General features: G+C 32.2%; 2 protein-coding genes across 2 annotated transcripts; one reads left to right on the top strand and one right to left on the bottom strand.

Moving 5' to 3' along the window:
- Window positions 1–43,797: 43,797 nt before the first annotated feature.
- LOC139482957 (uncharacterized) lies at window positions 43,798–48,787 on the top strand. Its single transcript, XM_071266985.1, has 4 exons — window positions 43,798–43,810; window positions 45,936–46,200; window positions 46,495–46,917; window positions 48,310–48,787. Exons 1-4 carry the CDS (start codon window positions 43,798–43,800, stop codon window positions 48,464–48,466), a joined length of 858 nt encoding a protein of 285 aa, XP_071123086.1. The 3' UTR covers window positions 48,467–48,787.
- A 1,553-nt stretch (window positions 48,788–50,340) lies between these two features.
- On the bottom strand, window positions 50,341–60,917 carry LOC139529933 (L-fucose dehydrogenase-like). The gene is made up of 10 exons (XM_071325913.1): window positions 60,744–60,917; window positions 60,229–60,267; window positions 59,777–59,874; window positions 58,687–58,753; window positions 58,028–58,119; window positions 57,125–57,229; window positions 56,396–56,463; window positions 55,763–55,859; window positions 54,053–54,762; window positions 50,341–50,662 (listed from the first exon to the last, which is right to left on the bottom strand). The coding sequence occupies exons 1-9, from the start codon at window positions 60,829–60,831 to the stop codon at window positions 54,583–54,585; spliced, it is 834 nt and encodes a 277-aa protein (XP_071182014.1). The 5' UTR covers window positions 60,832–60,917; the 3' UTR covers window positions 50,341–50,662; window positions 54,053–54,582.
- Between the last annotated feature and the right edge of the window lie 11,172 nt (window positions 60,918–72,089).

Raw genomic sequence — 72,089 nt, 5'->3', positions numbered from 1 at the left:
GGAAAACAGACAATCATATGACATTGAGACATTAGTACTTACTATGAAATCGAATGACAAGCATTAAATACTCCTGCTAACATTGCAAAAGGGGACTCGTTTAATGTCTGCCATTTTATCGCTGTAAACTTACTGAATATTAATAACTGCGAGAAAACGCAAAATCGGCTATGTTTAAAAGAGGGACAAAAGATACCAAAGGGACAGTCAAACTCATAAATCGTAAAAATATACTGACAACGCCAAGGGTAAAAATGAAAAAGACAAACAAACAATAGTACACACAACATAGAAAACTAAAGAATAAGCAACACGAACCCCATTACAAAACAAGGGGTGATCTCATGTGCTCCGGAAGGGTAAGCAGATCCTGCTCCATATGTGGCATCCATCGTGTTGCTTATGTTATAACAAATCCGGTAAATAGTCTAATTCGTTAGGTCACATTCATGAAAGGGAAGGGGATTGTAGTTACGACGTATGGAACATATCCGATATCATTTGTGAAACGTTTTGCCATAACGGTCAACCAACTCGTGATGGCGTCCGTAAAATTTATGAAGGGATGATTTCAACTTCACCAATTAGAACTTTTGGTTTAAAAGCTTCCTTGTGAGCAGCAACCTTCTATCAAGAAAATCATGATAGGAAATGCAAGCAGGGGAATATCGTATCAATTGGAATACATGTTGCTACTAGGAAAGATCACAATTGGAAAGCTGAAATCATCCTTTTTGTCGTAACGTTTTGTATTCAACCGACCGTCATTGTCAATTTCTAGATGTAAGGCAAGATATGAGGCCGACTTAACTGTATCTGTTGTATCCTTTATCTCTAGTTCAATGGGATAGATGCGTTCAACATAGTCACCAAATTTTGAATTATTCAATGAAAGAACATCATCTATATAGCGGAAAGTAGAGTTAAAGGATAATGCTAACTTCTTATCTTTCTTTCTCAGAAGTTCCTGTATGAAGGCCGTACGGTGACCTATAGTTGTAAATGTCTGTGTCATTTTGGTCTTTTGTGGATAGTTGTCTCATTGGCAATCATACCACATCTTCTTTTTTTATATTATACATATCTTGAATATCACGGTTTAAAGCGTTAACAAGAGATACGACGATACGCAATTGACGACGACGGATTTTCGAACGATTATTGTGGAAATTAAACCCATACCATATAAGAATATGAATCTATGTACAAAGGTGTAAAGTAACCAACGTCTGGCAAAGAGTTTCTTTCGGGAAGGTAAATAATGCTGACAGTTAATTACTCTATGATTTAAACTTACATAACTTAAAAATACATAGGAATGCTTCGTGTTGTTATATATAACATACTTGGCACTCTTACAATACCTGGACAAACATTAAAAGAACAACCAGAGTGCTCCCGAGAGCCACCATTACAGTCTAATCCGTCACCAATAGGGAAGGGATCATTGCAAAGTCTGGACCTATATTTCCTGCCGCCGCCACACGTTTTTGAACACTTAGACCATCCATTCCATCTGCCCCAATTTCCATTCACTGAAATTTATAGCAGACTCTTTCAAACTGAATGAGGTCTCAACATATTATAATTCTAAATTTGTTGTAAAATAGATTTTGCAAGCACACAATGTTACCATAGTACGTATTAAATACAAAAAGACACTGTTCATGCTGAAAACAACTTATCTAAAACTTAATTCCATCAGTTGAAACTTTTACAGTGGAATCTTTTTTCAAATGCTTTTAACAAATACGACAACTGTTAACTGATTGCGGCAGATTTTGCACGGTTATTGTGCAATCAATACCATGAAAAATATGAATGTGAAGTAACCAACATCTTACAAATTGTTTCGTACAGAAAGATTATGGATGCTGCCAGGAAATTGCTTTAAAGTGTAAATGTGTAACTATCAGATGAAGATAATCAATGCAAAAAGATTTGTAAGTGATATTGGAGTTTTGTGTTATTGTAGTATATACCTTATCACTTTTGCTGTAATATGTAAAACATACTTGTGAATATGTATGGTGTATGTCCACGTCAGGAGCCAGTTATTGTGGTTTTTTGTTGATGTGTAAAAAATTTGTTTTTCGTTAATTCTTTGTATATAAATTTGATCGTTAATTTGATTGTTTGAATTGTTTTACATTTGTCATTTCGGGCCTTTCAAAGCTAACTATGCGGTAGGGACTTTGCACATTGTTGAAGGCCGTAATGTGACCTATAGTTGTTAATTTCTTTGACATTTGGTCTCTTGTGGATAGTTGTCTCATGAGCAATCACACCATATCTTCTTTTTGATATTGGCATACTCAGTTTACCTGGACAAACATTAGAAGAACAATCAACGGACTCCAGAGTGACACCAGTACAGTTCAATCTGTTACCAATGGGGGGAAAATTTTAAAACCGTATGAGGTCTCAAAATATTCTTATTATATATATAATCCGCTTGCTCCTGATTTATGAATCATTGTAATTGGTATATCATAAAAATCATCACTAATGAAAAATATCATGACAATGGAATATGGTAACAGAGGAAAAGTTAGTGGCAATCAAAAACTAAGCGTGCAAAAATTGATAGGGTGCATTGTCACGATAATAAGAAGACAAAATGGCAGTACACGCGTTCCTTATTTGCATTCAGATTTAAAATCCCCTTTGTTGTCATTGTTTGATACATTTTATCCAACTTGGCATACTAAACTTACCTGGACAAGCTTCAATAGAACAAAGAGTATTCTCTCCAGCATCACCAATACAGCCTGTTCCACCAAATAGGCTTAAATTATTGCACTCCCTATTTCTAGACCGTGTGCCACCACCACACGTTTTAGTACAGATTTGCCATGTATTCCATCCTCCCCAATTCCCATTCACTGAAATAAATGGGACTATGTCATCGGACCATGGATAGATCATTATCGAATTTGATGCATTACCGTATTGTCGTTTTTCCAACAGGTGTTTTATTACAGATTTTTTTATTAGAAATTATCAACTATTATCATCTACAATACAACTGGTTCTTCTGAATTGTGGTCTTATATTAACGTCAACAGAAGGCTACCGATGATTTTATCTCATAAATGCATACAAACATTTTTTTAAACAAAGCGATTAGGAGGGAAAAGATAGAGGGATAGCTTTAACTACAATGAAAACAAACCACATTAACCCAGCCTTGTATGTGTCATTGTTGCTTTCGACATAATTTTTCCTTACAAAAATAATACAGTTACACATGTCTCCACTGAAACATATTAAGGCTATGTATTACTCATTGCTTGGGTTGTGGTCTCTTTGACCCACATTCCTTTCCAATTCTATATTCTGGACTTGATATTTAAATCCAAGAATACTGTTGATTTTCTGTAATTCTATACATTGCATCTCGCATGTTCAATTTAAGGGAATCAAATGAACGAGGAATTGATAAGGATTTACTTGAAAGTGTTTCTGTCGAAAATATATAGTTTCTTTTGGATATTCTAGCAACCTTTATCAGTAAAATTCTGAAAGTGGGGTTCAGCACCCACTTCAATCAATCAATTATTCATTGATTGTTATGGTTGTTCACAGCTACTCCCCCCTTCCATTAATATAAAGATAACGAGATTAGAACATTTCACAGTCTAACATAAGAATAAACATTACAAATCACGTGACAAACTTATTTAAAAAATATTTTTTACTAATCCTATAAACATTTTTAAAGTTGGCAGGTGTCTAACACCTAAGTCTTCTCGGAAACGTAATATTGAGCAACACTAACTTAACAATCAATTATCAACTGTTCTTGTAGTTATCAGTGTAGTTCTTTACATTGACATATTTGAAATGGTTCAAATCCCACATTCACTGATTTTTTTTATGATAGTACTTTATGTTGTTCTATTTCACAAATGTACCTGGTGACGAAAAGGATTTTAGCACTTGTAAAGATTTGAAACCCCGTTAATTTCAGTATTTGCGTGTCCAAAGTCAGAAAATTGTTATTTGCATGAGTTAGTAATATTTGTTTTTCAACTTTTATTTTTACACAATTTTTTCATATATCACTTTATGAATGAGTTGTTTCTGAAGTGTTTTCTTGATTAACCTTGATCATAAACACTCATACACATTACAACGAAAGCCAATGCAAAGTTCTCGAAAATAACAGGGGCTTATTGGATATTTGGGCTGACACTCAAATGTTCAAGATGTGTATCAATCAAAAAAGTAGGACTGCCATTTGTAAAAAATTCTGCTGTTACTTATAGTGGGAGATATTATGGACATAATTGTGCAAATCGTGATACAAGCATGAAATTTGGTATAAAGGTTGACTAAATGATACTTATAAAAAATCCACTGCTGGCCAGAAAAATAAATCAATTTTTCAAGATGGCCACCACCCATTTTGGAAATGGCGTCATTACAAATTGGCAATAATTCGTTAATCCTTTGAAAGGTGTGTTATATGTAAAATCCAATGTTAGAATGGATAAAAAGTAAATGACAGTTCCTAAATTACGACTAGACAATACATTAATGAAACTAAAGGTGACTTCCGGTTTCAAAATGCCGGCAAAAAAGTCAAAAATTTCAAATTTTATACTTTCAAGCAACTTCACAAGGAATGTAAATCCTTGAAAGATGTGTTATAGGTGTGATCCAATGTAAGTTATGATAAAACGTTAAAAACAGTTCGTAAGTACGACAAAACAACACATAAATGAAGACAATTAGTGATTTCCGGTTCCAAAATTGAGGCAAATACGTAAAAAATATTTTTATAAATTCCATCAAGTTAACAAGTGATAACACTCTTTGTAAAGTTTAAATGCCAAGTTTGGTTTGACAGAGAGGTCGCTTATCTTATAATTATCTGACAGTTGCCTAAACAACCCGTACAAGGAAGGCCAGAACGGTAGCATTTACAGTTACCAACACAGCTGGATTTTTGCCTCCGCATTTCAAAAGTTCCTGACACGAGGATGCAACGGCAGTCACAGAAGTCCATTTCGGTTTCCAACTGTCATTGGTTCTTTCTTTCATCAAACCCCAGTGTTCATGACTTGGTACATGTACCTGTCGAATACATGAATCAGACTGAGCCCACACAACTCCTTGATTTACTTCTCTTTTGATGTGCTCTGGAAAAGAACCTCTTGTAGACGGAATTGCATCACAATGCCGCTGCTTCCTGGCAAACAATTCACATCGTGCCTCGCTTCATACTTAAGCCAACAAAAACGTCCTTTACATCTGAAAAACCTTCCATTGTTAGCCAAGCTGACCTCTTCCCTTCCCTACGACAATTCGACAAAGTGTCACATCCACTGAATGCATGGACGAAAGGAAGAGCAGCTACACAAGGACCAAACGCATTTCATATGCCACGTACAGGAAGCCATCAAAAGTCTTTATTCCTTCCATAACCTATCCACAATGTGTTCTACCTAGTTTTGCGATTGCTGTTATTCTTGATACTATTACATCTGTGTCAGTTCTACCTTAAATTACATTTTACAACACTTTTCATAATCATGCCAAACATGGACAAACATTCGTGTATCTGCTTCTTCATGATTACAAGGGGTAGATAGGAAATATCCTTATTGAAATTGCAAAGAATATTTTCACCATGGGTAACATACACATATTTTTTTAGTCTCTTAAGAAGCAATTTTGTCAGCAAGAAACTTGAACAATTTCGTTTCGTTGTCATCTTCACAGAGAAAACTACTCCAAACCCTTGGTGTTCTACCAGAACCAACACGTTTCCATCTGACACAAAAACCTTGCCTTTGTCTTGTCACAGCCTTTAAATTATTCATTGAGTAAACACCAAATACAATGTTTACTCTTGAATACTTATCAATGCAAGATTTTATGTAAGGCAGTATGACATCATTTGCATAATCATCAAATATTTTTGCCCAACTTTGTGACCTAGAATTAACCATTGCTGCCCAACCAACGATAAATGCGTCCGAATTTGGATCAGAATATCGCAGAATGTTTCAAGTAAACCCATTTGCAGCAATTTGATACCACTATTTCAAGAAACATCCTGAGATAAAGACGGAGGAGAAGTTTGGTTTTTATGGATAAAGAAATATTCCAAGTAAAACGGTCTACTGTGACAAGAAATGAAAAGTCTAGAAAAGATATCGCAATCACTTTTAAGGTTCTCTATCTTTGTCTTTGACAAAGACGTTTCCAGTTTCTTTTTGCGGCAAAAATAAGAAGTTGTTATTTTTATTTTGGTTATAAAAAGCAGGTTCTCCTTCATTTGCATTTGCTTTAAAAGATCTTCGTATTGTTTGGACCAAAATGTTTTGTATTTATTTACATATCTTGCATGTTCAACAATTTCCTAAATGGAGTATTTTTTTTACAAATCTGACGACTCTTCTAGAAATGAATTTGCAAAGTAGTTCATCACTTTACAAAGTCTATAAAGCTGTTTAAAGAGATCGTTTTGTGTTTTCGCAGAGTCTTCATTAGGTCTTTCATCTGTTATCGAATGACCCAAACCACAAAATTTTTCAAATTCATCTTCTAGTATACTGACCCCTGGTCCAGCTACCATCCATTTGTCTAAATTGGATCTTCGGTTAATCCTATGGCACCAACATTGCCCTTCACAATTGCATTATTCTGTTTTTGTGCCTGATCAATTGTTTTATTAGAAAGAAATTTGCTGGTCTTACGTACAGTGAAATTATCATTTTCAAATTCCATTGCCACCTGTGGGTGATGTTCGGGAAGTGAAGTCATATCTTGGTGATGGTCGGTAACGATCGAGCATAATTTACACGATCAAGACCTAAAACAATACTCTATCATGCTTTATATGGACTGTTTGTAAAGTACGAACTCTCACTCATGAAATGAGCATAATACCAAAATCAGAAGAAGTTCTTAATTTATAATTGAACGCCAGGAATGAAACTGTGGTCGAGATGACTCTATACATCAGTCTTTTAAATCATTGAACGTCACAGAGTCATGACATAATTATACATTTTTAGTTTAGCTTTCATAATCCGAAATTAGCAGTTCAAGCAAAATACATGCAGTTGCCTGATGTGCATGTCTAGTCCTAGGTACATTTGAACATACATACAAAGAATCTGCCGTTCTTGTGTTGCAATATTGGCTTCAGTAAGTCAACATTTCCATCCCCTATCACGCAATATATCACCTAGAGTTTTATAACAAGTCATTTCAATGTGCAATCCACCAAACATGACGATAAACTTATCTTTTCCGTAAAAATCAGGCCATTCCCATTGAATTTGCTTAGGCATTTCAAAAAGTGACTGATGTGCAGTTACAATTGATGTTTCTTCGGAATTCACCACATTTTCGCCTTATCAATCGAATACCTGAGAATTGCCTGGTTGTGCTTACAAATCGCTCTTAATGTCTATGAATAGTTTGCACATGCGCAAAAGTGTTAAACACATGTGTATCATAACCTTGAAAAATGTTATTAAACCAATTCATAATATTATTAGAAATCCAAAAACACTAAATATATGGTAATTAGTTCAAATGTTTTTGAAAGAATTTTGTAACATTTTCGCGCATGCGCAAATACTGACTATGTAAAATATTCATTTTTGATAACTATGTGATGTAAGGAAAGTAGCCGCCAAACTTGATAAATGGTTTTTACTAAAAGAAGTTCCAAAAAAGTTTTCCAGAAAAATCAGTTTTTTCCAAACTGAAGAAAACAGCCATTTTAGAAAATGGCCGGGGCCATCTTGAAATTATTTTTTTTTAATGGCCAGCAGTTATTTCTTAAAGAGTATAAAATAATGATGCTTTGTGGTAATTTTCATGCTTGTATCATCATTTGCACAATTCCCTCGATTTTGCTAGCTAATATCTTCCACTATTATAATTATCGCATGTAATATTTTATATTTGGCGCAATTACACAATTATCTAGATATAATAGCATTGCTTTAAAGGAATTTCTTTCCAACTTGAATTAAGAAATATATACAGTGATCGGTTAAAAAGGTAAAAGCAAAAGCAGCCACCTTGGCAAATATTTTCTTATATCTTCATTGCTTTGGCATTAAAAGTTATACCACGGCATGAGTTAAAGACACACTAATATGAACCTGACTATTCAAGTACAACACATAATGTGCACTCAAATTTAAGGACTTAGAAAGATTCTTTTTGTAACTGTGTAACAGTTTTGTTTAGGATTTTGTAAAATTGTGACAATAAACGGTAGATTAACAAAGGCAACTACCGCGTAATCTAAATTTCAAATGTCATATAGACAATCACTGTTACACGTATAAACTCCGTGAATGTTCTTTTTGCCACAAAATTCCAAATGTTCATTGATTTCAATTTTACAATGAATACATGTATTACTGATGTAAACGTCGCTTCACGTTTGTAGACATTCAAAAGATCATGTCTTTTTTAATCCATATCTTTGTTTGTATGATATTATTGCACTTTGAAATTTTGTAATATACAAGTCTACATAAGGAGTAATAAATCTCCATCATTATTTGTATCAAGTAAGAATTATGCACCTACCTGCAGAAGAAATACAGATGATTAGACTTAGTACAAAAACTATATCCAACATTTTCAATCCTTCCTTTATGTGAATTGAACGAGGAAGTAGTATAAAGTTTATTTATTGAGCAAACACATGGTAATGATAGACTTTTTCTATTGTTTTTTCACACTTTATTTTAAATGTAGGTTTATGAGTATCAGTGATCTATGCATACTGGATATACATTTATGTGTAAGGTAACTCAGGTTAAAAAGAATATCACAAAAAATACAAAAATTCTAAACAAATGAAAAATAGCTTCATCCTTGAAATGAGAACATGGAAATTCAATTTCGATTTACATATTCATGTTTTGACTACTAATGATAATTCAACATCAAATTTTTTAAATCGTTTGAGTCGTATGTTTCCTGATACTAATGATGCAGGTGCAGCTCATTGACTCTCTGAACTTTAAGGCTAAAACACACTTCAGTGAAGATAAAAAGAATAGAATAACAACATGCTAATCTTTGATGATAGTGCATTTAACCACGCCTGTGCCAGTTTGTGTTTGGATACAATACACACGTTATCATCCTTAAACAGAACTAGTAACAATATATGAAAGTCTTCAATAAACGGTCCGTTGTTTTTTTTTCTCTTATAGTTGATGTGTTTCTCTCGATTTTAGTTTATATAACTCGAATTTATTATCTCTCAATAGATTTGTGACTTTTCAACAACGTGATACTACTGTTGTCTTTATTTATTCAGCAAACATACATTAATTGTTTACTTTTTTAAATCTCCTTTACCAAGTCAGGAAAATTGCCATTGTTATAGTATAGTTCGTTTCTGTATGTGTTGCATTTAAGTGTTTCTGATGTGTGGTTGTTCTCCTATATTTGATGTGTTTCCCTCAGTTTTAGATTGTAACCCGAATTTCAAACAGCGGTTTACTGCTGTTACTAAGTGCGTTACAATATGACAATGTCCATAGGCGTTCGGAAAGATTTTGTTCTTAACTACATACACATATAATCAAACTATTAAAGGTTTAACTCTAATGTCTAGCATACAAGAAGATGATTATAAACTGACAGCGTCTATATAGTGGCTACTAAACAGTGCCCTGCCCAAAACAATAAACTGATAGATAAGGAAATACATGGTATTCTTTCCGCTTTACTTATACAGTCAACAAGTATTCAGTTTAAAAATATCAATGTAATTGCAACAGAAACTATCTAATTGTCGTTTGCCTTCAGGGTCATATTTAATGTACAATAACATGTGAAAGCCTACCTCGCAATAAGAGGTGGAAATAAACGAACATTGCGTAGCAATTAAAACGAGCTTGAAAGCAAATTAACCAAAAATTAAAACAAGTTCATAAAATGAAATGAAATGCTTACAATCAAAGAAACAATTAAAAAACAACTGCCATGTTCTTGCTTTGGTACAGGGATTTTTCTGGGGAAATGGTGGATGAACCTTTTTATTTCATTAGATAAGTCTGCACCTTGTGGTTTGTATTTCCATTCTTGTTACAAAATTGGATGAGCAACCCGACCAGACATAATAGGTTAATATGACAGTAACCGGGATAAAGCACCCAAAAAAAAAAACAAAAAAAACAAAAAAAAACACGGGAAAATATATCCTCCATCAGCATTTCTAATCTTTAATTCTAAACTATCTTGAATTATCGATAAAGTAAACACTGAATACACATCTTTTAGCTAATAATATTTTCCGAATAACTTTTTGAGAGTAAGGACAAGTTTTCTTTGGCAAATCACTGACTTCTTTATCATCGCTCAGACACCAGTTTGCAATGTCGCATTGAGAAGTGTATAATTCAAACGCAAGTGAATTTCGTATATAGTATACCAATTTATTTTCGAAACTTATGCGAAATCAAATCACTGAGAAGTGGACTAGAAAGGGATAGATGCGAAATAAGATCCTGCGAAAATAAATTGGTTAACAGTATGCTGATCGGGTATAGAAAATGTATAATTTTGTGATTGAAATCGTGTCGTTTATCAAATAGTTTGATACTAAGATGACCGCTGTTGAGAAAATTCAGGTAATTTTCTAGGCGGAAGTCGTGTCAATGGTTCCTGAAATCACATCTTGTTTAGAAAAATATATATTGATGGGACAAAATCAGAAAAGATTGCATTGTAAAAAAAGGAACATCACAAATATACAACTCTAGCTCCCTTGATATTCTTGTTTGTTAAAAGGTGTTTAGCGTTACTCCGACTCATATCAATATATATGAGTTTAGGTTAAAATCAATGAAAACTGGTTTTTTATGATAATCTTTTTTGAGATAATGCAAATATATAATCACGTCATCATTCAATTTTAAACACAATCATAGTGATTGTATAATGAAAGTGATACATTTTCAAACTATTTTTTTGATAAAATTCCCGAAAATAGTAAACCGGAACATTTGTTATACTCCCTTTTTAACACACGACGACAAACATGATTGTTTACGGAAACTGACACAATGCGATAGCCATTGTTCATTGTTATAAATTAAAAATGGAAGATTTTTATCGCGAAATCTTCGAAAACAGGAAACCAGTAAATACTTCAAAGATAAAATAAAATTTGTCCTTATATTAACAACACAAACAGTATGAAACTTATCAAACATTTAGTTAAAAGCTTCCTTAAAAACACTTTATAACCTGAAAATAAAAACGTGTATTATTATGATTTTGTCAAAACGCTGTTGCCAAGCCTTTTTCAACATATGGATAAAACCTTGGACAGTTGTGTAATAGCACAACAAAACAATGAATTATAAAAAATTGTCGGGAATGACTTTATGCCGAACATTTTAGGATTAAACACATTTTTTCTAGAGGTTATTGATGTGTAAACCGGGGCGATTAACTCACAAACTGAATAAAAGTCCAAAGGACTTTTATGTTGAGTTTGTGAGTAAGAGCCTTTTTTTTATATATGCACTAGAATTGTCACAACTGTTATGCAATTGTTTTTTAATTTTAATTTGCTGAAAATCCCGGGATCACTGCAAGCTTGTGTATCGCGCATGAATAGATTACAAAAGTAGTTTCGGAAACATGGTTTATCGAAGTGTAAACTTAGAGAAAAATTCTAATTGACCAATCCAATTCAAGTATTTATAGATATGCAAATCATATAAGAATTATTATAGGATTAAACACATTTTTTCTAGAGGTTATTGGTGTGTAAACCGGGGCGATTAACTCACAAACTGAGTAAAAGTCCGAAGGACTTTTATGTTGAGTTTGTGAGTAAGAGCCCCGGTTTACACATCAATAACCTCTAGAAAAAATGTGTTTAATCCTTATAATTCTGCAGCCAAACATTTGTGATATTTAATAAACATTTTTTTTTTATGATGGCTACTATATATATTACCATCAAAAGCACAATGGCTAGTCGTAACTAAGGAGGACGCCGCCATCTTGACTTTCTAAAGACCATAAATGTCAGATAAATACAACGGAATCTTAAATAAAATAGCACTTACCTCAAAAACTTCATTTTAATTAAATGTTATTCGAATTTGAAGCGTACACGTAACGAAATAATCTTTCCCTTGAAAATTTCTATTCGTATGACGTCGTGTTTTGCCATGACGTAAATTCGCCAAATCTTTCATGAAATTTCGCGGAATTTTATTAAATTTTATTTTTATACATTTTCGAAGCTTATTGAATTAAATTTATTTCTTTTTTTTTGTGTTTTATATGCACTAGAATACTGGTAGTCACAACTGTTGTGCAATTGTTTTTAAATCTCAAATTTCTGAAAATCCTGGGATCACTGCAAGCTTGTGTTTCGCGCATGAATAGATTACAAAAGTAGTTTCGGAAACATGGTTTATCGAAGTGTAAACTTAGATAAAAAATTATAATTGACCAATCCAATTCTAGTATTTATAGATATGCAAATCATATAAGAATTATCACAAATTAAAGTAACATCACGACAAAAGACACAAAATTAAAACGGTCTATAAGCATTATAAACTAGTTCAAAGGCAATTACAGATATGATAAATACAGAGCTGATATTTATAATGTTTATGGTTAGCTACTAATATTTCTTTTTTAGTGCCAATTAACAGTGCAAGCAAGTCCTTTTTTTATTCAAATAATTAAACCATCATCAAAAATCAGTAGTTTTCAGATTTTAGACTTGGTCTTATTTTAACCTAATTATTTGATATCAACCAAAGCTGACCATCTTTGAAAATTACTTGTGTAAATGTATTTACAAGTAGCCATATAGTATATCACTTATATTTTTATGACGAATAATACACATGAAAAAAAAAATACCGCATAAATTTAAGATGCCAGCATGTCCTCTTTTTGTTGAATATATTGATACATAACAAATTTTCAGTAGTTTTTATACCACAGGCTGAATCGTACAACCAAATTATATGAACGCATCAATCAAAACTCTCCGATTGCACATTGTTATGTTAATTTATATAGGCAATTAAAAAAATCAGAACTTTTTTATGTCTAGCTAGATTGTTATATGCATTTGACAGCAACATTGCAACACACAATGTTGTCCCCCCTCCTCCCCGAAATCAATTCAGGATGCTAGCATGTCCTTTTTTTATTCATATATTGATATTTTTAAAAAAATGTCAGTAATTTTGATACTTCAAGTTGACTTGTATAACAAAAAGATTTTAACGCAACAAACAAAACTGACCATTTTTGAACTTTATCAGTTGTGTTGTCTAAATGCACATTATGTGCAGTAACATTGTATTCGTTTAATGTCACGACAAAAACTGTTGGTAGACTGCTTATTCAAAAACTCAGGGATTTGGTACTGGCATCAAAATAAGCATATCGGTAAATCGACATGTGCTGTTGCTTTTGTAATACCTTTGGTCCTTAATGTATATGCTGCAATTTGCATTTTGACGTTTTAATCAACGTTAAATTTCAAAATATTTATGGGAAAGAAAATAATTGAAATCACATCAATTGTAGAATTTGTACTGTTGAAAAAAGTATAATCACAAAAATACTGAACTGGACAATTCAAAACGGAACGTTCCTAATCAAATGGCAAAACCATATGGTCAAACACATCAAACGAATAAGGTATAAATTTTTCGGTAAATTCGAATTTTGACTACAGCCAATCCAGTATTAAGTATGTGCGTTCTATACTGTTGAATATAGCCAATCCAGTATTAAGTATGTGCGTTCTATACTGTTGAATATAGCCAATCCAGTATTAAGTATGTGCGTTCTATACTGTTGAATATAGCCAATCCAGTATTAAGTATGTGCGTTCTATACTGTTGAATATAACTTTATATAGTTTTATTCAAAACGGGAAAACAAGGAGTCAACAGTCGTGAATATTTCTGATTAATAAAAAGCTGCAAAGGAAAACGTATTGATTTTTCAGAGTTTGTATGGGCATTTTTCATATATTCAACACAGTATGTCAGCCTTAACAGCCTGTCCTAATATTCCTGTTGTCCTATTTCTGTATATTTATCTGGTTATGTTCCAAAAGTACATTCTTTGTAGTTGAGACACCCCGTCGTATATGTGAAATTCATTTTCAAAATGCCAATTTATCAGTTTGAGCGTTATTCAATCTTGTATAAGATTTTCCCCATTTACAATATTGTTTGATACACAACCTACTTTTGAAACAATAAATTTATATGGTTTTAAAGAAAGAACACGTTTTTTCCTTAGTAGTTTATTGCTGTTCAACAGTCATGAATCGATTCAGCGAAAAATGAATCAGGGAAAGTGGGTATTTTCTCTTTGTCGTTCTAGATTATCCACCATCCCATATGTTTTAATCTCAATTCCTTACGTGTTCGCTATTTTAAAAAATCAATATATCTGTTTTTGGTGTTTCGTGACTGATTTTAAGCACTACATTCGTTTTACTGTGTCACTCTCTTGCAAGTTAAAGTGATAGAATTTTCCTGAAAATATATAACAATATGTATATTTGTCTACAAAAGTAAGAAAACGAAAAATTCAAGACAGACAAAGAGGTTTATACAATTTTATTTATGAAGTTTAAGCACAACAAATCTACAATAAGTTCAAAAAAACAACAAACAAACAAACAAACAAACAAAGCAAAAGAATAGCACAGGTGATGTGTATTTATAAGTAAAATGTCATTATGTTGCCGAACAAAAATCACTTTTGGAAACAATAATTGGAATTCTATATTATTCCTAATTACCCGCTTCTTCGCTTTGATGCGACACTTGTACACCTAATTTGTACAAAGAGTATATATAACTTTAGGCAAGAAAGAGTTAAGCACAATAAATAGAACAAGTAAACAAAAACAAAATCAAAATGAAATAACGAATGATACTGCGATATGAAAATCCATCAAAAGCATTTCCTTTCTCAATTTTATTTCTGCCAGAATAATAAAATAAATGTACGCAGGTGTAGCAGTTAGTGGTTCAAGAATGATTTGCAGTAGAATATTGTTTTATTTTTCTATAAAAGCGGATATCCGCAGTATGTTGTTAGTTATCTTTATCTAATGTAATGGTCATTGTAGACCATAACCTATTTTATAAAACCTGAAAGGGAAAGAAAATTAAAACTCGGCAAATTAATATCAGTATAAGCTTCCCAACACACCAAATCAAGTGTGTAACAGTGAATCAATTCCATGACAAAGACGTATTTGTATTATTTCATGAACAATTCGAAAAAGGTATTCCTTCAACAAAGCCCGAAAAAGTATAAGTCACCATTTTGTTTTAAAAGTAATGAGTAAATGAACGTTAACTTATCATATATATCAGGATTGAAATTTTGTATTTGTGCAAGACATGCGTTCCGTCTACACAAGAGTCATCAGTGACGCTCGAATAAAAAAAGTTAAAACAGTCAAATGGGACAACATCCCTAATGCGCCTCAAAATGAGGAACTCAAAAGTCACGTGTAAAAAAAAAATCTCTGTGTAGTGATATTGGACATGTTTCTATTTTTAACAAATGACTGAACTTAATTATTTGTGGTGATTAAAGTAGAGGAACATAAAATAAATGTGTAAAAACTATGGAGCTATTGAATGTGTTCAAAGTATTAAACTTATTGTGTTAAAAAGGGGATATTTTACCACAATGAGCCGCATCACAAAAGGATGTTCGGGGTTTGCTAATTTACGGAAAAAGTAATCTCACTTCGTACCCCGAAAATTTAACCACATATGTGAAAATGTCACAGCTTCGAAACGAGCTATCATACATATCCAAGTTTACGATATCGACTGAGCTACAGGAAAAAACGTTACCATTACCGCCTATGTAAAAACAACTAAAGATATTGAGCCAAATAAAGTACGAACTTAAAGAACACGGAGGTCAAACAAAAGTTTTTCAAATAACAGCTAAGGTAAATGGTGATATGAAATATAATGTACGGATTGTAGCGAACCGACAGTTGGAAGATTGCTATGACAGTCGGAACAGGATGGTATTTCATTTGTTGATTTTGGGAAAATACTCAACGGCCTAGGTTTTAGAATGTTTGCTCCTCTATTTTTTTGAATTTGTGTCCGATTTTCGGAATCCTCTGGTTTTATCCATGTCTTGCCATTTAAAAAAAATCCCACTAACCCCTGCTTTTCTTTTCATAATTTTATTACATAAAGTTAAAAACCGCCATATATCAAAATCTTATAAAATCCTTGTTATTTTTTCATAGTTTTTGAAACAGGAAAGGTGCCAATGTTAAATGTATGGAAAATATAGAGAGATTAATTTCCCGCCAACTTTTAAATGGCATATATCTTAAAAACAAGCACACGGACTCTCCACCTTTTTCTGCTTTTTTAGTTTCTTTATTTATATACTATCAATTCATAACAGTCTTTTTAAAAGCTTGTTATTTTTAAACTGAGTAGCGAATATCCTTAAAAAACTTATCACAACGTATATATAAAATATAATGGACATGCATACATTTCTATTATTATATTGAAATTTATCCCTTTTTGAACCCATTTAATATTTTTTTTTAATCCAAGTGTGGTTACCGGTGATCTCAAAAGATGATTCGATGAGTTTAAATATGATAACCCTTTTTAAAGGTAACTGTGTGAATCGAAATATGCAAACATATGTTAATGAAACTGACAACGTCTTGGAATGTAAAAGGCAGGCAAAATGGATTTTCGTTTTACAACATTTTTTTTAAATCATTATAAAAACAGGTTCTTCTAGAGTTACTAGTGGATTGTCGGATTAATCCAATCTCGATGGTTTGGACTTTAAAATTGATAATTTATCTGTCTCGATTGGATAAATCCAATAATCCACGGATATCAATGTAAGACACTATATATACAAAGTATAATTGAAAAACATATGTATACAACATATAATTGAAAAACATATAATTGGGGAATAAGAATGTTGTGTATGAACACAAATGACTAAAACAACGGATAGTCTCTTTTATTGTGATGCTTTCACCATTAGGCAAGAACTTTAAGCTCGTTGCAAATTAAAGATGGACTCTATCAAACTTTTTTTCAAAATTCTTAGCTAGACATTAGAATATACTATATGACTGTGTGTTTACATGTTTATCGTAGTAATATCGATAAATCTCCATCATGAGTTCCAATGAGACAACACTCCACCCAAGTCACAATATCTAAAAGTAAACAATTATAACTTAAAGTACTGTCTTTAACACGGAGTCTTGGTGCACACAGAACGGCAAGCTAGCTATAGAAACATATCTTCAAAAACAAGATAGGATCGGCAATTTTATCGTTAAACGAATATGTATGAACTATCTCCAAATACTGTGCCATAACTTTGTAACAAAACTCATAATCATCCTGGAAAAGATACAAACAAAACAAAAACGATCGGGATATCACCATGTAATATAATAAAAACAAATATACCAGTAATAGTGGTACAGTACGTCAACTTAAATTTAAAACTACATGTTACTGCAAACATGCACATATAAATCAGCGGAGATACTATGGCTACGTAAAGGAAAAATCACCATCACCATCAAACCAACTCCAGCATAGTGGATTTAATATTATCGAACTTGTACGTTTTTTTGTTTACTTTTGAAAGCTAAGACTTTATGATATCCAATCATTTTTTAAACACTTTTTGGATCTTGAAAATGTTTTGGAATATAAGATGCAGTACAATGTCAAAAACAAGTTATTCTGCGGAACAAACGCTGATAGAACCTCATATTGCTGAGTGTATAGAGCAACATATTTAAAACAACACTTTTTCTGTGTAGTTGTTGTTTACATATCTAGCTGCTGTTTTCTGTACCTGTTCGATTGCTTTTATTTTAGTCTGTTTCGTAGGGTCCCATACTGTATAAGCATAATCAACCGAAAGTCTTACTATTGTATTTGTATTTGTCGAAATAGTCCATTACGCTGCTGTGTACAATGTGTTCTAGGACTTTGCATGTAATGGAGGAAAGTGATACAGGTCTGTAGTTTGATGTTAAGTGTCTTTCATCCTTTTTGAAAAGAGGGACTACATTTGCATCTTTCCAATCTTGAGGGACTTCTCCGGTGTTGAGGGATGCTTGGTACAGTTCTGTAAAAATTGGAGCAAGTTGGTCTGCTGCTGTCTTTTTTTATACAGGATGGTATAGCATCTGGTCCAGTTGCCTTATGTAATTTTAGGTTCTTTAATAATTTGTGAACTCCTTTCACATTGATTTGTATGTCAGCCATGGTGGTATATGGACTTTTTCATTTATTTGGGAAGTTGTTCAGTTTCTCTTTTGTAAATACGGACTGGAATTGGTCGTTAAGGATGTTAGCTTTGCTTTTGTTGTCGCTTTGGAGGAATCCCAATTTGTTCTTCAATGGTGCTACTCCTGACCATTCCTGATCTTTGCTTTTAATATAGGACCAGAGTTTCTTGGAGTTGTCCATGTAGTTGGAGCTGACTTCTTCCATGTATATCTTATTGATTGTCGTACTTCCCATTGTACTTCTTGTCTTAGTCTCTTGTATCTGTCTTGGTCTCTCTTTCTTTTTGGTTTTCCTAGCTTTCTTGTGTGCTTTTTGTTTTTGGTTGATCTTGCGTCTTATTGCTGTGTTCATCCATGGGTGTGTGTGTCTACCTTGAGTTTTTTGTTGGTCTTTGCTTCTCAATGGTTTTTTGAATTTCTGATTTGTAGCTTTGCCACATGGATTCTACAGTTTTGTTGCAGGTGTTTTTAAAAGATGTCTTGAATGTTTTGAGGTCTTCCCTTATCTTATATATATATCTGTTATCTTATAACTTTATATCTTATATCTTTCTTATAACATTACTGGTTTTGGTGTTAAAGGTTGACATGCTATATCAAGTAAGACGATGTCATGGTCGCTGTTTTCGCTTGATTTGTTATTTTTATTTTTTTGGAAGCCTTACGATGTTCAAAAAACTATTAGATGCTTATGGTGTTGAAATGCAAATATTGTGTAAATTCATGATTAAAAGAAATAAAAAAAAAGAAATATCAGTTCTTTGTTTGCCAAAAGTGTTTTTTGTGATTTTTGTAGACCGAAATCCGTTGACCAATATACGAAGACCTGTCCCTTTTTTGGCAATACGTACAATGTATATCCTCTTACATGTATTGGACAAAATGCCTATTGAAAATACATATATAAACGTATCCGTTACATTTGTATGATGATGTTATTTGTGTACCGTTGTGCGATTGGTCATTGTTTTCGGTTGATTTGTAAGTGTGTTGGTATTGCTGAAGGCAGTTGATTCACTTAACGCGTGTATGATAAGTCCTTATCTTACAATTCAAATGACACAATGGTTCAATAGAGACCTCGGATTTGAAAAATCCTTCCGTGAGTGGCAAAAGTTATCGTTACTTTAACGCTAGGTTATTCGAAGTAAAAAATTATGAATTTAGTACATTAAAAACTTACAAATACTTCAATTCTTTTGAGTAATGCTGTGTATTCCAACAATGAAAAAGTCGTCTCCAATTCGATTGCTCGGACGGATGTTAGACAAAAACTGACAGCACCACAAACAGAAAAGCTTTTCCCTTTTCTATAAATTATATATTAAAAAAGAAATATAATAATTCAGTAGATATTTCCAAATATCACCAAGCATACAAATTTGAAAACGACAATATGATTTTTAGATTTCATTGTGTCAATGTGTCTATGATGAGTTTATTTACCCCTAAGATGTGCTCTAGATATCTTATTTTTAATCCGCTGCACTACTGTTGTATTTGTGTTATTTATATTTTCTTTCATTCAAACAATAACCCGCAGGAGGTTTCTACATGATATTGAACCACTCCTTATAATGTATCACATGATTCAGGTATTCTGACTATGTGCAAACCTCCCTCCATGTTTTGTGTATTAAATCCGTACGGACACGCGGTACGTGTCGTAAGATGTCAAATAATAAAAAAAAATTCACACAAAGGTAATTGAAAAGAACAAAAACTGTTTTATATTATAGATATTCAAAGAACTTGAACACAAACAAAATAGAATTGCAATATATTTTAAACATGTTGAAATTTCATAAATGTGTATAGCGTTTTTGTTTATATTTGTCAGGGTCGTGTATCGGTTTACCAAACAACAGGTTGTGAAAATACACCTATTCTGTTATAATACATAAACCAGGGGCAACTGGGACTGTTTTTAACAAATACGAGTCATAATTTGCAGTATTTGTCAATTTAATGTTGAAAACATATTTGCACCCTTTGAAATAGCATTATCTGATATTAATACTATATTTGAAAGGCGTTACGGTTACTCGTTTGGTGGATATATTTCTTTTATCTGACGCATAAGTAATTTTGTATTTGATATAATATATGTAGCTTTTACCTTCCAGTCATCAGAGTTGGTCGACCCTATTCTAGTTTCACTTTGTCCAGTAATGAACAGATACTTTCTACAGATGGGTATTTATCAGAATCATCACAATTTGTTTTACATATTTTCACCTGATGTCTTGTTTTTGTATTCTGTAACATGAAGAATTTTGTTTTATTCGATTCACTTTTATGTTATATCACGGTTACTACTAACAAGTGATCACATCTGACAATGCACCATTTGTCCTTTATCTCATAACTAAATTGTATCGATATCGATCTGAATTAAATTGTGTAATGTATTTCTCAATGACGTCCTATTCCCAGGCATGAACATCACGAGTTTAATTTGTATGACGGTTGATGTTGGTGATATCATCTCAAGACACACTCACTTGTGCGACATACTAGATCTCCATTTTGTTCAGATGTCATGCAATTTCCTCTGTCTATATTTTACAAATATATTTACATGTTTTGAAAAACTTTAAAAAAAAATGTTTCATTATATCATCGAGATTTTGATATTTAAGCTACAGGTTAACTCTATAACGTACAAAAAAATCACAGTACGAAAAGGTGATTATATGGGTCAAGTGAAATACCTATCTAATGAATCACAAAAACAGAGTAGGTGTGTTCGAATAGCTATTTTATACTAAAAGTACTTGACGACAGTCTTTGAAGTTGGATGATGAAAATGCATATCTTCGAAAAATATATTTTTTTGTGTGTGAAAACTAGGGTATATAATCTTCAACCACTGACTTTTTAGTCTATCTACCCTTTCATAAAATATTTAATTAGATTTTTTTTTTTGATTTTTTTAATATTTTTCGAAAATGCCACCTGGCAACCGATCAGACAATAGTTTTACGTTGAATCAATGCAACCAAGATAATTAACTGATGCTCATTAGCTAGTAGATACATTTGTCTTTTAAAATACAACTGACATTTAAAGGATCGTAATGATGCTATGTGGATAAATTTATCGGTTTTCAAGAGGAAAATTGGCAGCGCGTTATCCCTATAATGGCTTCCATTTTTACAATTGTGAAAATGAACTGGCGTCATGAGGAGATAACTTTGACGAAGTAGAATCCTGACTGATCGGGCAAAGAGTAAAACCGATATCTTTCGATTGAATAATATTTTCTCGCAAAATTTGAAGCGAAAAATAGTGATCTATTGATATAATATTTACAAAACAATTATATTTAAGGTTGTTGTTGAAACAAATTGTGTGAATATATGAACAGTACTTGTTAAAAAAAATATATAGATCTTAATTTAATTTTCCAAAGACAATTAGTGTATACACAATTTTTTGGGGGGCCTCGGTGGCCGAGTGTTCTAAGTAGTTACTACTGTAATCACTAGTCAGTCAACACTGAGGTTATGAGTTCGCTTGTGAGGGTGCACTCAACTTCAATCTTTATTGACTAGGATTGTCAGTTTTCCTATCGAATGTCGGTGGTTTTCTCCAGGCACTCCGGCTTCCTCCATCAATAACAACTGGCTGCAACGAATAGTCTAAATGCGATGCTACAAAGTGGTGTTAGAACGCCAAAAATGAAAAATAACAAGAAGGTGTCCCAAGTACACGTATGCCCCATCCGCACTATCATTTTCTATGTTCAGTGGATCGTGACAATGGGATAAAATCTCTAATTTGGCATTAAAATTTGAAAGATCATATCACAGGGAACATATTTGCTAAGTGTCAAGTTGATTGGACTTCAACTTCATCAAAAATTACCTTGACCAAAAACACTTTAACCTTAAGCGGGACAGACGGATGAACGGACGAACAAACGATAAGACGAACGAACGAACAGACGGACGGACGCACAGACCAGATATCATAATGCCCATAAATGGGGTATAAAAAAAAATCCCAATATTTTGGTGATACATTATTTACAATATATTATCAAGCATATGATCAGTAAAATAAAGCAATGATATCAGACGTATAATGTACGCCAGCCATGGGGATCGTCTATAAGACTTATCAGTGACACTCGCATCAAAAAGGTAATCGGGTTGAGAGTACTTTCACGAACTTACTAAATTTTCATAGGTTTTTTTAACTGTGATATAATTGCTTTCTTCACCTTTAATATTAAGATACAAAACTTAGATATACGGATGATGTCTCACAATATGTAACATTAGAAAGTCTCCTGATGTACTTGACTAAATAATGCAGGTTATATGGTTTTCCATCACTTTTATCATCTTATAATAAATAAAACATACAAAAGGTGTGACAGATGAATTTACAGAAGGCCACATTGAGCTAGTTGCTACAACCACTAATACAGAAGGGTAAATCCTCTTATGCACATTGATTTGGAAATAATCACAAACTATATATTGTAAAATTCCATTGAATGTGACGTTAAATTACCGTGCTCACAAAACATGCTGAGTACCATTTCTCCAGACGTATCGCATGTGTTTACATTTGCACCATGTCGTATCAACTTTGAAACGATTTTCTTCGGGTCTTCCCCTCTTTTACCACTCATCATGTAAAATGTTGTCCTTTCTTTGAAGTTCTGAACTGCCAGAAACAATGTACTCTTTTTATTCATATCAACTGCATTTAAGTTGATCCCTTTTTCCAATAGTAAATTAAAAAAGGATAACACTTTTTCTGAAATATTAATGAACGTTTAATGTCAATAACACAACACCTCCATGGAGAAAATAACAAGAAAACATAGCTAATATAAATAAACAAATGAACTATGTCCAGTGCACGATGTTTTGTCGATATTGTCAACATCGCAATGTCAACTTTATAGTGTCGTTATTGTGTTTACATTGTACCCTATCAATATGTTATATACCTTTCTGTTTACATCGTTCACATCGCAAACATCGCAATGTTAACAATTAAGAGATAACTGTATTGTATTTGAAGCTTTAAGGACGTCCATCGGTAGTTTTACTGTCGCAAATTTAGTTTACCTGGCGACGCGGAGCGGAGACAGGTAAACGGGTATTTGCGACAGTAAAACTACCGATGGACGTCCGCAAAGCTTCAAATACAATACAGTTATCTCTATTCTAATGAAAAACAAGTTCATAATTTAATTTCAATCATTATTTCAGTGTAAAACCTTCATTACAGAAAATTCCGCGAAAAGATGTTATCTTCTTTGGTCCCTACAATAGGTGACGTCATAGGTATGCTTCCGGCGTTAAACATAAACACCGTGCATTTTCTGGCTTCTGTGCCGTTTCAGAATGTAATAAAATTTGATAAAAGGAATATTTTTAGGCGCAACAAGTGAGTTTTGTGTTTATTATTGTAGAAATAACATGTCAATACATTGCGAAATTCAAAATGTCGGCCTCCTTAGTTACAGACAAGGAGATATAGAATTTTACGCTTGCTGTCATCCAATCAGAACAATTGTTACAACATAATTGCATTAGAATATCGTGTCAACATCGTGTTTATATTGTGTATGTATAGTCTATACCTTCCTGTTTACATCGTTCCCATCGTATACATCGCGATGTTGACAATATTGTGTCATCATCGTGATTATATTGTATATATAGAGTCTATACCTTTATGTTTACATCGTATACATCGCGATGTTGACAATATCGTGTCAACATCGTGTTTATATTGTATACATATATATATATATATATATAAAGTATATACCTTTCTGTTTACATCGTTCACATCGTATACATCGCGATGTTGACAATATTGTGTCAACATCGTGTTTATATTGTATATATAGAGTCTTTACCTTTATGTTTACATCGTTCACATCGTATACATCGCGATGTTGACAATTTCGTGTCAACATCGTGTTTATATTGTATACATATATATATTAAGTCTATACCGTTCTGTTTACATCGTTCACATCGTATACATCGCGATGTTGACAATATTGTGTCAACATCGTGTTTATATTGTATATATATATTCTATACCTTTATGTTTACATCGTTTACATCGTATACATCGCGATGTTGACAATATCGTGTCAACATCGTGTTTATATTGCTTTTTTGGTCTTTCGGAAAATGTTGTTTGTACTGTATTTAGACCCTTCTACAACAAAATTTGTTTTACATGCACACGTATAAAAAATGCGGTTTTTATCCAATGCAATCATAGGTTTGAACGTAGTTTTCAATTTAGACTTGTTTATATATATAAAGTCTATACCTTTATGTTTACATCGTTCACACCGTATATATCGCGATGTTGACAATATAGTGTCAACATTTTGTTGTTGTATATATTTTTTTTTTTTTTTTTTTTTTAAATAAGTTACGCAGTTAGTTATATAGTTTAAATTGTTTTCCTTTTGTCATGTCGGCGTCTTTTATTGTTAACTATGCAATATAAACTTGCTCATTGTTAAAGGCCATACGATAAACATGTTTAAATTTTAACCCCGCTGCAATTTTGTGCCTGTCCCAGGTCAGAAGCCTCTGGATTTTGTTAGTCTTGTATGATTTTTAATTCGGTTATCTATAGATGTGCCATTTAGTATGTATGTACTGGAAATTTGACTTATTTGATCATACCACCTCTCCTTTTATATAGATACCTTTCTGTTTAAATTGTTCACGTAGCAATGCTAACAATATTGTGTCAAACTCGTGTTTATATTTTATAATGAGTCTATGGTACGTATATATAAACGTTAAACTAACTGCATTTGTTTGCACCTGTCCTTAGTCAGGAATCTGTTGTTCAGTAGTTGTCGTCTGTTGAATTGTTCATACGTGTTTCTGGTTTCTCGTTTTTTACATGTATTAGACCGTTATTTTTCTTGTTTAAATAGGTTTACACTAGTGTTTATTTGTGCCTTTTATAGCTTGCTACCCGATAAAAACCAAAAGTCCGTGTTAATGACAATACTTTGACCTATAGTGGTTTACTTATAAAACGAGTAACTTAAATGCAAAGTTGTCTCATTTGAAATTATACCACATCTTTATACTGCTAATAATAATTCATTGAAATTTTGCATGCAGACAGATCATACTTATTACAACATTTTAGGCGGGAAAACAATTGGGGTCACCAATGTTGTTTTCGAGATATAACGTCATCAAAAAGTAAAGAATCGCGTTATACCGAAATATAGAAATAGCGCTATTAGTTGCTTATTGCAGACGAAATTATAGAAAAACGATCTTTAACTTGTATAACTAAAACATTCAATTGTAACTTTTACCTTATACACATTTATTTTCTCAGTTTCCTTATTTTTCAAAGCCTATGAACATTTCCCGCCATTTTTAATTTCTATTTATTATAGATTTTTCTTGAAATAAAAAAAAAATCTACTAATGTTTTTTCCTTCAAACTTCTGCATTAGTTGCAGCTTCAGGAGAGATTTTAAAAGCATAAATAAAAAAGGGGGGTCACCGATGTTTTAAATCCGCTAAAACGGAAATAATGTTATTATCGATTTTTGGCGGGAACTATGACTAACGTTTAGAGAACGACGTTGCTCACATAGGAGCATTTCTTGCAATGCTTGGAACTATTGTGTTGACTTAAACCTTTCCACTTCAAAATATAATAACATTTTTTCAAGGTATTTCGATTATTAATTGATATTTTTATCAATCTATAGAAACATTTTAACATTACATACAGTAACAGTTTATTTTATAGTTTTTCGATTTTATGTTTCCGAGATATGGGGTTTTATTTATTAAGTGGGGATTTTCCAGTTTTTGTACGATAACTCTAAAATGCTTTCACCAATTATCATACAACTTTGATGAATTATTTATATCTGTTGATGTAAATTCAGTTTAGATTTTCATAAATTTCTAATATGACATTGAGAAGTAATGAATCTCTCTGAAATTGTACCACAAGGTTTCATATCACAAATGAAAGGCTGAAATTGAGTTTGGGGTACATGTAATTGCTTCAAACCTTCAGAAATTTGGGGCCAAAAACAAGCATTTTGCTAGTTTTACTATTTGACAATAACTTGTGTTTAAGTGTATGGATCTATCTAAAAATGGACTACAAGGTTCCATACCACAAAGGAAAGGCTGGGATTGAGTTTTGGGGTAATTACTCTAAGAGGGGTGGACATTGGGGAGGGTGTCATATTTTGCACAATAGTTTTTTAAGACCTTCGACCACATATATTTTGTGTCAGAAACCTATATTATGTCAAAAATTTGATGATCACAATCCAAACTCAGACAGTATCAGAATATTGAGTCCAAACGTGCCCCAACTGATCATGGTTCAACATCTGCGGGCGTATCAGGCTGCTCTCAGCAAAGCATTTTATTGTTGTAGTTAATCAATAGTACCAAAACATAAAACTAGACATATTGTTTGATATTCCCAGATTAATTGACATCTATAGCGGCCTTATTTTTAACTTGCTGGTCCTACAGTGCGTTAACGACAGTTTGAAGAAGTACAACAACATATGATTTATTTTTGTGCCAAAATTATGTTAGCCTGAACAAACTTTAAACATTTAAGAAAGATTGAGCAACATGTACAATATAATACGGTGCTGTATTTTATTAACGTTTAATATATCAATATACATGATTACTAGATACGAATCATTCATTTCCATTCTCCCCCCCCCCCCCCCCAAAAAAAAAAAGAAAAAAAAAGTAAAAGGCGTAAGATGTCATAGGAACATTTGGAAAAGATGGACAACATTTTGATAATTTGCCACATGTGAAATAAATAACGATTTCAAATAGCACTTCAAACATAATTTACGTCCAGTGTCAAGTTAAATGCAATATTCAGAATTAAAACAAATTAATTTTGACCCTGCTTTGTATTAACCCGACAGTTTTAAAGAATAAAATTGTCTTGTCTTGTCTTGTCTTGTCTTGTCTTGTCTTGACAGGCTGAGCAGGAATTATTTATACATTTATTAAAGAAGACTATAGTTATGACGTTTCCTGCATATGAAAAAATGAAAGTCGAAACTCATTGTTCTTATTAACAACACTCTGATGAATCAAGAAGGTCATCATATAACCTCCTCGGATGAACAGAAAACTAAAGATTCCGGAAGCTGTACGCTAACATGCTGTTACTCTTGACCTATTAATATCTCTCTCTCTATCTTCATTATCATTTTCCTGCTTTAGTTGAACGTTCCTTTTGGTGTCTCGCTATCTTATAAATTAGCAACTTTTACGACGGACTCGAAAACGGCGACGTCATAATACAGTCACGACACTATAGCGGCACTGAGAACGATGCGTAAATCGTAATGCCCGCGTCACACTGTCCCGATTTTTATATACGATGGACACCCGAATGCGAAAATTGTAAGTTCGTACGAAGTTGGTCCCGATCTCGTTAAAATACACAAAAGTGACCGAAGCAAGTACGATGAATAACGAAGTCTATACGAGGGTGCCGAAAGTATATACGATAGCAAAAGATGAACATACGAAGGTTAACCGAAGACGGTATTTAATCATATCTCAGCCGATGCCTACAAGATGGATCACGAAGGCTACACGATGGTTTACGATGATGGCGCGATGGTCATACGATGTCTAAAAGACGTCGTGTACAGCTTACGATGCATTTAAATTATATGCCGAAGGCATCACGCGTTTTAAATTGTTTGATCAATATTGAATATACATTATATTGTACATTTAATTTTTGGTTTAATCATAAGACGGAAGACGGTGGGTATTTCCAGTTACTGACTTTGGTTGATTTCTAAAAAAATAGTTTATGTATCAAATATGCGTATTCACCATTTTCTGCATGTGTCATATACAAATATAGTGTCCATATTTGTCCCCAATATGTTACATACGAGGGGATGCCACGCTCGGCATTGCCTTGTTTGAACTGTTAAATGTTTGCACTAGTCTGAATAATCACCCATCATTATGCCCATGTTTACTGATCTATCTTAAAGGTACGGTAATGGGTTCGTTGATCCCTTTTATTCAAAAAGAGCTCTTTCCAGGAGAATATCATAATAATATAGACTAAAGGAAGGATGTGGGGAAAGCAACAAATGCGGCAAAATATGACATATAGAAAACAAAATGTTTATGGAGTAAACATTCGTGTGACAACAACTCAGACGATACATAAAAAATCAGAATAATGAAGAAAAAGTTGGTTTCCCTATATACGTGTACCTGCAGTGTTGATGATTTTCATTATGTTATTTGATATGAAAAATTGACAAAAAAAATTTTTTTTATTTGTAAAAGTAAATCCTGAGCCTGTAATACCTGCTCTTCTTGTTCCATTTGAATTAATAGAAACAACGCTGTCGCCTTTCTTGTTCTCATAGAATCATATGATATGAGCTCCATGTTTTGTGAACGTCTTTCTTAACTGTCGTATTAGACTGACCAGTGCATATCGCGCATAGCACTTTAAATGTATTTAAGCGCGAAAATTAACCTACATTTAGCTGGATTAGTTGCCGTCGTAGTTCCATCTTGTCACCTTCGTACTTTTATTCGATGGCATCACGACGGGATTACGAGGTCTTCACGAAGTCGTGTTGCCATCGTAAGACCTTTGGGTAGCTTCGTGATTCATTCGTGTAGACATCGTAATGTCAAAACTGCCCGATGGAAACGATGGAAACACGAATGCAATACGATGTTCAAAGATGCATTCCCGGTGACATTACGATGGTGAGGATGGTGATACGAACTCAATACGAACCCTCAACATCGGACGCACCTTCGGGGATTTTTTAACATGTTAAAAAATTTAGAACCCTTCCCGAAGTTGTCCCCGAAGGCTAGAAAAAGTGGCCGATGGTTCTACGATGGTTAAAGATGGCACTACGAATAGTCCGATCTGAATACGATCAGTCCCGATTTTGAAAATTTCCATAATCGTGTTGCCATCGGCGTAAAAATCGGGACAGTGTGACGCGGGTATTAACGATGTCAACGATGTAAACAATATATAAGAGTTCAAACAATGTCAACGATGTTGACAAAACATCGTGTTAACATTGTAAACATCGCGATGTTAACGATGTCAACGATGTAAACAATATATAAGGGTTCAAACAATGTAAACGATGTTGACATGACATCGTGTTTACATTGTAAATATCGCGATGTTAACGATGTCAACGATGTAAACAATATATAAGAGTTCAAGCAATGTCAAATGTTGACACGACATCGTGTTTACATTGTATACATCGCAATGTTAACGATATCAACGATGTAAACAATATATAAGGGTTCAAACAATGTAAACGATGTTGACACAACATCGTTTTAACATTGTATACATCGCGATGTCAACGATGTAAACATTATATAAGTGTTCAAACAATGTAAACAATGTTGACACGATATCGTGTTAACATTGTAGATATCGCGATGTCGACAATATTGATTAAACATCCTGCACTGGACATGAATGAAACAAATGTTTATGATTGGAAAACCATCCACTAGAGACCAAAAAGCCGTAGACGTATATAGATCCCCATGCGGATTTAAACAATACGTTTACATACAGCCTTTAACAATAGACCTAGATATTTATAAAAATTACTGTAAATAACGTCCAAATAACAATCTCACGTGGTTCTTTACTAGACAAGAACATACAAACGTGTCGGGTATAATTTTGTTCTTTTTATATATCAATTTTAAAGTTCTGGTTTAACTTTTCTAAAGGCTATTGCTAACTATTAACATAAAAGATGGGCGAAAGATCCCAGAGGGACATTCAAATAGATCGAGAATTGAAAGTTCACAATTTGAAGCTGAAATAATTTTGTCGTTAAGTTTTGTTTTTCAACCGAATCTCATGGTCAAGTTCTGATATCTTAGTCAAAATATGAGGATAATGTTTAACGAGGCCGGGATAAGGTACCGGTACTTTCTGTATCAAACTAACAAATGTAAAAGTTTTCAATAAAGTATGTATAATTTAAAAAAAAACCAAAAAAAACAAAAACAAAAAATGAGGCCGACTTAACTGTATCAATTGTATCCTTTACATGTATCTCTATTTCGATGTGATAGATGCATTCAACATAGTCACCAAATTTTGAATTATTCAATGAGAGAACATCATCTACATAGCAGAAATAAAGTTCTTCCTAGGAAACGATGTTCCCCAGTGATGTCAGCCTCAAAATAATAAAGATTATGATTTAGATTTAAGTCGACAAGAAGAGGGGCACAATTAGTTCCAATGGGAATGCCGACGGCCTGTTGAAAATCCCGTCATCCAAACGTTACAAATATGCTGTTAATTAAGAATTCAAGCATCTTCATAATGTCAGTTTCATAGAATTATTTTAGTTTGAATCAGACTGATTCTTAACAAATTCAAAGTAGGATTTATCTCTCCTTAAGAATTTGATATCTACATTTACAACCCTTTTTTTAATTCAAACCCTTTCAATTTGTCTTTTATTTTGGAATGGGGAATACTTGTGTAGAAAGTGTAGAAAAGTCAAATGTTTTACTACTATTGGAAAATAAAGAAGTCTTAGATTGTATGTACCCTAAAAAACTTAAGATTGTTTTAGCAACCACACCTCTTAAATAGACAGGTTCACAGTTTGAAGCCCGGCTTTGATTGCTGATAAAATAGATGTTAATAATATAGAAAAAGGTTTCGTTGAACATTTGGAAGCAATATGCCGTTGTTTGTAATGACAATTATGTTGATTAGGTATCCAATACAATGATGAAAGATCCAGTTTTTCATCCTTGAATGCAATTCAAAAGCAACAAAAAACAGACCTATGATTAACCAGGATTTCCTCTTTTGTAAGTGTCGTGAGGGTGGATATATGTTGAATTTCAAAGTGAATTATCTATTTCTAATTCATTTATCACGAAGTTTGTATAATGAGATTTACACACAAAAACGATGTTGTTTTGGGCTTTATCTGCGGGGACAACAACATATTTGTCATGGAGGTTAGACAAGTGTTTTGTAATATTTGGGTCTTTAAAGATTGAGGTAGTATGGATATTGAAGGCCCATTCCGTTTCTTAATTCTGATTTGTATCAACGACCTTACAGCTTTAATTTATTCGGAAAGAGTATCTACGTCCTCTCTCTCACGTTTAGCCCATTGCCTTGCATAATCCTCGACTGAATCCGTCAGTATTTGGACGTTTGATTTCCAATTGATGGCCATGGATCAAGGCTCACGATATTTCGGACCTTTGGATAACACATTTCGCAGGGAAGTGTTATTTGCAATGTTGAGGTCACTGGTAATAACGTGGCCAGCCGGATTATATGTGAAATGGAAACTAGCACACTCAGGCGCAATCAGAACACGTCATCGAGACCTTTGTTGACATAGAAAAGTTTAAGAAGAGAATTTATCGTGGTTCGTCGTACGAAGTTGTCATTCTTTCTATTACTTTTACAAACCTCTTTGTCACTGAAACTACTGGGTTAAATTGGAGCAAAATTGATCCCATTCAACGTAGGTGTATCAGTTAAAAAATGTGTCTACTGGTCCTCCATACAGATCAGACCTACATGACAATGAATGCTTCAAAACTTGCATTTATTGTTTTACTGATTTGTGGGGTTTGGTCTAGTTTTTGGTAAAATGATAATTGGATGACTTTTTATGGATATGTTGTATTATTTCTTATTTCATCAACAACATGTCAGGGGCAAATTGATTAAAGGGGAATGTAGAACTTATCATTTTCAATAAGTTATCAAAAAATGTTTTCTTTATTAACTGAACTATAATGAAATCGAGTTTTTAACATCTGTATTCAGTTTTGAAATACACTGTCATCTACTACCTTTTTATGTCAAACTTGAAAAATATTGATCTAACAATAAGAGCGTAATTGTTTGTTATGGTACACTGAAGAACAGTAAGTCAAAAACATTAAAAATATATCTGACATGTATCAAAATTTCTTGTGAATAAGATATGAAGGCATGTCTTTTCATCTTTATTTACGACATTGACATTGGCCCCAGCATTTAAAAGAAGATTGGTTGTTGACACGTCCCCTTCCTCTATAGCCAATACCAATGGTGTATATTCTTGATGTTGAATTGGATTTTCGCCATATTTAAGCAATAGCTGCACTACCTGTGAATTACTTTTTTTCTAGTCCCTTTCCCTAATGGTAACGTTTTCTGCCCATTTCTGTTGCTAAATATAGTGATGACTTGCAAGAACCATTCAAACCAAATAACAAACTATTGTCTTTCACTAATCTTGTAACTACCTCTACTATATTCGGTTTTGCTGAAAAAGTAACAACCATTTTAAAGTACTACCATCAAAAAATACTATTTGGTATTATACCGTTAAATTCATAAAAGAAGAAAAAAAAACACACAATTTGAAATAAAATTTAGAATGGAAACAAGAAATATGTCAAATCGACAACAACCCGACTAAAGTGCAGAAAACATCCTAACACCACCAATGAAAGCATATTTGTTTGTCTCAATCATCGTCTTTTAAATACTATTTATCAAAGCAACGACATGAGCTCAATTGTGGACATCAATGCTTTATTTTGGATTAGATTATTAGATTAGCGGTTATTTGTTTTCCAAATAAGCTGACCAATGTGATTTGTAATGAGATGAAAGATTTAGAATATATAATACGACAAAAAGGCCATACACAAGTTCTTGTGTTCTTTTTTAAATAAAGAAATCAAATAATTGTATTTCCCTTGAGTCACTTGAACAAGTTTTATTTAAGTATTTCTTTGTTATAGAGTTTTATTTCGTAACTTGTCATTGATGTGTGTGTTTGATGTATTGTCTAATTGATTTGATTTGTAATCGTAGACTCAAATGCTTTCTTGCTTTCATATGACTACTAGTATACAGTATACCAACGTGATGTAAGAGCTTCATAGAGAGGTGTATTGCCAACATCATTCCGACTAAATCGGTTACAGCCATGTGTTAACAGAGTTTCCGTTGTTTTGATGTAGCCATCTTTAGCAGCACAATGCAAAGCAGAATTTCCCTCATTATCTGGGATAATACAAACCATAGAATTGAATGCTAAGAAACATAAAGTAATTTGATCAATTTCGCGATCTCTTGTTTTCAGTTTGTCTATATAGTGATATCAGTAGAGAATTGCCTTTTTCGTTCAAACTATTCAGTTTACCGCATTGTTCTTTGTCGACAGCGACAGCTCCATCTAAATCTATCAATGTACAAGCGAAGACGTTAAACTTCTTTTTTGTACACGATTTTATTTTTTTTATTATTTATACTCTTTTACGAAAATATGTTGTCACTTATACTTGTCAGATAATAAAACATACATGGTTTACTTTTATAAATTGTTATTTGGATGGAGAGTTGTCTCATTGGTACTCATACCACATCTTCCTATATATAATCAATTGAATAATCGTATAAAAATTATCATAGATCACGATCTCGGATTAATGATTGTGTTGTTGGTGTTTGGATAAAAAAAAATACCACAAATTGGATGGAATTTCAATGAAAGATTCATCAAATTTGTTAATTAACCAATTAAGTAATTATACAAATGAAGTCGATATAGGTCTGACATATTGATAGGTGGTTTGCATACACATATGCACATTTGGAGCAGAACACATATAAAAGTTAATGAATATAACTTCCTTCTGTTCTTACGTATACAGTACATCCGATGATTTCATTTTTGTAATCATTGAACTTCTTTAGAACTTGTTAAAATTTGTTATGATAGTAAAACGTTAGTTATTGATAAAATTTCGAAGTTACGTAAATTGTTATCAAAGGTACCAGGATTATAGTTTAGTACGCCAGACGCGCCTTTCGTCTACATAAGACTCATCAGTGACGCTTATATCAAAATATTTAATATTTATATCCAAAATTCCAAAAAATTTGGCCAAATACGGCTAAGGTAATATATGCCTGGGATAAGAAAATCCTGAGTTTTTCGTGGAAAAAATTCAAAGTTTTGTAAACAGGAAGTTTATCAAAATGACCACATTATTGATATTCATGTCAACACCAAAGTGTTGACTACTGGGCTGGTGATACCCTCGGGGACGAAACGTCCACCAACAGTGGCATCGACCCAGTTGTGTTAATTGTTATCAAAGGTACCAGGATTATAATTTAGTACGCCAGACGCGCGTTTCGTCTACATAAGACTCAACAGTGACGCACATATCAAAATATTTATAAAGCCAAACTGGTACAAAGTTGAAGAGTATTGAGGATCCAAAATTCCAAAAATGTTGTGCCAAATACGGCTAAGGTAATTTATGCCTGGGATAAGAAAATCCTGAGTTTTTCGATAAATTCAAAGTTTTGTAAACAGGAAATTTATAAAAATGACAACATTATTAATATTCATGTCAACACCGAAGTGTTGACCACTGGGCTGGTGATACCCTAGGGAACGAAACGTCCACCAGCAGTGGCATCGACCCTAGTGGTGTAAATTGTTATCAAAGGTACCAGGATTATAATTTAGTACGCCAGACTTGCGACCAAATCGTTCTCAAAACGTAGACGATGTTCTTTACAAAATTTACCCATGCAAATAATTCAATTTGATTTAACTGTTGATATTGCAATTAAGTATGACAAGTTATTTTCACTTTACTAATGTTCAAGGGCTTAACTAGATTGAGGAGATATTAAGTCACCAACGTGAGCAAAGAATCATTGCACCTAATCATGATGCAAGTTTTGACAAGACATGTGTATATGTAGATTAATAGTGTTCGTTTCTCAATGAAATTATGTTATGCTAGGTTTTTTTTATATCAATAAAAGAAAACCTCGTAACTATGACTGGAATATTTGCAAATGTTTGACTGACAGTCCATTGATACTCCTCTAATATTTTCTGAGTGCTTATTGTTTACACTTTAATCGCGACTCGAAAAGATTGGGCTCGAACTTTGTATATACATGTATATATCTTTTGTTGATTACTTTATAGTGAACGTTGAGCATTAAGTAAGCTCGCGGGTACAAAATTTTCTGCCAAAAAAAATAAACATTTGTTTTTTTCATTACAAACTTTATTTATTACACAAATAGTTATTACTTTATGATATGGTACAAAAAGCAACCAAACATTCGATTATGTTTGCCCCAAGATGACTTTTAGAATGTTTATATCATTGTAAAAGCTCCAAATTATGTCCCTTTGGTCCAAAAATGCAATTCTTTTGGCATTAAAATTTAAAATTGAAACATCTTCGTATACGCATTTATTTTTATTATTGTTTTCAAATAAGCTATACATAAACTAAATAATTGTAAAATTTAAGCGATTTCTGTAATTAGGTAATTTTTTTGTTTCGATATTACCTCTTTTTCTCCTATTAGTTCAACAGAAAAAAAAGTACATTTACAAAAATGTATGCTTCTTACGAAGGCAGATTGTGAGCGTAAATGAACGGTGACCCCAATTTTTTATTTAATTTTCTTTTAAGTATAAGATAAAGTTCATACATATAAAAATATAGCGAAATCCTATATTAGAAAAAAAATTTTGATTTAGACCCGCGAGCCCCCTTAAGCGTGTATAAACATTTTGTGCCATTGGTTTGCTGTCTCGATTTATTATTGACGGCGTCCAACCTTTTTTAAATTCAGATCTATTGTTATTTATAAGTGCATTAAAATGACTTGCCTTCACACCAACATAAATGTAACACTGTATTGGAGTGATTGTCTAGCACATGTTTATAAGCTCCACGACAAACTAGACTTTTCGTGGTTACAAAACCACCTTATTTTGCAACTGTAACTAGTGCTTTGTTTAAATCATCTTGAGAGGAAAAGGCTCCGGCATCAAGCAGACGTCTTAGTATGTAGCAAACTTCTGTAAATTCATCGCTTTCATAAAAAATAGTCTTTGTTTAAATCTTTGAAAACTTTCGTTAGAGGTGTCTCTTGATCCTGATCCTTGATATCTAAAATTTGATGCTCTTTCAACAGACAATGGAGTAAAGGTATTGAATTCTTCGTGTCTGAAATAAAAAGAAATATGAAACTTCACTTTTCAGTATAAGATTTGGAAATAGGCTATTCTCATTGTACTTAAATATATTCGATATGAACTACTTTAGGGTCAAAAGCTCTTTGAATTACTTAAGGAATGATCATGTTAATTTATAGTATGTTTTTTCATCATTGTGCACACATAAAATATGATAGACATAGCATCTAACAATAATGTATGTAACAGTTAGAGAAGCTCGTTGAAAAATGCATGACAATAAACAAAAATCAAATCAAATCTGAAAAAAATATACGTCGGACTTAAATGATTGTTGCAGTATAAAAGACTCATCAAAGATACCAAGCTTATAAGTATGTCGTCATGCGAATCACCAGTAGCGTTCTAAATAAAAATTCAATACGAAACGACAATCCAACAAGATAGGATAAAAACATCAAAGGCACTCTTTACATTGCTACAAAACAAAAGTATCTCACAAGTCGAAAACGAACTGACAATGCCATGGCAATAGAGGAAAACAACCACTAGACACAAAAGTCTACAAACGACAACAACGAAAACTAAAGCATGTAAAAACTATTAATCGTTAACTGTGTAATTTTGGCAATTGGTTTAAGCGTTCTTGCTGAAAGTCAATCTAAAACATCTTCAATAACGCAAAATTTATTTATAAAATATTATTTGCAATTTCTAGTTGTAGGGCTGTAAGGTTTCTGATTGGCTGTTAGTTAATAGTGTCCTATTAGCGAAGTAGTAATTACTTCGTTCCTGGGATGCATGTTATGTCAACCTACAACTCTGATGTGGATCATGTCTGTGTCATACAAAAATACATGGTAATGTATATTGATTATTCCACTTAAAACGAATCTAAATTAAAGATGAAACATTAATTTGATTAAACAAGAGGCTCTTAAGAGTCTGTGTCGCTCATCTTGGTCTATGTACATACTAAACAAAAGACTAAGATGGATTAATGACAAAATTGTGTTTTCATGATGGTGATGTGTTTGTAGATCTTCCGTTAGTGAACATTCTTGCTTCTTAGAATTATCTATAATGAACTTGGCCCGATAGTTACAGAGGAAAATATTTTGTTAAAATTTACAAAAATTTACAAAATTTATGAAAGTTGTTACAAATTGACTGTAGAGGGCCTTAACTCCTTAAGGGGTCAACGGATCATGTTGGTCATGTTGACTTATTTGTAAATCGTACTTTGCTGAACATTACTGCTGTTGACAGTTTATCTCTATCTATATTAATATTCAAGATAATAACCAAAAACGGCAAAATTTCCTTTAAAATTACATATTCAGCGGCAGCATACCAACAACCAGTTGTCCGATTCGTCTGCAAATTTTAGGGCAGACTGTTCCTGGCTTGATAAACAATTTAACCCCATGTGCTATTTGCTCTAAATGCTTTGGTTTCAGAATTATAAGCCAAAATCTGCATTTTACCCCTATGTTTTATTTATAGCGATGGCATCCATCTTGGTTGGTTGGCCGGGTCACCGGAAACATTTTTGAAACTATATACCCCAATGATGATTGTGGCCAAGCTTGGTTAAATTTGGCTCAGTAGTTTCAGAGGAGAAGATTTTTGTAAAAGTTAACGACGGCGGACGTAGAAGATTTAAGTAACTTGTTGATAAATATATAATGTATAAACTGTCACAAAATATATAATGGTTTAAGAGATTAGATTCTAGGTAGTGCGGCGTTTAACTGATCCACGTATGTATTACAGTATCTTTTTTATTTGTCGTGTATTTTTTACGGAATATCCTTTTGACGTAGCTCAGTACGATTACATCAGCCCATTATGTTTTTGAGCTATGGTAATTTTTTTTGTATTCTTGTCTTTCAAATTTGCTTATGTGCTTTTGTTGTGGCTGTATGCATGCCATTTTTCTTTTCTTTTTTGACAAAGGTGTTTGTTTTCATAGAGATTAATTTTAGAACACGATGATGAATGCTATATTACAATGTTTGAAATTTTTGCCTGTTATTTCTTTTTGTTTTGCTTGGAATAAGTGAGCAGTTTAGCTAGTTATAAAACCAGATTAAATCCCCCATTTCTAAATAAGGAAATGCCTGTACCAAGTAAAACATATGGCAGTTGTTTTTCCTTTAATAAATGCATTTGAGCTTCTGATTCTGCCTTATTATAAAGAACTCTCCAATTTAGATTGTTCTTTAAAGTTTGGTATTCTTGTTATTTTACTCTTTGAAACATTCCATTCTTAGTGTTATCATAACTTTGAATATTTCATAGTTTACCAGGATTTAAAAGTGTGTTTGAACTTCGATTGTGCCATTACGTAAGGTCTGTTCTGTTTGAATTTTCCTTGGAGTTCAGTATTTTTGTTATGTTACTTTTTACAAAGTATATTTCATGAATATATAGCATCCTAGACATATAAAACGGTTATTACAATTATCATTTTATGAGATAAATAAAATTATACCCACAAGATAGTAATATAACATTTGTCTACCAACGCTTCATCAATTGACTGCCGTTGGAGTATTGTCAACAAACTACATGTATACAAATTTTTGAACCCTATTAGACTATTTTATTTAACTACTACACGAAACCTTACGAAATACTTCACAGCATGGTGTAATGCAGTCATTCCCTTTTCTCCTACATGATTTACGTCTGCTTTCAGCTTTATCAATAATTTCACGACATCGATACTCCTTATAGTTTGGTAATGAAAATGAGAGGAGAATCTTTCAATCTCTTATCAATATTAACATTCAGATTTTTCTCACAAACTATTTTCAACATTATTTTTTCTATCCGTTGTTTGTCCCGACATTTTTCCTCCTGTATAAACTCCCAAAACTTCATGAAGAATAAACCCACTTTTTCACCAATGTTCTTGTGTGGTCCAGCAAATCATTTGATATTTTCAACGGAGCTGATTTACATGAAAAGACAAAAGAGGTTATGATTTGTCTGTTGGTTACTTAGCTGTATCACATTTAGAATATATATTGGTATATATGTTTTGAAATAGAACTTTCTTATACTTTGCCAAAATGAGGATTCGATTATGTTTTTGTCAAAATTCAAATAAAAGGAATGGGTCACCGTGCTATTTCACAAGCTACGAGTCTTTGAAAATTACCTTAATTTGGTTAGATTTTTATGAAAAACACATTACATGTGTGTGCATGAAAAAAAACTATGAGATATAATTTTGAACTAAATTGTGAGAAAATTGAAATTAGATGTATGATATATTTTTAGGAAATAAAATTAAAGATGGTGTCACCGATCTTCTTTTCTTGCCACAAGTAAAAATTAAAAATTTTCCTATCTGTCCTGTATAATTTTTTTTACCATATGAGAGAAAATGTTTATAATGTGAAGGACGATATGGAATTAAAAACAAAATCGTGAAATCAGTTCATGCGATATAATCGTGTTTCAGATGGAAGTTCACACTAGATTCACGTGAATCTAAATTCACTCATATTTAATTGTGTATGACGCTATTCAATATCCGACCCTTTTTTACATTTTTATATTTTAAGCGTATTGATTGACTTTGAAGCAGTTTATTATTCTATCAACACGGATAGTGTCATACATGTATGTGTTTTTATACATGAATGAATATAGTAAACAGTTCTGGATATAATGTTGATTTCCTTCTTTCTTCGTACATAAGAACATATGATCAATGGAAATGAATTTATATTTTCCCTATATAACTATAAAAAGTGTGTTTCCAAAATTGACGTTCTCCCATGAAATTTATAAGAAAAAAGAATGATGATCCCCTTTTAAGCTAACCTAGCCCCAATGAATTCAAATAGAACATAGGTGTAAAACACAGTTGTTTAGCTTAAATTATCAGACCAATCAGACTATTTGTTGTTGGATTGCTCCCCCGGAATTGATAATATTATGGAAATTTTGCAGTTCTTGGTTATCATCTTGAGTATAATTATAGATTTAGATAAACTGTTAACAGTAATAATTTTCATTAAAGTAAGATCTGCAAATACTTCGGTATGACCAAAATTTTCGATTTAAGGAGTGATTGCCCTTAAATGTTTAACAATTTGTCGTTATTTTTATGCCCCACCTACGATACCTACGATAGTAGAGGGGTATTATGTTTTCTGGTCTGTGCGTCCGTTCGTCCGTCCGTCAGTTCGTCCGTCTGTTCGTTCAATCTTCTGACCCGCTTCAGGTTAAAGTTTTTGGTCAAGGTAGTTTTTGATGAACCTTGAGTCCAATCAACTTGAAACTTAGAACACATGTTCCCTATGGTACGATCTTTCTAATTAAAATGCCAAATTAGAATTTTTACCTAATTTCCCGGTCAATAGAACATGGAAAATGATAGTGCAAGTGGGGCATCCGTGTACTTTTTTTGACACATTCTTGTTTGTTATCTTTTACAAAAACCTTCTCCTCTTAAACTTGTTTGCCAAATTTAATCACACTTGACCACAAATCATTATAATGGTATGAAGCTTGATAAATTTGTCCGATGACCCCACCTGCGAACCAATATAGCCAACATAGCTTGAAATTAGCAAGCTATTCACAAAATTAATCAAATTTCAGCAATTTTATTACAGCACAATATATAAACAAGACAAACACATATATTTCACAGCACTGGGTATAGAATCTACTGTAACTGACAGTCACAATGAAATTGTTAACCAGCAAACTAGCGACAAGCCATTATAAATGATAAAATATAATAACCCAAACAGATCGAGTATACATTCGAATAAACCACAGTCAAATAAGATAAAATTGAGAATAGAAATGGGAAATGTGTCAAAGAGACAACCACCCGACCAAAAATCAGACAACAGCCGAAGGACACCAATGAGCCTTCAATACAGCGATAAACTTCCGCACCAAGAGGCGTGCTTCAGCTAGCCCCTAAACAAATTTTTATACTAGTTCAGTGATAATGGACGTCATTCTAAACTATAAAAAAAACACAAGAAACTAAAATTTAAAAATCATATCAGATTAACAAAAACCAGAGGCTCCTAACTTCAGATAAGCGCAAAAATACGACAGGGTGGAGTAAGCACTATTTTTAAAATAAAAACATAGAATCAAAAAAAATAATAAAAACTAACACAGTTGTATGCAGCGGGTGGACGAGTGAATAATTTCAAAGATAAATTTCAAATATGCCGCGAATCCTGAAACAAAGAAATGTATCTGAGCATCCTAAAGCAAGGTAACAAGTAGACAATTAAAATGAAGAATACTCTGAATATTTTTTTCTGAGCAAGATGTAAACAGTGATACACGTGGTAATCATCATTTTTTTTATAAAACTAAACAAAATCGCCATAGAACATAGAACATGCAATTTTTGACTATTATTAACTTAAAATGATAAAAGACAGAACCATACAAGAATGATTAGCAAAAAAAGTTCTATATTGCAGTAAATGTGGCGGAAATGTCAGATGACTCCTCAGGCGCGTAGCTACGTTTACGTCTAAACGCCCGGGGGTACATTTGAATTTTGGTAAAAAATAAATTTAATCTCAATTAATAAAAAAAAATCTGATTTTAAAGCACATCAGTCTTGTAAATCTTTTTCTAATAGCTTGCAATTGCAAATAAAAGTGACGAAATTTACTTTTTATCAAATGGAACCCATGATATATTTCTTCCTTTTCTGTCAGTCAAGGTCTGAATCTACTGGGAATCTTCTTACTTTTCTTTTGTTTAAATCAATGTATAATCATCTGAGATTCGATATGTGCTTTGAACATGTTGAATTTAAGCCGAGCCTGTGGCATTTATGACGCGTAGAAAAGAAATAGTGAATCTTTATTTTGTCGGCGGCGTCAACGTTTAGGTTCAATATGTGGTATAATTGTTTTTATATCAACAATTTTGTCAAACCTTTATGAAATTTTACGAAAGTTGTCAGACGTTTTTTTATTCTGAAAAGAGTACCCAGAGCATAATGATGTCTTGAGTTCATGTTCTTAATTTACCCGTATTTAACTAAAAAGAAATTTCTGTTTGCAAGTAAATATACAGTATGTGGTTAAAGTTTGTTACACTTCAATTACTTAATCAAACCTCCATCAAATTTTATGAAACATTGGCAAAAGGTTTTTTTGTGATTTATGTCTAAAGCAACATTTTGAGATTTTTATTTTTTTTTATTTTTCAATTGACATACGGACTTATAGTTAAAGCAATTAACAGAACCCTTTTCGAATTTTCATAATGCACCTAAACATCTATGCAAATTAATCATTTCATATCCATTAACGAAATTTTCATAAAAAGGGGTTTTGGTGGAGTTATTGCGTTACCACGCGGTTCCTTTTAAACATATTTCAAAGAAACTGGTTTGGATATTTTTTCTTAACACCAATGACCAATAGATGCCAGATCAACACGATCGGAATACATTAAAAATGAAAGATTGAAAAAATAGTCTCTAAAGTATGTTTAACTCGCTACATGTATTGATTTTTTAATTTTAGTTTTTAATGACAGAAATGGGCCTCCCCCTCCTCGAACCGGCCGTGTTATCATCTGGATCCGATTGGGGCTCTTAACGTGAAACCCCTCGCCGAGGTTGGGGCGTACACTTAAAAATTATTTAGCTACGCCACTGCTCCTTATTGGAGTCATTAGATAAAGGGAGATGTGGTATGAGTGCAAATGAAACAACTCTCCATCCAAATAACAATTTAAAAAAGGTAAACCATTATAGGTCATGATACGGCCTTCAACACGGAGCCTTGGTTCACACCGAACAGCGAGCTACAAAGGGTCCCAAAAATTACTAATTTAAGACCATTCAAACGGGAATTGCCCTTTATATACGATTTTTTGCGTTTCCTCTTAAAGTTTATGATAGATGAATAAAATAGATCAAAAAGTTATTAGCAAGTCAAGATCTACTAACAAGTCAAATGCTGCAGATATTGGTTAGTAGACTCTTCATAGCAGTGATTGTCCTTAAAGGTTTTTTTCATTCTCTTTTTTTGTTATAAGCAAACGTTGAAAGAAGATGAAAAAAAAGAATGTTTGATATGAAGTGTCTCGTGTACAATGTTGGAAAATGTCCTTTGCTAGATATGCATACAGATTAAGGAAAGCAACATAGGTTCTAGTTTTGTTTCATATTAGAATGTAACTCGAAATCGAAGTAAAGTTGTGTCACACCTTTCAGTATATTGATGATGGACTGTCTCTTAATAATGAAAGATTCAGTGGTCACTTACATTTAATATATCCAAGTGAACTTGAAGTTCAAGATACTACCGACACAGATAAATCTGCTTCATATTTAGACCTTTTTCTTGAAATGACCACTGATGGTAAGTTAAATACCAAAATGTATGAAGAACTCGATGATTTTAATTTTCCTATAGTCAACTTTCCATTTCTGTGTAGCCAAATCCCAGCGGCACCAGCGAATGAAGTATATGTGTCTCAATTGATACGTTACTCTAGAGGTAGCTCAAAGTACATTGATTTTGTTGAACGAGGAATACTGCTTTCTCAAAAGTTGCTAAGTCAGGACTATGAATCAATCAAATTAAGGTCATCCCTCAAGAAATTTTACGGTCGCCATCATGAGCTGATTGGCTATTATGACAAAAGTGTGTCAGAAATCAAATGTGATATTCTTCTTCAGTCATAATAACCTCTATCATTACCGGACTGAACAAAAAAATATATAACACGATGGGTGCCATATACTGTACAGGAAAGGCTTACCCTTCCGGAGCACCTGATTTCACTCCCGGTTCTTATTGGAGTTCGTGTTGTTTCTTATTTATTTTTTATTACCGTTCATGTAAATGTATTTTGGTTTTACGAGTCTTTGTTTACTCCTTGGTTTTGATTGTTATTGTCTTCAGGAATTTTAAAATCAATCGGGTCCAGGACCAATCCATATAAATAACCGTATCCCCATAAGTGAAATCAAATTTTGAACCATTCTAAATAATACAAGAAAGGAAAAATATAGGCTAGGGATACCTGATGAGGATAGGCCTAGGTCAACATGGCAATAATCGAAACACCTCTTTCAGTATTTGAACCACAGATCAAATCTGGATTTTATTCGAAAAATACATACACAATACTATACTGTAAACATGCAAGTGCGAATTTCTTAACAAAATACCAAAATAAATGCTGAAAAAAAATGTATTCCAACAAGGAATATTTATCATACACTGAGTATGCAAATAGAAAATGGAATTAATTACGAAGGATTTTAATAAAATATACTGGATTGGTCCTGGACCCTATTGATTTTATACGAGATATGTCATTTGGTATCATGTTACCTTAATTGGAAATAAAAAGAGGTCCATGCCCTATTCATGTGTTGCAATTCGAAATTGACATATTCGACGTAGATATGACAACCGTTCATGCTGGATGTTCAAAACTCCTCCCTCTGAAAAATCACATTGCCAGTCGTTTGGTTGTTTACAAACAATAAAGGGAGATTAATGGAAGAACATACACAGACTCTCTACACTTATACACATCGGATATAGAAATTACCTTAATTGTCCTAATCAATATCGAAATAATTGATGCAAGCTATACTTTATTGTAGCTTTAACATGGGTAGGCATTATATTCGTGTTATTTTAGCAATCGCATCGCTCGGACATAATTAATAACGAATATAATGCCTACCCATGTTAAAACTACAAAAAAGTATGGCTTACATCAATTGATTCTTAAACCAAATTAAGCCAATTTCCAACGACTCGTAGCTTGGATAGAAAGATATGATTTCACGTCCCCTCAAACATTCGCGATGTCTTCCATCAGAACCGATCCCCTCACAAATGAAATAATGAAAATTTGTAGTTTTCAGATTTTTAAAGATGTTTATCAACTTCGGACAGTGTACACGCCGACAAAAACGACATTCAGGCACATTGACCGAAACAAAAACTACATTTGAACTTTTCAAAATGTAGGTTTTTTATATAACCATTTCAAAATTTGAATTTCATTTTTTTCTGTAATTTTTCGTAGGGCAACTGATTTTGTAGTTGTTTAACTCCATGTACAACATTAAATGATACATGTATCGCTTCGTTAACATATTCACCACAACATAGCATTCTCCGGTTTTCAATAGTTGATCAGTTGAAATAGAAAGTTCCGATTTAGAAATGTACAAACCTTTCGAAGCGGTGACAATAACTCCATTCAAGCACAACCGGAAAATTCTGTCACGGTTTTTATTGCAGAATCAATTGTTCTGCGTGTGTAGATAACCAGCCGTGAGAAAATACCAACGTATAATGTAATTGTTTAATGCCATATGATAAAATCATCCGGTTGAATACGACATTATATGTATACACACTACATGTATCTGGTGCAGACATAGTTTTCTGCTCTTTGGTCGGGTTGTTGTCTCTTTGAGTGTGGTTTTACTGTAATGTATTTTTGTTTCGTTTTTAGAGAAATCAAAAGGGAGAGATGATCTGGTTCATCTTTTTGTCCGACATGGTTTAAAACTGAATGTTGTCTCGACAAGGGGTGAGAAGGCGATAGATATATTACTAAACAAGATACTTGAAGAAAATGGTACAGTTAAGGATGATGAAAGTAACGGATGTTCACGACTAGAATATGATATGAAGTTATTCAACTATCTTGTTAGAGCCGGATGTTATCTCCTGCCTTCCTCAACGTCCAAAACACAGATATCAAAAGCTCAAGGAAGGTAGGCGGTACTTAATTTTGTTTCTTCAGTGTTTTTTTTTTTATACTTTTGTGCCGGTCAATGTTTGATTCATTCTTAATGCGTGTTGTCTTATTCTAAAGATCAGCACCTGAGTGTCAGTCATATGAGTATAGTATAGTACAGCATATCTATATATGCATAAGATGTATGATAAGTGTCAAAACTATCCATCCAAGTTACGATGTATAAAAAGAAAAAAAACATCGATTAGATAGATACACAATGATTTATTTAGATAAGAAATATTTAAAAAAAAACATATCTTATTTTCAGAGACGAGACTTGTGCCAACAAATCGTTACTTCTGACTCTCACCAATACTGGACTATTCAAAACAGCAGAATATCTCATTCTAAGTGGATGGAACATCGAGCAGGAAGTTTGGTTCAACAATTTCGATGTATCATCACTGAAATTATCAGATGTTGAGATCAAATATACTAAAAGAAAGCAAAGAGACGTTGAAATAAGGAAATTCGAATTTAAAGCATTCCTCGATGGTTTGGATAAAGGTCCAAAGTCTTTATCTATCATATGCAGAAAAAGTATAAGGCAGCAACTCCTGTTAGCAGCAGAGGATTCCGAGATTGAATCAAGAGTAAATTTACTTCCGATTCCAGCAAAAATGAAATGTTTCCTTGGTCTGACGGATTATGCTCAAGACAAAGAAGTAATTCAATTGGAATTGAATAGAAGGTAATTAATTTATAAGTCTTTGACAGTTTGAAAAGGAAAATTGGAATCTTTAAATATAAAATCAACGTGTTGATTAACATCCTTCATATATGTCTGTCTAATGTTAATATTCATATTCTTTAATGATGTTTTATCGTATTTGTGTTAAGGGTGCAAACTTTTTTTGTTTGATGTTAAACTGCAGAATCAGCCAAAAACTTGTTTCATTGACTTACCGTTTAATATAGATATGAGATAAAGCTTACCGACCGAAATTGCTATAATGTATTTTATTCTTAGATGTAATTGTTTCCTCCAAATTAATTCTTTACAATATAAATACAGGTGATCGGTTGCTGAAACGACATACTGAAAATATGTTTATATCGTCTCAATGAATCCTAATTATATCATGTATATATGGAAACAAACTGTAATAACAAAGTTACTATAAAAAAAGAAGATGTGGTATGATTGCCAATGAGACAACTATCAACAAAAGACCAAAATGACACAGACATTAACAACTATAGGTCCCCGTACGGCCTTCAATAATTAGCAAAGCCCATACCGCAAAGTCAACTAAAAAAGGCCCCGTTAAGACACTGTAAAACAATTCAAACGAGAAAACTAACGGCCTTATTTATGTAAAAAAAACAACAACAAAAAAACAACAAAAAAACATGTGTACGTCTTTGCAATCGACAAGCATTGTTGATTTTTTAAATCTCTACTCAAAAAGCATTCTGATAGACAAAACAAGTTACTCTTTTTCTGTGTATTCCAATGTGGGAATGAGTAAACATTTGTACTACATCTGACCGGTTTGTGTTGGAACAACTGTTACTAAATGAAAACAAATATACTATGTAACATAGGAAGTTTTTTTCTTTTTTAAATGGTACATTATTTTTTAGTTAGATCACGGTTTGCACAAACATTTAAAGAAGGAATATATTTGTAAACAAAATATTTTTAATTTTAGAATAAATGAGGCGTTCAAAATAATTTTGAATGTTTCAAATGGATAAAAAGTGAAGAGCCAACTTTTTTTCTTTTGTTGTCATTAACAAAATATTTTATAAGTGTTGCGTCGAAGAAGCTATTACAAAATTTGTTTTCATATTTGTTTTCGAACCGTTCATGATGTCTTTTATATTTGTAATTAATGTTTCTCTCTATTTTACTCTCTTGTTTTTTGGTCACACGAGTCACCATGTTAACAAATAACAAATCAAAGACATTTTATGTTTCTGAATTGTCAAATTAAAATGTAGACATTTTTCTTAATAGGCCATTTATATTAACTGTATGAATATGATAAGAAATTATATACGTTAATACTATTTATTGTTATATATTGAACCTATCTGTTAAAGATTTACAAGCCTTGAATTGTTATTTGTTTTTCAGTGTGAGGCAACACACGTCAGTAAGCAGTGATTTGGTTCAGGCATTTCTGCTTTCACGAATTCAATCCAGTCAAAGACATAGTTTATTTAGATACTATGATTCGGATGACGATTACGATGATTATTTGATGTATGACAATTATTATGATAATTGGTGATACTATATTTGACAGTTGACTAAAACATTGCATTATATTTGATGAATAACACATTGATTTAGTATGCTTAGTAGAAGTTATCTATTTATTTCATTTGATTGAAAGTTCCATAAATTGTACCATGTTTACATAGATTGTAAAGCAAATAATATATTTATGGCGTCAGAATGTAGAAAATAATGTCTGCGATCTATTGTAAAAGGTTGTGAAAGATTCGACATTCATGTGCATGGAACTTGTACGTACATGTTTTCGCTTATTGAATATCAAGTATTATCAAATAATTCTTATATGATTTGCATATCTATAAATACTTGAATCGGATTGGTCATTTAGATTTTTTCTCTAAGTTTACACTTCGATAAACCATGTTTCCGAAACTACTTTTGTAATCTATTCATACGCGATACACAAGCTTGCAGTAATCCCGGGATTTTAAGCAAATTGAGATTAAAAAACAATTGCATAACAGTTGTGACTATTCTAGTGCATATATAACAAAAAAAAAAGAAATAAATTTATTGCACTAAAGCTTCGAAAATGTACAAAAATTAAATTTAATAAAATTCCGCGAAGTTTCATAAAGGATTTGTCGAATTTACGTCATGGCAAAACTCGACGTCATACGAAGGAAAATTTTCAAGGGAAAGATTATTTCGTTACGTGTACGCTTCAAATTCGGATAAAATTTAATTAAAATGAAGTTTTTGAGGTAGGTGCTATTTAATTTAAGATACCGTTGTATTTATCGGACATTTATGGTTTTTAGAAAGTCAAGATGGCGGCGTACTCCTTAGTTACGACTTGCCATTGTGCTTTTGATGGTAGATCTAAATATATATAGTAGCCATCAACAACAAAAATGTTTGGCTGAAGAATTATAAGGATTAAACACATTTTTTCTAGAGGTTATTGATGTGTAAACCGGGGCTCTTACTCACAAACTCAACATAAAAGTCAGTTTGTGAGTTAATCGCCCCGGTTTACACATCAATAACCTCTAGAAAAAATGTGTTTAATCCTATAATAACACGAAAAACCCTCTTCTCGAACATCATGTGCATATTTAGTTGAGACTATTTTTATCCAGTTGATTTATGACAATTTTCTTTAATGTTATAATGTTAAGTATTACTTTCATAACATGTCAATAATTCTTTTATAGTCCATTTTCGAAGCAGGTTTGTCTTTAAGTCTGCCAAATTTTTAATTTCACAAGGCTATCTCTTTTATTTCATTATTTATGAAAAGGCGAACATAGATCTGTATCTAAAATCTACACGTTGTCGAGGTTGTAACTCGTTATTTCATCAAAAACCATTTCAGCTGATTTATAAAATGTTGCTTCATTGGTTTTCTGGTGCAAGACGTATTTCCCGTAATCTGTACAACAAACAAACATGTTTTCTAGTAAAAATTCAAGAGCAGTTATCATAACATAGTAGGTGTAATTGACACACTTTGTTTGTTTGGTGTTACTACAGAATGTGATTTTTTTATCAATATTATTGATATTATGGTGCAACACGTGGTACATAGGGTAGAAAATCAAAATTTGAAACCATTCAAAACCGACAATATAAGAATACAATTTACAATAGTATACTTGTAGCTAAAGATCTAAGACCCCCAAAACTTGTCTCAAGTGAGATACAAACACAGGTTGTTCTTATCTGCAAAACAGTGGAAGTATTCCGTATTTGTTCAATCGCATACCTTTTATTATTCAAATCAAACATTCAGCAAGAGTAAACAGTGATCCAGGATCATAAGCATTCATTTTATACCAATATTACCAGAATAGTTCACAAATTTTGAAAGTTTAGTTTTGTTTGAAATATGTTTTACATTTCTATTAGTCACCGAGACAAATTAGCGGTTGCATACCTTTATTGGATGTCAACTTAACATTTTACACATTTTGAAAGTCATTTTTATCAGTTAAAAAATTTAATTTGTTATGAATTAAATCATACTTGAATATATATTGTTGTAACGTTTAGAAAATAAACTCATCGTAGATACCAGGATATTAATTTCGTATTTGTGCCGGACATTGGTCTCGTTTAAAACAGAGTCATCAGTAACGCTCGAAATAAAAACAGTTAAAAAGGCCAAATAAAGCACGAAGTTTCAGAGCATTAAGGACCAAAAATTCCTAAAAGTTTTGTCGAATACAGCTAAGGTAATTTATTCCTTAGTAGTACGGTGACAGAGTAAGGAAAAGTCGCTTATTTAAGGAGTTTAATTGTCATTCGAACTATACGGCTATAAATCACAGTATTGGTAGTTCAAAGGTTAAACTTAACATTTTGACTTGTCGTCAAAAAATCGTACGGTGCAATTTTCGTAAAATGGGCTTTGAAGTACGTTAATTAACTTGAACGAAAAATCGACTAAGAAAAGTTTTGAGTACAACATTGTAAAATAACATCCGTGATATGATTTCTGTTATTATATACATTGTTGTTACACCTTATTCATATTATTTTAACGATTTCAAAGAAAGTTTAGCAAAATTAATTCGTTATTAAAGAGTTTTTGTAAAAGTTTAACACTACCAATACTTTGCATTTAATAGAGTACGTTCCAATTTAATTTCATAATTTTTTTTAACGCAAAATGTAAAATAATTAACATTTATATGTTATTCCATACATTTGTACCTTTATTAATCAATAATATCAAATTCATTTGTCTCAGAAGCACTATTTCAGCAATTCAAGCCAGACAAAATTCATAACGCTCATATGACGGAGCTATTCGAAGCTCATATACAGCCTCTTATAGATACATATACGCTATTGGGATGTGATGTATTACTTACATTTACATACTGGGATATGTTCCCTGAAGCAGTAGACATTTAGCAGTCAAATGTAAGAGCAGAACGAGAGGGAAATTGGTCTCTTCCTTGGGATCGTCATCCAAATGTAAAATTATATTTTTGTAACCAACCGTACTCCACGAAGGTGGATGCAATTTTACATACTCGATATGCTTCAATTTTCTGTGAACATTTGATCACCTTTTATAGATGGCTACTTTGCTTTTTAGACAGATTCCTGGACATTTTAAAAGTACTATGACATGGCAACAGAAAAGACCGTTATAAAAGCCTCAAGGGGATTAGATGGCACTGTAGGCATAACAATTCAAAAGTCTGCGCTTGATAGATGGGCCTTTACTAGACATTTCATAGAATCCATTAGTCATGTAATACTGAAAAGGGATGGAAATGCTGAAAATTATGCAAATTCACAGTAAGAAACAAAGTCAACAGCAATGAACAGAGATGAAGAACATGTTATTGCCATTGTGAACCATCTAAATGATCCATGACTGATCCCTTTGGTGTATAATTCCACTCTCAATGTCTTATCAATATCTCTTCTTAAATGCATGCTCAAGACATATTCGAGGTTCTTTGCTCACAGTTGTCGAGGAAGGCTTGAAAATGTCTAAACATTTTATCATTAGTGCTCTTTCTAAAGATCACAAGGAGTTTTTATAGTCCAATATCAAAGTCAAACACAAACCTGAAAAATAAATCGGGGGAAATACTTTCAGGTCGCATAAATCCATAACTTGTAATTAGACGTGCACTAATTTCGGCAAAATGTAGAGATGATGTTATCATAGAACATGTGTTGTCGCACCCATTCCATTATCCCCTTTTCAAAATGACGGCACCATGAGAAAATCATGCAAGTCGGATTTTGTGAAGCAATTCGAATCTTAAGTCTCTTGTGCACTTTCCCTACCTTCCTTTATATCATCGCTCACAACTTACATAAGAGATGGTATGGCATTGGTTCAATTTATTAATGCTAAGAAAGGTAAAACGTTTGGCGACCTTGCAGCTTACTATTAAAAAAAATATGTCCCAATGAATTTCTATGGCGCACATAGTAGCACATGTTGTTGACCGCTACGACACGAACAACTCTATAAAGTCTGCCGAAAGGGAACGCCGCACAGAGACTACAGCTTCCATCAAAGTGTATCAGATTATAGAGCGGAAGATTATTCCTGACTGGAAAACCTTGACAAATCCGATAAGATTCCACCTGTTGTGAGCTTTACATAGTCAGAACGTTTGAAACTTAGTTATTTATACCAACACTGTTCATGGCTGTCGTAACTTGTTCAGCATTTAAGAGAAGGCCTATACCGAATGCCTTAAACTTTGACACGGAGTTAAGGGAAATGTGAAAGAGTGGAAGAACAATCATACAGACCTCTTATACAATTGTAATTGTTTTGTGTTTTCGCTACTATAAAAATAGGACACATACAAGCGAGTTGTAGTTGCAGATGTGGAACATAAGCAGTGTAAATGATGGGCGGAGATTTTCACCCATTCAATAACTATGTGTCTGTCTTTCCCCAACAATTTGTAAACTATTGCCTGCTGCACATGAACTTACCGGATGCAACGCAACTTCGTCTCTGTTTGGAGTAGGTATACAAACTGTCTACAAGACTTCGAAGGACACGCACGACTCTTTCAGTTGTGTTTAGAGTTTCGGTAATATTGACAATGATAAAGCCCTTGTTTTGGCATGAACGATAATTTCAAAGGTTTATGATCAGAGCTATCTCTTTAAAACCCCTCCATCATAATAATTATTCAAGTTTACCACAAGTAAGATGTAAGTTTAGTCAGGTTACCTTCCTGCGAGACGGCACTGAAACAGTATGTTTTACGTACTTCGTTTCAAACTAAAAATTTGAAACGCATTACACATTGCTAAACCCCTACCCGGTCACCTTTAGAATACGGTTGGCGAGAGTAAAATGATTCATTACACCCTGTGTATTTTAAAAGGCATATTTCAGCAGAGTTCTTGCAGGATCTTGTGTCTTCATTGAAGGAAAATCTGCATGTGAAAGAGTTATGTGTTTGTTCACTACAAAACCTTACATGTCCGGGGCTTTGGTCCTGTAAAGGGTCAGAATTATGTAGAAATTTCAAATCATGTTCCTTGACAATTAACCAGAAGATATAATTCTGTTGTGTGGATCTCTTTGATTGGAATGTTGAATTGTAACTATTTTCGAATAATTGAGTGCTTTTTAGTTTTAATGAATTTCATGAATGGTCTTATGCAAATATGCCTTCATGACAGAAGGATGCAGGTAAAAATAATATTCATCATTTATTGATGAGGTTGGATGTTATCCGGTAAGGTAACTACAGTAATTCTAACAGAATATGTGTTGATCTTGTGTAATAGAACAAATATTTGAAAAACGCCAATTTCCAGAATAAATCGATTTCTTTTTCATTTTTTTTTAACATTTTCGAGATGATTCATTGAAAATTGATATAAGAACATGTATGTATCTAGAATTTAACCTAAATTGTTGTATATTTCTTCAAATTTTGAAAGTATAGAAGAAGAAAAAATAAAAACAGAATTTGATCTTTGACCTTATTTTATGCAAAACTGTTACCACATTTCTTTTTGACGACATCGATATTTCAATAGTACTCATTTTTCCGAATCCAATGATATATAATATAGCCATATAGTATGTTTGACGATTAAATCTAAAAAATATTGGGTCTGGTCACCGTACTATAGGTAGAAATGCCTTAATATTTCAAAAATTCAAAGTTTTGTAAACAGTTACTTTATAATTATGACTATATGAATGATAGTTGATGTCAGGTGCTGACTACTGTGCTAGTGATACCCTCGGGGAAATAAATCTCCACCAGCAGTGGCATCGACCAGGTGGTTGTAAACAAACTCATCATATAATATGACGACGGTTATGATCCAATTGTTATAATTACCACGCGAAATCCAGTCCTTTTTTCCAAAATAGTAACCTAAATGGGTGCCACATGTGAAACAAAATCTTCCCCAACCAGGAAGTCTGCACTTACTTGAACCAGATATCATTCGAGCGCCACGTATTAGTCTTGTTTATCAAATTATAAGCCTGGTAATTTTTTTGAGTTTTTATAGGCAGATTGCATTTGATCCAGTAAGAACAACTCCAGATTCTAAATATCTAATTTGAATGTAATATCTATGATGATTTACACTTTCAACATAGCGAATCAATGATAATATCATATTTGATAACTTATGTCGCTATAATCATTGTTTCTTCAAGAATGAATTAGGCCAGAATCCCTTTGTTTTTACATTTTTACAAGCATAATTCAGCTCTGCACCACCTGATACATGGATATCAATTCCTGTGCTGAATGTGGCATCTGATGCTAAATAGAGACATGTCATACCACATTCCTCAGCTGTACCTCGCCTCCCTAATAGCTGAAATAGATAGAGACATATCACATTACTCAGCTACTCAGGTATTAATATATACATAAGACTTTATTTTATTAAGTGGAACAGTTTGTCAAGTATGGTAGAGAAGAGATTACGAGGTTAGACTTCATAACAAGCTTCGGAAGAGGCATAATATATTAAAAATTAAAATGCGGAAACGTTAATAACGTTAACAAAATCAATGTAAAAACAATGCGGAAAAGAGTACTATAAAAATGTGGAAACGTACGAATTTTAATGCGGAAACGTAGTGCCAAGATGCAGAAACGTAAAACGCTGCAATAAATGTAGCCCTAGCTCACGAACTGATTTCAAGTTGTATATTATGATGTTGTGTTCAAATTCACGCGTTTTTGACTTTTCATGGAAAATATTAAGATTGATTGGTTTTTTTTAAACGATTTAAAGCAGTTGAAATGTCAAAATAGGGTTAACTATTAACATTGAAGATTCGATTTCAATTTTATTTAAAATTTCCTTTGTGCATAATTATAAATTGTTATCATGTAATGGAAATATTGTAGTTTATTTTAAATTAACACGCTATATTTCTGTAAAAATAACCACAAATAAATTTCGATAAACACATTCTACTTTCAACATCCTCAAATCGCTACTCTATAGAAGAAGGATCAGAAATGCATTTTCTTTTAGTTGGAACAATAACGTGTATTATTACTACATTCACGCTTACAGAAAAGAAGTAGCCGTTTCAAACGAGATTCTTTGACGGTGCAACTTACAGAATTTTGTTACTATAAATATTGCGTACTATTGTAGTCAATCGATATTATCATTCGCCTCTTTCACCTTCAAACACCATTGAATATCTGTCGGTTTCTGACCATTGAATATCAGCAATACAATATAGGTCCCTTTTGTAAAAATGACAATGTGTGAATACAGCTCCATTCATGTGTATTTTGGAAATTTTTTCATGCTCATCCTTTATACATTTCCTATTATACCTATATACACTTACCGATATGTTGCTAAATATCTGTCCAGTCTCTTCGGGATTTGCTGTTGAATTGATGAATTGATTAGATAAAGGTGTATCAATATTTCCACCTGAAAATCTGAAGTTAATGATTGTTAAAAGCTTAAAAACATTTTAAATGCATTTTTAATTTGCATAAATGATACCTATTTTGCTATGTCATGATGGTATATGTCCCATTCATTATCATTTCATTGATACATGTTAGTCTAGTTGTATCATAGCTTAAAGTGTGTACTTAAACTTCTTTACAATATCAATCACCAAAAATTAAAAGTATGAAGATATCCAAAAACTAAAATTTTGAAAAAGGACAGCTTATCAACAGGATTATATCTATAAACTGAAATATTGAGTTTACTCTAGATAGAGTTATTCCCCATTGCTAACATTTTTTACTAAAAAGAAACTAATGTTTAAGATGCAGGTGAGCGACATAAATTCTGGCGTACTAAATTATAATCCTGGTACCTTTGATAACTATATAGGCTCTTTGGAGCCTTTAGTTTTTATTTATTCTGTCTAAGAAATGTTTGTAGGCTGAATTGCTAATGCAACATGGGTGTAGTATACATGAATTGATTCATTAGATGTAAACCGCTAAATTATACTTACGAATTAACTCTAACGTTATATTTGGCTTCATCTATTGCCAGTGCCCTTGTCATAGCACTTACAGCCCCCTAAAAACATGAAAGACAAGTCTAAATAGTATGGTTAAACAGATACTGTCAATCTAGAGGAAGTCACTCAAACTTCAAATCGTGTACTTTTATTTGAAATATCAGATTGTATGTATGTACTTCCTGTATATGTAAACACAAATAGATAATGGTTAGTAAGATATGTACAATAATCTGAGTTGTTAAGAGAATTTATTTATTTATTGTATTTAAAGAAACTAATGCTATCTGTAGAAAAAGTGTCTGATTTTTTTCTTCTATCCTGAAAGTTTGATGTGCTTTGTACCAGTTGAAAAAAGTAAGACTCAAGTCCGAGTGACATTTATACTGTCTCGACACGTTGATGATTTACAGTGTGTGATGTCAATGCCTTGATAGAAATAGTTAAACACCATTGTAGCGTGGTGGAAGGATCCTCAACAATCCACTATTAGATTATTGATAGGTTTCTGTTAAACGGACTGCATGCCTAAAATATATTACTCCTTACGATACAATGTTCTATTTTTTTAAAACTGATGTAGAATGCTATTTACCTAAAAGTACATTATACAATTTTAATGAAGTTTAAAAGATCAAATGATTATCAAACTGTGTTTTCAATATTAGACCAAAACATCTAGCATTTTCACGAGTAGAAAGCAATATTGTGCAATAATACCTTTGTAGCACAATACATTGAAGACCAACCAGCCGCCGTATGCGCAGTCATACTACTGTTATTTATAATGTTGCCTTCTGTCTTCCGTAAATGTGGAAGTGCATACTAAATCAAAAAAGATAAAATAGGTAAATGCTATATAAGGAAAAACCTGGTTAATACATAACATATTACTTGTGGATTTCACTTATGTATATTTTAAACGATGGATGTTTGCCAATGTGCATTGGTTCTTTTGCAACAAAACAATTTCGTTAAATACAATGTATGACGCTATTTGCAATAACATCAAAATTGCATTATTAGCTTGTTCACCTGGTTAGCATGGTAATGTTGCGGGCGCCTTTGTATGAAATAGAAATTTACATATGGAAACAGTGACAAGAGTAGATGTATCATTAACGTTTTCAATTGTATCTTGTCTAATTTATAAAACATCTAATCTGAGTGATGGAAAAGGGGAACAATATAATCAAACGTAAAATAAGAATGGCACACGAGAAAAGAAATAATGTCTTTTTGTTTGAATACGGAAACAAGATAATGGATACTTGAATGGAGAGTTCTTTCGTTGGATTAGCACTAAAACCACATATTCTTATATCTATTAAATTAAAGATCATATGAAAAGGGGGAGATAATTAGCGCATAGTTGCTTAAAACAACCTTATACGATCTAGACCAAAAATATGGAAAGATCTGCATTTTGCAAATAGTACATGTGCGGGTGAGGGATTTTCTTGCTGTATTGAAGACTGATTGATGGTCCTCGGCTGTTTTCTGCTCTTTGGTCGGGTTATTGTCTCTTTGACACGTTCCATATGTCCATTGCCAATTTTAGCTTCGTATTAAATAATGTAAAGATAGTTTCAGTTGACGATTGGTTGACGTTCGTTGTTTTACCTTTGAAACTAGGAAGTATCCAAGAACATTAACTTCGAACAACTTTCTAAACTCTTCTGCTGTATAATCATCTATTGTTCTGTACTCGGGATCTAAACAGTTAAAAACATTTTATGAATACTCTTTTTCATTTGATCATTGTTTTTACTTATTTGCATTAACTTATTTCTATGAGTTCAAAACAATAACAGCGGTATCAATAGAAATAAATAATAAATGTAACGGTAACTAATTTATAAATATTGCATTTTTAGAAGAATGCAGTTTCAAAACTAGTTTCTTGTAACCTCTGCTTTGGTCCATGACTGTCACAGTTTTATGAAATTAATGTTTCCTCCAAAACATTAATATTGAGCAAAATAACCTGCATATTGATTCGTGATACATGTAGTAACGTTAAACATTATTTTTTTCAGTTTTACTACCAGATGCCTAGGCCAAGATAAGAATCATTTGTCTGGCGTAAATATAAAATGTCAATCCTGGTATCTTTGATAGTTTATTGCGATTTTGCTGATGGAGATAATGTTTTCCAAAATATTTAATATTTGTTCATGAATTTACAATGTTAAATCTGCAAATTTTCTTAATCAAATGTTTCTTCTTTCCTCGCCCGGATTCGAACTGAATTTATTATATATGTTTTACTTAATACATACGTTGTCCAGCATTATTGATGACACAGTCAATTTTTCCATACCTTTCTACTGTTTTGTTTATCATATTCTGTGGAAAAAGCACTAGCCTTATTATTCTAGTCATTGAAACGAAACATGCTTTATGACAACTCTCTCTCACACACACACACACACACACACACACACACACACACACACAATTTAAAACAGATAAATAATTATACAAAATATGGTCATTGCAAGAATAAAATTTATCAGTATGAGCTTTATATACAGAACAAAAATGAGACTCGTCGAGCTTTACTCTCGTTTCGCAGCGAGTACAAATACATTTGATATTTTCTGACAATAAACATATATTGTTTCTATCCGCAATTTACACTCCACACTTGGAACTCAAGTTGTAAAAATCCAAATCAATGTCTTTACATTCGACGAAGTTTAAACGTGAACTGCAAACAGAGCACCACAATGAACTACTACTTGCTCAAAATGGAAGCGGGGTAAAATTAGACAATATTTGTACAAAAAAAGCAGAAATTCATTTGTGTATCTGCTATTTGTACAATAGAGAGATGTTTGAAGCATTAGTATTAAAACAAACAAACAAAACGACAAAATAAACAACAACAAAAAAAGAAAACGAAACAAATCAACCAAAATAATTAAATCTTAATGGTTATTTTTAAAAATATTTTTTTAATGTTTATAGATTTTGATTCTTTTGCTTATCATTTCAGAAATGAGCAAGACCATATTATGAATAAAACATTAAATTGTGTTTTAGGGTCGAACTGGGATAATATATTCTAGGATAAAAATGTTCTTAACTTTTCTAAGGTTAAACTATCAGAACCTTTTCTAAAGGTGCCACTAGAGGTGTTCTTGTGACAATTCCAGAACAGTTCTGACAGTTTAAGAGGAACTTAACTCAACTATATTTCCCTCGTATATTTATGTATTTCAATGCTGAGTATAAAAATAAAACCTGAAAGGTTTACCAAAAGGTCACTCAGCTGCAGGTTACGGTTCGAATAGTCTGAATGTCCTACAGTTAATTGATTTATGTTATTGGTGTATGTAAGATATGCAGTTCTGATCTGCAACTTACTTTAATATCATCTTCTTTTGTGACGTCAGCAAATATAAATAATGCTTCACCTGGTCCTTTACCGTTCAGTTCTTTTTCTGCTTCTTTGCCTTCCTTCTCTGTGGGATATTGATTTTCAAGATAAAATTCATGTATTCAGAGTAGTATTGCATATACTCTCGTGTATAATTAATATTTTTCTGTTACACAACTACTTTTTAAACAAAAGGTTAATACACACGACAATGTGTGCATTGTATATACTAATCAATTAACGTTAATTCTAACATGTCTAAAATAAACATTGCGTAGGTCATTCACGACACTCAAACAGACTGACAGACAGAGAGATAGAGAACATTCACACACAGATAAAAAGAGAGAGAGAAAAAGATAGAAAGAAAGAGACACACACACACAAACACAGAAAGAGAGAGAGAGAGTCAGATGTTAATAATTAAATTAATGCTTACCATTGTATGAACAAAATACTACTTTTGATCCCTGTTGAACTGAAAGAAAATAATAATTTTGAGAACAAAATTTGTTCAAGTTGACTGTGTATAAATTGTTTCATATAATAATAGTTTCTTAAACAATCAAATATGTTCAAAACACACTAAGAATTCTTTATCAATATGTATAATCATGATTTGGGTTGGCTTGTTTATAAATACAGAAGTGTGTTGTTCTATTTATAGCAGGAAATTTATTGAAAACTATTTAAAGTAATATATAAATTATATACACTACTTTAATCCTCAGCTTTTATCTCATTTGTACAGATAATAACTGTGTTAGATATAAGTTCACCTGTGTGATATATATATATATATACATTTAATCTTTTCATATGTAAACTGTTGCGTATGCATTTAAAGACGTCATGGATGACCTACTTGAACTAATAATGCATTCATCAAATCTTGAGATCATGATATCAACGTGTCATTTTATGTGTTGAGCTGCTCTTAAAAATGCTACTTACCAAACACTGTTGCACAGCCTTTTCCTATTCCACTCGATCCTCCCGTTATAACAGTAACTTTGTCTTTAAAACGTAGGTGACCTTCCATACTATAAACGTTAGTTTATCTAAATTACCAAGTACATGTAAGTGATAATAAATTATGTAACAATGTTCATTGTGTATCATCAGAACCGGAAATAGGGTACCAACGAAGCGGAAAAATATTATGAAAAATAACCGGGAATAAGGTACCAACGAAGCGGAAAAAAAATATACAAAAATATAAACAAGATAATTCTTTTTGATGAGGTTGTCGCTTTTGAAACAAATTCCTGATAGACAGTGCTTTAATTTTGTACGTAGCAAACAAAGACATAAATTTGTATTATATTTCAAAACTGTGCATTTTGTACCAGAAAATGTTCGTGGTCCATCGCCCTCCGACGTCCCACTAGTTAGAAACTGAACTGTCTTTTTTCAATTCAAGGCAACTAGTGTGACTACATAATAACTGTAACTTTTATTGCTATTTAATGTGGTTGAAACTGATCAGGCGTCGGTACAGCAACTTGTTCGTGTTTTCAGATTTACATTATGGCAACTTATTGCTTATTTTCTCTCCTTTATGTACAGCATTGTATGCTGCAGAATATATGATTTCATCATGTCGTGAGCAAAATTATTTATTTTCGCGGCAAACCAATTCATTATTCGTTATCCTCCTGTAGAATATCACATTGCAATCTCCTATGCTTCAGACAGAGATGATGTGTTTGAAAACAAAACCTAACCATCTGCTTTCGCAACTGATCTCACATGTCTCGCAGGTTTTGAATTGCATCATTTTATTAAACACAATACCAATGTCATATTCGTAAAAAAGTAATTCAAAAAGAGATGTCAGTCGCTAATCATACGACGCAAGCTTCGATGCGTCGATAGTTTAATTAGATTGAGATAAAACAAATCGACTTGAAACAAAAACATGTTTCCACAACTTAAACAATAAATCAAATTTATTTCAATAACATACACATGATACAGTAACTAGAAAATTCTAAAGAAAAGCAATGATTATTTCATTTTCCAATAATTTTCAATGCAAACAGATCTGTGTTTTCTTTCCTTCTAAACAAGAAATTATTTTTTATTCATGATATTTTAAAATAAAGGGTACCCTGTGATTCGCGTTATAGTACATAATAACTATGGTAAATTCTGTAGAACACATGTTTTGATTGCGATTTCAGTAGTTATATTATGGAGTCACACTATCATAAAATAAACTGTGTCTGGAAACACAATGATAAACAGTTGAATATCTAACAAGCGGGAGTTCGGGGGCGATCGGCATCAAAAGTTTCTAGTGCCAAGTGCACATACAGTTTTGAAGTATATCACAAAATCCTGTCTTTGTTTGCAACTCATTGGACGGGTATAAAAAATAAAGCAATATCTTTCGGATAACTGTTTCAAAGTGGTATTTCTATCAATCATATAGAAATGGTTTGAATTAAAGGATTTCTCCTCTTTTTATTTTCTTATCCTTTCCTCTCGCTTCATTGGTACCAAATTTATCGAGTAGCGTAGAAGTTCAAAACAATTTCGATACAGAAAGATAAAATCAACGCAATTGTGTCGATCTTGGATACAGCAGCGTTTTTCATTTTTTTCTGTTTTTATATCAAATAATCAAACACCATTAATTAAGTTCTTATGATGGTTGTCATGCTGTTGCGGGTCTGGCTCATCTCCTCCTTGATGAATAAAAGGATGCATCAACGCCGATAACTTGCTGGTAGGAATATACCATCAACCACATTTACATGAAATATTTGATCCAAAGAAATGGTAAAGCCTCTGGAAATAAAACAATAAACCAGTTGGAAATATACAAGTTTATAACCTATGTTTATAAACCAGATTCTTAACTTACATTAGTTTGATTTGTAGATGATTTTGTTCATAAAGGGACGTTTGTTTTGGGTATTTTAGTAGAGGGTTTCTGATACGAAATAGCAGTTTGACTATAATTGGTAGTCAATTATCTATGGAGAAGAAACGGGTACGTATCTTCAAGATCAGACACATGGCTACACGAAAACGAAACATTTCTTTTGTTTGTATAAACGAAGGTAGGACATCATGACTTTGATATCAGTAGGTACAGTACTAAGAGCTACACGTGTAACTTTCAAAAATAGCGATCATTATTTAAGAGGAAAAGTCATTTTTATGATTGATTTCTTGTTCTTTGGTAAGTCTATGTTAATTAATGTGCTAATTAGAATGATTGCTAAAAATATCGTGCAATATCAATACGCTTCTCAGAATTCATGCACATTTTTAAAGGCTGTATATATATATATGAAATAATTCGATTTTCATTCTCATCTATTTATTTCAAATCTCTGTTTAATTGATGTCAACCGTTCTAAAGTTTGATCCTTTAACAGCTAGGCAAATATACATATTATAGATACTAGCTATAGATAAATATAAACACTGTCTCTATGATCTTTACATCATCTTTGGTTCTTTGTGTCTGAATGAGATATGTCTATGTCATGTACATAACAACTTAAATATCATTACAATTATGTAAGATCGTTTATCATGTTTATTATTAATAATAATAATAATAATAATAATAATAAATTCTTTATTTAAAGAAATAGTCTAATTTTCATTGAGGCCCTCAAACAAAATACATGCATACAGTTAACATTCATACATTCATACATTAATTTACAATATATATTACTAGTATATACACAATTCAATCATTGAAATATACAAAGGGTAATAAATGACAATATTTGATATAGTTTTGTTAGAGGAAAACAAATTAGTTGACTTGCATATAATTTTCAAGAAAATGATTATAACTATGTTTCTTGAATAATTCCACATTAGGACATTTCTTTATTTCGAGTGGTAAATTATTCCATACTTTGGTTGCAGAATAATGAAAAGATTTTTTATAAAAATTTGTATTTGGTCTTGGAACAAAAAGATCATTATTAGAGACAGATCGTAAGTTGTGGCGTTGCACATCATCAATATTTAGTATTGCTAAGTAATCAGGTGTTAGCCCATTTACAATTTTATACATTAGAATTGATTGTTGGTATTTTATTCTTTTGGTAAAAGATAGCCATTTTAAAGAAGAAAACATGAAATTAGATGGAATAGAAATATCGCATTCCAGTATAATTCTTGCTACTCTTTTTTGAAGTTTTATGATTCTATCTGAATCTTTTTGTAATAAATTTCCCCAAACTGAACTACAATAGTCTATATATGGTAGAATATATGCATTATAAAATAGTTGCCTTGTGTGTATTGGCAAATATACTTTAATTTTATATAAAAGTGATACTTTAGATGAGATAATTTTACATATACGATCAACATGATCTTCCCAGCTTAAATTTTCATCAATGTCTACTCCAAGTAATTTGAAAGAATGGACATTCTCAATACATGTTTCGTTGACGGTAATACATAATTCTGATAGTTGTTTAAGTTTTTGTTTTGAACCCAATTTCATACACTTAGTTTTTTGTGCATTGATTTTCATACTGTTATTGTTACACCAAGATTGTATAGCATTTAAATCATTTTGCAATATGCTGTTTATTTTTTCAATGTTTTTATCATGAAAATGCAATGTTGAATCATCAGCATATAAATCCATATTGGATTGTTTAACATGAAGTGGTAAATCATTTATATATATTAAAAATAACAGCGGACCTAAAATAGAACCTTGAGGCACTCCATACTTTACAAACGATTTATCAGATTTAATGTTAGCGTATTGGACTTCTTGTTGTCTGTCAGACAAATATGATTTTATCCAATCTATTATATGTTTTCCGATATGATAAAATTTTAACTTTTCTAGAAGTATGGCATGGTTAATAAGGTCAAAAGCCTTACTGAAATCTAAAAACACTGTACCAACTATTTCTCCATTATCTAAATATTTTAACCATTCGTCAATTAGTTTAGTTAGCGCTGTTTGGCAGGAATGACCTTGTCTGAAACCTGACTGGGCGATATGTAACAATTTTTTATTGTTAAGGAATTCATATAACTGTGTACATACATGTCTTTCGAAAATTTTAGATATGGTATTCAAAATAGAAATTGGACGATAATTTGAGGGAATATCTCTTGGTCCTCCTTTATGTATAGCAGTTACTCTTGCAAGTTTTAATTTTTGCGGAAAACGATTTGAAGTTATACTTTTGTTTATTAAAAAAGTTAATGATGGGGATATTATTTCTGCACTTAACTTTAAAAATTTGGGACCTATTCCATCTAAACCTGCGGATTTATTAATATTAAGATGTTTTAGTTGAGAACACACCTCTCCAATGGAAATGAGTTTTAAATGAAAATTTTCATTTTTCTTTAATTTTTCACTAGTAAAATTTTGTAGCATAGAAAAATCCATATCTGAAGTATTATTTCCAATAAGTTTTTCAGCTACGGATGAAAAATGAACATTAAGAGTATTTACAATATCTTGGTTGTTATAAACCGTTTGATTTTCATACTGCATTTTAGGTGGAAAAATATTATCCTCTTTTGGATTTAACTCTTTAATATGATTCCAAAGTTCTTTACTATTTTTGGAACTAGTTATGGCGTTTTGGTAATATTCCTTTTTTGCATTAAATATTAACGACGTTGTTTTATTACGCCACTTTTTAAAGTTTATCCAATCTTTTTTTGAATGATACATATTCCTATATTGAATGGAGTTTTTAATTTCTTCATTAAACCATTCGGCTTGTTTAAATGTTTTTACTCTTTTAGTTTTCATTGGTGCATGCTTGTTTATAACTTGATTAAAAAGTTCATACCATTTGTCGACAGCAATATCAATATCATCTTCCATTTCAACAATATGAAAAGGGGTTTGATGTAAGTCTGTACAAAAGGCATCTTCATTAAATTTTTTGAAACACCTATACTTTATTTCGATATGATTTTCTTTTTTTATCTTTATATTGATTTTTCTATTTAAGCATATAGGATAGTGGTCACTTAAAGCATATGAAGGTACATGACAATGGACAATATTTTCAGGATTAGTAGTGTAAATATGATCAATTAGAGTTTCAGATTTGTCACAAATACGTGTTGCAGTGGAAATTTGTTGTTGAAGATTAAAATTGTTTATGAAATTGATCCATTTTTTATTCTCAATTTTAATCAAGTCAATATTAAAGTCCCCCATTAAAATTATCTCTTTGTTTTCTGAAAGAGCTGCATTAAATTCTTCCTCAAAAAGATCTATCCAGGACTGAGGGGAATTTGGTGGTCTATAAATAGTACAAATGAAGAAAAGTTTAGATTTTGGAAATTCTACCTCTAACCATAAAGTTTCTAATGTATTAATGGATAAATCAGATCGATTTTTAACTGCAATAGAATCTTTGACATAAACCAATAGGCCACCACCATCCTTACACTGGCGATCTTTTCTGAAAATTTTGTATCCCGGCACTTTACATTGTTCATTGTTAATGTCAGGTTTTAAGAATGTTTCAACTAATCCAAATAAATCTAAATATTTGTTGTTTATAGTAATTATATTTTTTAACTCGTCAAATTTAGATAAAATATGTCTAACATTAAGGCATACAGCATTGAAACCTTTACATTTTAGATTAAGACAGTTTTTTTGATAATGTTTGTTTCTATTACAATTAGGTTTTGAGCTGAGGCTATTAGCATATTTACCATTTTCTGATTTTTGACAATTTTCTGTAGAACTTTGGTTTTTAAAATTCTCAGCTATAGACATACATTTTTGAGTACATATACATTTTGATGTATTACAATTTGGACATAAATTAAGAAGTATATCGAAATTGTTATGAAGTAGTAATGATTTACTATGATTTGATACTTTGTCTACAAATTGAAATACATCAGATTTATCCTAAAGTGTGTGACAGTCTTTACAATGATGACCATAAAAGCCACAATTAAAGCAGATACCATTGAATGTCTTTGCAATGGTTTGTCTTTTACCATGCTGTTCATTACTTTCATTATTGGACTGAGAAATAGTTGTTTGGTTGAAAATGTTTACAACTTTGTTTATGTTTCTAAGTAAAAGAATTGTACCCTGATTAGTGAGGTGTATTCCATCACGGTGGTAGTAAGAAGAAACGAGATCGCCGCCTCTGGAGACAAATGCATCTGTTTGTTCGATGATTTTTAACTTATGTTCAGTAGAAACCCTGTGTAATATTGCATTATAAATTTCTGTATCAACATTCCGTCTTGGACAAATCTCAGATACAGCAATGTTTATGCCTGGGTTTATCGATTTGACAGTTTTTATCATATCATCATATTTTTCTTTGAAAGCTTCTGGATGTATCCTTGACGAGGCATCATTCCCACCAACAACTAAAATAATACTTTTGTAATGTTGTATATTAGATTTTTTAATCTTTTCTGTTAATGTTGGTACTGTTGCGCCTCTATTTGTTCGTATGTGAACATCTTTTCCAACTTTGTTTGCATCGATGCCTTTAATTATGGAACTTCCTATTATCAATGTTTTTTCTTTCCGTTCGTCTGGAAATATTTGAGAGTTTCTTATTGTTGTATGTGATTGATCTATATATGTCTTTGATGTATTGGCTGTGTTGCTGTTAACACTACGATAATCTATATTTTCATTTGATTTTTCCACTTCAAAGTTTTTGGCGTTGTACTGTGTACGGCTTGGTAAATCTTTTACTCTATAGGCGAGGCTTTGTATTTTGTTATGAACGTGACTAAAATTTTTGTCCTGGTCAACTTTAACCAACTTGACACTGTTTTCAATGTCATATAAATGTTGTGTCTGGTGTTCGTCAATAGTACACATTTTTTTTGAAAAAGCGGTAATCCTATCGTTGACTTGATTACTAATATTATAATTCTTTTTAACAAAATTTACCTTCCGATTAATAGTTTTTTTTTTGGAAATCACGTACCAAGCACTGTTATTGTCCGGATCATCATCATCATCATCATCATCATCATCATCATCATCATCATCATCATCATCATCATCATCATCATCATCATCATCATCATCATCATCATCATCATCATCATCATCATCATCATCATCATCATCATCATCATCATCATCATCATCATCATCATCATCATCATCATCATCATCATCAAATAAAGGTCGGGAGTCGAAGACGACTGTACACATTGACAAGGCTTAGCTCTGCATGTCAGAATATAAAAGTGTACAGTTTTGTCGTCGAAAGCATGTAATGTTACTTTAAATCAATGTAATCATTCTTCATAAATTCAAACACTTCTTATTATTCTTACAGTAAAATATTTATTCATGATACTAGCCCCTGGTTCACATAAACTGAATGCTGATAATTGTTTGAGTTTTCTTATAGGCTGTGAGATTTTTTGTACACAAACAAGAAAAAACAACCGGTTAAGTTTTGGTGAATTATGCAAATAACACATAATTGTATGCGACCTTTAAAGTGACCATTGTAGTATTTGTACTGTTTTGTGAACAGTCATTTGCTGAGCTTGCTGATTACTCCAATACAATGATTGATTGATTGACCGGTGTTTACGTAACTTCAAGTGCTATCGCCTTTTTAGTGTTATGACTTCGTTTTCTATTGGTTTTTTTCCGTTAAAATATTGGGGGTAAAATAGATGACTTTATATAGACTTTTACATATCAAACGAATGGATAACAACTGTCATTTTTCTGACTTGGAACAGGTATTGTTTTAAACCTCTCACTTGTATGACAGTCAATAGACGCGACAACTCAAACGTGAATTAATCATAACGATGAAATGTATTACTTGTTAAGATGAATTCATAATGCTTATTTGAAATATTTACAGGTGATATAATTGCCTGTGACACCACCAAAGTAAAAAATGACGACTATATAAAAGCAATGTATATATATAAAAAAAAGATGATGTATGATTGCGAACGAGACAACTGTCCACAAGAGACCAAAATGACACAGAAATAAATAACCATAGGTCACCGTACGGCCTTCAATAATGAGCAAAGCCCATACCGCATAGTCAGTTTTAAAAGGCTAAAAAATGACAATGCAAAACAATTAAAATGAGACAACTAACGGCCTTATTTATATAAAGAATGAAATTATTTTCCTGCATTTTTATACTGCATAAGCCAAATTAATCAAACCCCGCAATTTGTGTATTGTGTTGATTATATTGGTAATAATCGAGCAATAATGTTTATATGTAAATGGTTTGTTTGGAAAAGTGAGTTGTCTTTCTTTTACAAGAACAACATATCGACTGATATCTTAATAAAATCATATCAAAAATAAATATAAAATAAACTGGGTGATCAGTCGTTTACTACATGTATCAACCAACTGAAAAATATAAATTAACTGGAGGGGCTTATGCCAGCTCTTTTGCTTTATGATTAAAATCGATATGCATATATATTTATCTTACCTCCTATAGATTTTAATATGAGGATATGACTGGTTAACGGACTACACGTGGTGACTATATATATTACGTATAGGGTGCTTAAAAATATACATGGTTAGTTACCATATAGGGTGAGCAACCAAATAGAGTTAGTAAGGAGTTACTTCCCTTTCAAAACAAAAAAGATACCACAGCCCTTTATAAAAACAACACAGTGTTGAGGGAAAATCTAAAAGGATTCAACAGACGAAGAAATGGATGCTGAAAGGTTGAAATAAGTTCATAAAACATAATTGAAACTGACAAGTGATTATTGTTGTCATAGCGGAGTTACTTCCCTTTCAAATAAAAACAAAAATCAACATACGAAGACACCGATACATATAATGATCAAACGATTAAAATAAATTTTTAAAACAAATTTAAAGCTTTTTGAATACTTGATCACTTTGATAGGCAGCTAGTCAAAATACCACATGTGAAGATAGTCGGTAAGAAAAATCGTTACACAGTGTGCTTGTGACCTATATATATATCGTATTAGGTCACTAACACACCACGTAACTAATATTATATGGTTGTGTACAAGTTATTATTTTGTAGAAGTTATTGTTTGTACCAACAAATTGTGAAATTTTATATTGTATATTTACTTTGTTCAAATCATAACTTCTCAAACAAAAACTTGTTATTTGTACATTTGTACAAAATTTGACCAAAATTCAATTATAACTTGTACAAAAGATATATGATAATTCAACGTGGAAGAAAAGAAGGCCTTTAATATATATTTAACAGTAATGCATCTTAATTGCCTTACTAAAAAAAAAATTGAATCCAACTTTTCTCAAAACATGTTTTGACTGTTAATCATTTTGGGGTCAACCTTTTGAATGAGTTGTCAAACCTATATATCACCGGTATTTTTGAACACCCTTTTGATTATTGACTCATTTGAGAGTATAGTGTAAACATTGTAAGCATGGGCTTCACCTTTCGATACGTGAAATAGTAACAAGGCTTTTAAAACTGGTGGTCAGGAGTTTCTTTTATGTAAATGCAAAGGGCATTTCCACTTATGTGAAGGCAATGAAATAATTCTAAATTCTAGAATATTGATAAAAATTGTATAAAAAACTATCCCAATTTAGCAGGGTTAGCCGTGCATGCATCAATTACAAATACAAAACATTAGCCCAATTTGTATTAATTTCTTTTTGTTAAAACAACAAAATATATTTTGCAATACTAATTTTTCATTTTGCTAAAATAAAACTAAGATATATATTGAGTTATCGGGTGTTATGATGTTTTTACTCTTTTTGATTTTTTTGGTTTTGATATTCAACTTTCTTTTCGCATGTCGTATTTAATATAAATCTTCACCTGAATTGTTTAATCCCTATATATACAGTGAACAGATATTCTATGTAGATATACAAAAAAAATTATCTCCTGATACCTGTCATACATTTTTATGTTTCCACTGTGGAAAAAAAAAGATTGATATATTTTTGTTTCAATCTAAATCTAACTGCTTTATGATATAAAGTTGAGAATGGAAATGTCTTTTAATATCTAACAACTTTTGGGGAATTTTGTTGATTTTGAAACTCGCACAGAATATTTTTCCTCAAATTGGTAGGATTGTGTTGACATGACTTTGGGAGGGTTGAGCAATCGCAAACATGTTGTTCAGGGCACTTCATTGCCGTTTATCGCTGTCAACAGCTAGTCTTTTTGTTTTTTGTTTTGCACTTTCTATGCTGATCCAGACTCAGGCCATCGTATAACTGAATAATCTACATTTGCCTGATAAAGTTTACATTTTGTAGCTTTCATATTAATTCACGTGCTAAGAATGCCGTTATAACCTTTAAGATAAACTAGGTGTTTATAAGGGGAGTATCCTTATTTACAACATGCTATTCTGGTTAATGAAAAATATTTTTTCTGGCCGTAGAACGAAGAGAAAATCAGTTAAACCTTTTTACTTTAAAAACTTCATCTGTTTGACCTATTTTAGTTGGTCGTTAACTAGATCTGATGTACATTAATACAATCACGAGGTTTACTTGGAAGAGAAAGGTTAAACATTTGGTCTTATCAATTTTCTCCGCTGATAAAAAATAAATAATAACACAATACATATTAAAGACAGTATATCGGAATTTTATCATTGGTATGAAGAATTTCTTTACAAATGCATGAGAGCCTCTGGCAGCAGGGTATAACATATTGTTTTTCGCATATTGAATTTTTACTTTCAAGGAAACTGATATACGATAATATAAAGCATGTTTTTTTCTGTCTTCAAAATGTTTTACTGGAAATTAAGGGCAACAGAAGCATGATTGAAAAAATATACAAAAAAGTTATATTCCTATATCCTTCGTGCACCTATTTTGAAAATGTATAAAAGGTTGCAGCGACATTTTCCATGTGCAAGTCGACGAATTAAGTCTTTTGACTTTAAAGTAAATATTTGCGATCGGTCTTTCTAGTCAAATATTAAGATATGTTATTATTGTTGTTCTATAACCATGATAACATAAAGTAGCTGGAAGTACAATGTGCATGTCCAGTAAAATAATATACTGTATGTAGATAGTTTTTTTTTATCTTTTTTGTGTGATGATACCAACCAAATGCACCAGATAATAGCCTGCTTGTAAGTCCGACCTTGTTTCCATTTTCCTTTTATCTGGACAGTTCAAATTGTGGTGTCTTTTTCTAGGAATTTACGTGTTATGATAAAGGATTTTGAACGAATTCAAGTTATCACAAACAAACACCATTCACGTGATAGGGTCTAATCATAATTTACGTTAACATTAAAATATGTTGATGAACTATAAAGTTTGTT

The sequence above is a fragment of the Mytilus edulis genome, chromosome 7 (genome assembly GCF_963676685.1).
Source record: "Mytilus edulis chromosome 7, xbMytEdul2.2, whole genome shotgun sequence".
NCBI lineage: Eukaryota > Metazoa > Mollusca > Bivalvia > Mytilida > Mytilidae > Mytilus > Mytilus edulis.
Note: the sequence above shows the minus strand (reverse complement) of the source record. Positions and strands in the feature narration are given on the sequence as shown.

Coding starts and splice junctions, on each gene's coding strand:
- LOC139482957 (XM_071266985.1), top strand. Junction 46,201..46,494: donor ATATCAAAAGCTCAAGGAAG/GTAGGCGGTACT, acceptor TCTTATTTTCAG/AGACGAGACTTGTGCCAACA. Junction 46,918..48,309: donor CAATTGGAATTGAATAGAAG/GTAATTAATTTA, acceptor TTTGTTTTTCAG/TGTGAGGCAACACACGTCAG.
- LOC139529933 (XM_071325913.1), bottom strand. CDS start 60,831: ATGGAAGGTCACCTACGTTTTAAAGACAAAGTTACTGTTATAACGGGA. Junction 60,268..60,743: donor AGGCTGTGCAACAGTGTTTG/GTAAGTAGCATT, acceptor ATTTTCTTTCAG/TTCAACAGGGATCAAAAGTA. Junction 56,464..57,124: donor CAATGTATTGTGCTACAAAG/GTATTATTGCAC, acceptor TCATGTTTTTAG/GGGGCTGTAAGTGCTATGAC.